Source organism: Chiloscyllium punctatum, chromosome 6 (assembly GCF_047496795.1).
Source record: "Chiloscyllium punctatum isolate Juve2018m chromosome 6, sChiPun1.3, whole genome shotgun sequence".
Lineage (NCBI taxonomy): Eukaryota > Metazoa > Chordata > Chondrichthyes > Orectolobiformes > Hemiscylliidae > Chiloscyllium > Chiloscyllium punctatum.
Window position 1 is genome coordinate 75,856,510 of NC_092744.1, and position 72,089 is coordinate 75,928,598.

At 41.8% G+C, this 72,089-nt stretch overlaps 1 protein-coding gene across 1 annotated transcript; it reads right to left on the reverse strand.

Annotated features, from left to right (window-relative positions):
- Positions 1-6,295: 6,295 nt before the first annotated feature.
- LOC140479098 (G-protein coupled receptor 55-like) lies at positions 6,296-35,172 on the reverse strand. The gene is made up of 3 exons (XM_072572966.1): positions 35,069-35,172; positions 34,445-34,548; positions 6,296-7,407 (listed from the first exon to the last, which is right to left on the reverse strand). Exon 3 carries the CDS (start codon positions 7,392-7,394, stop codon positions 6,435-6,437), a length of 960 nt encoding a protein of 319 aa, XP_072429067.1. The 5' UTR covers positions 7,395-7,407; positions 34,445-34,548; positions 35,069-35,172; the 3' UTR covers positions 6,296-6,434.
- Between the last annotated feature and the right edge of the window lie 36,917 nt (positions 35,173-72,089).

Sequence of the window (72,089 nt, forward strand, 5' to 3'; positions counted from 1 at the left end):
GTTTGACACTTCTACAAAATTTGTGCCCTGTTAGGCCTTGACTTGAACTTCAAATCTACATTCGCTCCACCAAAGGGACTGTCTGCTTTCAGCTCCATAACATTGCATAAAATTACATCACTGAATTGTTGTCTTCATCATTTCCAGACTTGACTATTTCAGTTCTCTTCTTGCTGTCCTCACAATTTACTACTTTGTTTTTTTTTTAACTTTCACTTCATCCAAAGTATTTGGAATTTATAACATCAGCTCATCTCATGGACCAACATCACTGTTGAACTTTATCAAATGTAGAGATACTGAATAGCTGGACTGAGAGGAGGTACATGAGTCTGATGGGAAGCTTGCATAGGAAATTGATGCCATTTTGGTGCAGCTTTTCTTGTTTATGCTGCCTAAGTTTGCGGTGATAGGAGCATACTTAGAGTCATAGAGATGTACAACATGGAAACAGACCTGTTGGTCCAACTCGTCCATGCTGATCAGATGCTCTAAATTAATCCCATTTGACAGAATTTGGCCCATATCCCTCTAAACTCTTCCTATTCATGTACCAAATTAAGGTGCCTTTTAAATGTTGTAATTGTACCCATTTCCTCTGGCAGCGCATTTCATACATGCACCACCTGCACTTGAAGCATTCCTGCACCTTGCATCAAGAGACTTGGTGTCCATTACTCACCAATGGAGTTGTGTAATTTAAATTCACTTGAATGAAAATGTGGAATGAAGTAGAGTTGTCATTAAGAATAGCAAACCATTCAGTTCCATCAAAAGACGTCATGGGTGTACTCACACTACATGGTCAAGGGCTGGTTCAAGTAGGTCAAGTACTCAGCACCACCTTATCAGGTTAACTAAGGTTAGACAATAAATGTTTGCCCAGCCAGCATTATCCAGAAGGAAAAGGACATTGGGTCCTGACAGGAAGAAATCTTTTTGTCAACATGACCAGTTTTAAAAATATTTCAGGGAAGTGAATGTTGATCTTGAGTAACACTTGGCAGCATGTATATCCACTCATCTCCACTGTGCTGAGAATTAGTTACAGCAACGTTGACAAAATCCCAGTAACTCAATCACATTTGCCATGGTCCATTGTCAGTATGATTTGATTTCTTTCCTAAAATATTCTCTGAAAGTTTCTCCATTTAAATTCTAGCTGGTACAGCAAGAAACATTGAATCATTATCAACAGCTATCTTTGAGTTTGGCAATCACAGAACTCTGTTTTTGCTTTGTACTCTTTTTGTTTAAGTTCAATTGGCTAGAGCATGCTTTCCTTTTTACATTACAGTTATGGCAATATACTCACTGTGTACCAGCAAGTGCAGGATACTCAAAGTACCACCACACGGGTACATCCAGGATTTGCATATGTGCAAGATTTAGACCACAACCTTCCTAAATATTTGCATTTTTAAGTCTTAGCTTGGACCTTTTCCTTTTTAACTGGCCCTGAATATTTCATCAGCTCCAGTGTAAATAAAACAAAGTTAATAATTAAAAGAAGGATCCATATACTAATCTCATTTGGCTGCTGTTCAATGTTAAAGAAAACTGATTCTTGTCTGCATTTCCCATTTTGTGGTCTTCTGCCTCTCTTCCGTCATTAGCACTTGAAACTCTATGAAACTGTGGAGGCAGTGTTTAAAATACTGCGATAATGCAATAACTGATTATCAATGTCACAAAGAAATAAAGGCTCCAGTGTAGCACTCCTCATCACAGAGTCAAGAAGTTTTTTGCTTATAATTCACAGATGGGACGCGGGCGTAGCTGGCTGGTCAGCATTTATTGCCCATCCTCTGAAGTAAGTGTCTTGCTAGGCCATTTCAAAGGGCAGTTGAGAGTCAACCACATTGTTGTTGGTCTGGAGTCATATGTAGGCCAGACCAGGTAAGGATGCCAGTTTCCTCCCCTAAAGGGCATTAATGAACCAGATGGGTTCCTTTTCCTGACAATTAACAATTGTCTTAGGGTCATCAGTAGATTCATAATTCCAGATTATTATCAAATTCCACCATGGCAGGATTTGAACCCAGGTCCTCAGAAGATTAGCTGTGTTTTTTGATTAATACTCCAGCAATATTACCATAGGCCATCACCTCCCTGTAAGTTTGTAAGTATAAGTAGCCCTCTAGGAACTTGACCAATGAAGTACTGTGGGAGTGCTGCACTGTCAAAAGTGCTGTCTTTCAAATGAAATGTTAAGCTGAGACTGTATCAAACCTCTATGGTGAACATAAAGGATCTAATGGAGATCCATATCCTATTCCAAAAAAAAGCAGAAGAATTCTCACCTGCCGTATACTGCTAATACTTATCCCTCAACCAACATTAATAAAGTAGATCATCTGGACATTATCATTTTGCTGATGGTTGGACTTGATTGTTTCTAATGAGCTGCTTCAACTCTTGTTTTGCACTGTGACTAGATGTTCTTCCCTGTGAAGTATTTTGGGATAGCCTAAGATGTTGAAAGACAAGGCAATGGAAGTTCTGTCTTTAATTCTTTTTAAATGCAGGAATGCAACTCCATTAAATTATTCCTTGCTAAAATTGTCAAGACAGATTGTAGGCAAAATATTAAACTTTTTAATACTAGGTGGTATGTTATTAATTATGGCTTTTTGTAAGTTATATCACTTCCTTAAGATTACAAAACAAAATGGTGGACAGAATTTTCTTTTAAACAAATGGACAAGCAACTAGTGCATCCTTCAAATGAACCTTCAACATTCTTTAAGACAAAGCATTGCAGAAGCTCAAAGTATGAAATGAAAACTGAAAATGCTGGAAGCACTCAAGTCAGGTGATAGCTGTAGAGGGAAAAACAGAGTTAACATTTCAAGACAATGGTTCTTAGGAAGAGTAAACAAACTGTGAAACTTTAAATCTGTTTTATTTCTTCATAGACCTGTTTCTTTTTTTTATTCACTCATGAGAGATGGGCATCATTGAGTTGGCCAGCAGTTGCTCCCCATCTCTAGCTGCCCCTCCTTGAAGGAAGGAGGTGCTTCCTTGAACCGAATTAGTCCATACATCAGAATAATGTGAGCATTTGCAGCATTTTCTGTGTGTTATCCTTTGGTTTAAAGAATTAACTGCAATCATCCTGCTACCAAGCACTTACTGATTAATTCAAATTAGCATTTCAAAATTGAATTGATAGAATATTGTTTGTTGACTCTACTAAGAGTTTTGGAACTAAAGCAGGCAAATAATTGAAGATAAAGAGTAGCCAGGACTCAACTGAAAGATAAACCAGGCACTAGAGGCTCTACGTCCTACTCCTGTTTCTGTATTCCTATGTTCTTTACATATATGTGTTCTTTACAAAGGACAGGGGTATTTGCTTTTTTCAGAATTAAAGCCAAGTTAGCCTGTTGGCCTCTTGTGTGCTGGATCTGAATGAGAACGAAACCTGCTGATATCTGCAGTAAATCAATGGGTATACAACAAATTCATAAGCTTTGGTTATCATTCAAATAATGGGAAGCTGCCGAGAATCACAGTTTACACCCTTCAGCCCACTTTCTTCACGTAGCTTTGAGGGTCTGTTTACAATTAATTAATCAATTCCTTAACATTAACACATTGGTGGGATAGATTCAAAGCAGCTTCTGAAATGTTTTACACTTAGGAAACTGTGCACATACAAGCTGTTGGCCATTTCTTTCTCCTCTTCCTTGAAGGAACTGAGGCAAATTTTAGCCTTGGGTCCTTCCACAGCTCAAAGGCTGACTGAGATGGCTCTGTCCCAAGAGCTCTGCCTAAGATGGTTACTGCAAGTCACAGCTCCAGAGCTAGCTGTATTTTGGCTGACAGACTGATCCCTTTAAAAACCACTGGTTAGATTGCTCAGTGGGTGAGGATGACACAACACTTACAAACTATATCTGGATTATATCAGAACCTACACATACTTGGTGCTTCGCTAAAATGTTCAAGTCCAAGTGGCTGAGCCCATATCAGCAAGTAATTTGACCATCGTATCGTCAACAATTCAACACCACCTTTATGCAGTACACACTGATTCACAAACTCTCCCAACAGGAACTAGGAATTAATGCTTATTTTGCATTTTGGGGGCAATAAATTAAAGGTCCACCAAATGATTCAGCAGATGGTTCCAGGAAATTTACAACATTTCATCAAAATGAGGAATGCTGGTACATCCTCTGAAATGCTTGAAAACATTCCCTTAGAATACTCGTCCAAGGTCAAGGACTACGTACTGAGGAATACACTAAAGCTTGGGGCAGCTGCTGCAAAGGTTGAGTGGGGCAAGACCGCATTTGAAGTGCCACCCTTAGAGTGTACCAAGGAGCTCAGGCCTCTGTAACATCCCTCTCTGACAAGAAACATTGTTCATTGAATCAATCTTTTCAGACATGTTATGACACAACTGTGGGGCAGGTCAGATTTGAACCCAGACCTTCTAGCCCAGAGATAGGGATACTACCACTGCTCCACAATACCTATAACATGTTTACTATAATTGTAAGTGACGTGAGACACCTCAGAGTTCTACACACTGCATTGCGCTTTATGTTACATGAATTTGAATTGTTACATAAAATACTTGGGGCAGCATAGTGGCTCAGTAGTTAGCACTGCTGCCTCACAGTGCCAGGGACCCAGGTTGAATTCCAGCCTTGGATTGCTGTCTGTGTGGAGTTTGCATATTCACCCCATGTCTATGTGGGTCCAATCCAAAGATGTGCAGGTTAGGTGGATTGCCCATAGTGTACAGGGATGTGTAGGTTAAGTGGATTAGCCATGGGAAATGCAGGCTATAGGGTAGGGGAGTGAGTCTGGGTGGGATGCCCTTCAAGGGGCTGAATGGCCTGTTTCCACGCTGTTGGGATTCTATGATACTTTTGGAAAACTTTGTGAGTAAAGTACTTTTTTTTGAGAAAATGAAACTGAAACTTGCCATTTTTGAGCCTCCTATTTGATGTTTCTGCCTATTTAAAACAAATCGGTTAAAAACTCACTTAGGAAGGAAGCAAATTAATTTCCTCCAAGCATTAAATGTTGCTCCAGGAATAATCAAATAATCCAATGCTAACATTATGAAATGGAACAAAATAAAAGGAGTTTGAGGAGACTGTAAAATTGAACATGTAGAGAGCTTGAAAGGAATCTTATCAAATCTGCAATATTCGTTTTTAACACAACTCTTGTGACTCTTTCTACAAAATGTCAATTGAGATTAACATACTTCCTGCTTTTCCTTGCCTGTTATTTTTACAGATTCAAAGCCTGAACCCACTTAACTGAAGTTAGTGCTCGCATTTTGAGTTCACAATCACTTTATTCTAAACTAATGCTCACAGACAATGGTAACTTTAATGCATCACAATACAATTTTGTTCCATCAATCTGTTGCAAACAGACATTCACAGCATTAAAGGTAAGGGAAGCTATCATCACATAGAAGACTGACCATTTCACAAAATTCATACTCCGCCTCCTCACTGCCCACTTTATCTGCAAGTAAGAACTGAGCAGAATAAAGGCCGAACATTCAAAGGAACAATTAAGAATGTGAGGGTTAGCCACCTAGATGGTTGCAAGCTGGGGCTGTGTGCTTGGGGTGTCATTCTGAGGTTAAGAGGTAGTAGTCTTGTTTCGTGTTTGAACATTCTGAGATTGGTGGCATAGTGAGAATTTCACTGAATTTGGTTGTCCAGAAGCCCAAACCAATGATCCGATCAGATGGGTACCCAATCCCTCCATGACAGAGAGTGGAATTAAAATTCAATTAATCAATAAATCGAATTGGTTCGATAAATACCTAAATTTGTTCACTAATTCCCTTCAGAGAGGAAACCTACTGGCCTACATTGTGACACACAACAGTGTGATTGCCTGTTGGGAACAATTACTGCTCTCAAGGGCAATAAGTGATCAGAAATAAATGGTGTCCTTGTCCCACTAAAGATCAAAAAGAAAAGAACAGTCTGGAGACTGGAACGTTAAATTCAGACTGACACTCCAGTATGGTACTGATGGAGTTCACTTCTGAAAGTGTCATCTTTCAGAACAGATGTCCCATTGGCACTTTCAGTATTTAAAATAACCCACGACACCATCACAAATACAAGGAGGAGTTCTCCCAGGGAACGGACTCCTAGGCAACACTATCCCTCAGTCACCATCACTGAAACAGGTTGTCTGCTTTCACAGCACTTGAATTCATTTCAAGACATAATTAGCTGTAAAGCACTTTGGGACTCCCTAAGATTGTGACAAATGCTACGTAAATGTCCATTCTTCCCTTAGAGAAAGTGCAGAATAGCTTGGGGTGTAGGATGAATAAACTATGTAACTGAGGAGAGTGTAGTCTAATAAAATACCAAGGGCAAAGTGTGTAAGAACACAATATGGCACAAACCTCATGATACGAGAAGTCTTGAATCTGGCTAAACACTCACATCATTAACCGAGAAAAGGGAAGCCAGTGATCTCTTGGTGCGTGAGCCTTGATCCCGAAATTCCTTTGCTACAAAATAGTAGCAAATGGCATCTAAGCAACAGTTGACATTGGCTAAACACATGGTACCTTGAACAAATAAACTGATACTTCTTCGTGTCAAACAATAGTCTCGGCCAATGATATCCTGCCGCACTAAAAACTGAAGAAAAATGCCAACGTGGACAGGCACAAATGAGCAAATGAAGACCGCCAGGTTGGCAATGATAATTGTGATGCAGGCCTGACAGTTTCCAGGAACATCGCTTTGCCTCTCTAGCAGTTTCTTAATGATTCGAACTGAACAAAAGACCATGGTAGCCATCGGGGTCACAAAGCCCAGCAGCTCTACAAAGGCGATCAGACCCGGGTTCCAAGATTTATCGGAGAATTTATGGAAGCAGGTGATAGTGGAGTTAGAAGAGTTTGAGCTGTCGTGGAATCCATAGACAGGGATGCTCCCCAACCACACGAAGGCCCAAATGACAAGGCAAATGATCACGGTGTTCCGCGGGCACCGAAAAGCCCTCGCCTTCAAAGGGTGGATGATGGCAAAGTAGCGATCGATGCTAATGGAGGTGATGATGAAGATGCTGGCGTACATGTTAACAAAGTAGAGTGACTCCACAAAGGAGCAGAAGGCCACATCAAAAGGCCAGCCCTTATCCTGATCAAGCATCTTAAAAGGAAGAGAGAACAGCAGCAGGATGTCAGCCAGGGCAAGGTTACTCATGTAAATGGTCGTTTCAGTCCACCTCTTGATCTTACAGCAAAATATCAGGAGTGCCAGGAGGTTGAAAGGCAGTCCCAGGATGAAGGTGGGGATATAGATCACCAGATGCATCACATTCTCCTGCTCACTCATGTTAATCTCACAGAGATTAAACTTTCTCTGGTGGTCCAGATCCATGGCTTGGTTAATCCTGTAAAGGGAAAATATGCTTAGAGGCCAGACAGTTTCTTTCAATCACATGAGGTTAGAAATCTTAGCAACTGATTTACTGTACAAAGAGGACAGAGAGACCTTGGGGTTTAGATACACAATTCTTTGTAGTTTGCTTCACATATAAACAGGGTGGTCAAGGAGGCATGTAGTATGCTTGCCTTTAATACAGGAACTGGAACTTCATGTTGAGGTTGTACAGGATGTTGGTGAGGCCTCTTCTGCATCCAGTTCTGGTCAGCCAGTTATAGGAAGATATTATTAAGCTGGAGAGGGTTCAGAAAAGATTTATCAGGATGTTGCTGGGAGTGGAAGGTTTGAGTTATACGGAGAGGCTGGGACTTTTACACTGGAACATAGGAAGTTGAGGGGTGACCTTACAGATGTTTATAAAATCATGAGAGATAAGGTGGATGGCAGGTGCCTTTTTCCTCAGGTAGGGAATTTCAAGACTAGCGGGCATTTTTTAAGGAGAGAGGAGAAAGATTTTAAAAAAAACATGAGGGGCAATTTTTTTATACAGAGAATAGTTCATGCTGGAATGTACTTCCAGAAGAAGTGGTGGATGCAGTCACAACATTTAAAAGACATTTGTTTAAGTACATGAATAAGAAACATTTGGAGGGATATGGGCCAAGTGCAGACAGGTGGGACTAGTTTAGTTTGGAGTTACGGTCAGCATGGACTGGTTGGACTGAGGAATCTGTTTTCATGCTTTATGACTCTATGACTCAATGCCAACAGGCTACTTAATCACTTATAAGTTTGGAAATGCAGGTAGCACGTTCTCTTGAAGCTATCTCATCACTGTACTCATATGAAATTGCTCCCTCTGCTTTTAGAACGGAGGTGTTCGTAAACTGGGGAGACATTTCATTAAAATAGCAGAGAGATGGACGTTGGGACGGGTTTATGAAGCATCCAAACAGCAGCAAAATTTTCTGTTTTACTTCACATCTCATGTTGCGTCATGGGGCGCACTGACTGAAAATGTGGTGGAAACACATTCAATAGCAACTTTAAAAATGGCTATGGAATTTGGAAAGACAGTTACAGTGAAAGAGTGAGGAACTACTGAATAGCTTTTTCAAACTGCTGCCACAGATACAGTGGTCTGAATGGTTCCTTCTGTGCCATCGGGAGTGTTCATCCTTCATAACAAGTAATCAATTTAGAATTTATTTCATCTACTACAGCAACAAGGACAGAATGCCTCCTGAGTGATCAGCTGAGCAAGACCAACCAGGCAAAGTGAAACCAACAGTCTGGAAGACTGTTAAAGATCATTCGGCAAAATAGTCTGGTATCAGTCAAACTACCAATTTGATATTCAATGGCCCGAACAACTGAGCTAATGCATGTGGGTGGAAGATTTGTCTTGTTTTTGAAGCTCACAAAAGGGCACTCGAGATGAGAAATCGCCCATCTCAGAGCTAAGAACGATGTACATTTTATGATCTAGAATCTATTGTTGCGTGGTTAATTTTTAACAATACACTTTTCGCATTTTTTCATGTTACAGATTGAGTAGCTTATATAGCTTTACCTTTCACTGCTGAGCTAATCAAGTTAAATATATCATTTCAGGATTAATTTTCTTTTCATTTCATTCCAACTGCTTCTTACTCCCAGTAATCTCTCCAGCCCCGATGTCTCTAACAGATCTCCTCCCCTCCTGGCATCCCCTGAAACTCAACTCTTTCAGAGTGGAATTAGTCACAGTTTTACAGCAATTGTGTTCCAGTTAAATCCATTTTTGTTCCGAAACTTTTGAAAAAGTCTCGATCTGCAAATTTAAAAAGCAGCGCTGCCAATTTTGCATATTTTGTGCATGCATTTTCTCCAGGCCTTTTGCTCCCAATACTCAAATAAACCTGACACTCAAAACCAGTGTGTCCAGCCAACTGCTAAAACACAGACAGGTGCTTAATTTGTAAAAATTGTTTCTAAATACATAGGTATACTTACAATATATTACTCAATGGAAGGCTTGCCAAACAGAGGATGAGTATACTCGTCCAGCCTTGTATAAATATGTCTTCTAACATGCTTGACAACACTAGAAATTCTAACCACATCCTTTTGTGCCTTGCCCCTCGCTTTGGTTCTTTTTGCTTCTTTGGAAAGTCAATAAAGTGTCACTTTCCAGAATCTCTGCAACCCTCTGGCTGCATTCATTTTCAAATCAATTCCGATTTATATTCCTTTTGAATAGATTTTTCTTGTCATCGTTACAGCCATCTTCCTTTCTGCATAGCACTGCGAATTGTGCCCATTTTGGAGTAAATCTGAGCTCACAATTAATCTTTGGCTAGCAGAAGCCCCAGCTCTTGTGCCCTTTACTTTTAATTCTTCCTCTTATCCAGCACAGGACGTAGTTGGGCTTGAAATATTCCTGGCGTGACTGAGAAAAGCTTAGTGGTTAAGAGATTGTCTTCATGTGGGTGTAAAAGAGTCATAACAGCTTTTGAAAACGAAAGAACATTTTGAGAATATTGCGCACAGTGAGACAGTGAAACCAGCAGCAATCTGCGCCTGACACTAAATAAAAGGAATACGGAGTACTGAATTAAGTAAATCTAGCTTACATCTGAATGCTTTCAGACTGAGCTCATAAAGGGAGCAGCGAACACCAGTAAAGCAGATTTACACCAGTGAAATGGAATATTTTAACAGCATCTGGAGAAACAGCCAACACAAGAGAACTACACAGATATGGAAACTCCTCAGAAATACGGTAGTGGGGATTGAAAGCAAAATTCATTGATTTTCTGGTTGTTGAAAGAAATATAGTGGAACTGTTAGCAATGTTTTCCATGTTTCAAGCAAAGTAAATGAGCTAATTACAACCTAGATTTTTTTCAGTGAGATGTAAAAGAATAGAATTTGGAAAATGAGGACCTCAATTTTCCAGACTGAGGGACAGAAATACAAAGTGGGAAGAAAGTAGAGGAATTCCTGAAAAGCGTACCAGAGAACTATTGCAGTCAGTCTGTTTCCAGCTCAACGAGGAAGGAAACAGTGCTGGATCTCAGACACACGGAATATGTTTCAGAGGAGAATTTTGGGAAATAGTGATCACAACTCCAAGGAAGAATGAACAGTGAAAATACTAAACTGGAAGAGCATTAATTGCAGTGAGTTAGAAAGTGACCCAACCCAGGTGAACTGGAATCAAAGACTGATAGATCAAATAGTAAATAAGCAGTGAAGGGAGGCCTTCAAAGATATAATAGTTTGTGAACAGACTGGACACATTCCCACAAGGGGAAAAACCTCCTCAGCCAGGGCTTCTAGGGTAGCTAACAAAATGTAAATGAAAATGTAACCGAGTGGGCTATATGTATGTATAGTATTACATAACAGTAGGGAATAAAGTAGGGCACAAAATAATCTGATCAAATGCTAAAGAAAATCCATATAGGAGAAAGTGAGGACTGCAGATGCTGAAATCAGAGCTGAAAAATGTGTTGCTGGAAAAGCGCAGCAGGTCAGGCAGCATCCAAGGAGCAGGAGAATCAACGTTTCGGGCATAAGCCTCCTGAAGAAGGGATCAAGCCCGAAACGTCGATTCTCCTGCTCCTTGGATGCTGCCTGACCTGCTGCGCTTTTCCAGCAACACATTTTTCAGAAAATCCGTATGGAAAGGTTAGACAGTAACACAAAGTTTAGAACGTACATAAAAATGAACACTGGAACCTTTTACAAATGCATAAATAGTAAAATTCTACACAAAGGAAGGATGAAACATATTAGCTGCAATTAAAAAAGACATCTTTTTTGTGGAAGTTGTTGAATGAGTGGTTTTCAACTGTCTTCACTGAGTAACAAAATGTTGCAAATGTCACAGTAAAGATTTGATCAGAAAAATTGGATACAGCTAGATTGTGGGTGGGTTCTTAACTGGGTATCAGTTCTCAAAGTAAAAACGTTGCATGGCCAGATTAGAATACCAGCTGGCTGAAGGAAATAGGAATGGGAACAATGGACGCTTCAATTCTAATCTTTCCATTTTCCTTAGCTATAGGAGTGGTGTCAAACAACTGAAGACTTACAGATGATACCTTCCTGTTCAAAAAAGTGATAAAGAAATTAAATCAATCTTCTTTCCATGTGAGGGAAACTTCTAGTGTCAATGATCTGAGACAGAATCAATTGTTACACCAAATATATAAAGTAAAGTTGGCATGGATTTGTTCAAGGTAAATAGTGTCTGACTAAATTGAGCCTTCAACAAAATAATGTAGAGGATTCATAGAGTCATGTATGAATTAAGGCGGTATAAATAATGTGCCGAAATGGACTTTCAAAAGCATTTAATAACATAATTAACTGAACAAAATTGAAGTTTGCACGATAAAAAGGGGCGAGACAATATGGTGATGGAATTAGCTAAGAGACAGAAAAGAGAATAGTAGTAAACAGGCTCTTTTAACATTGAAAAGTTGTACACAGTGGTGTTTCCCAAGGGTCAAATATTAGGACAAGTGTTCTTTTTGACAGAGTATACAGGGCTTGAGTAGAGAGGGTAATATTTTAAAGTTTGCAGATGGCCTAAGACTCAGAAATTCAGCAAACGTTGCAGAAGATAATCATGGATTTCAGAAAGACACAGACTAGTGAAATGCCCACACATAAAACAGATGAAATTTAATGCAGAGATGTGTGAGAGAGGCATTTTAAAGGAAAATGAGGAGCAACAAGCATAATTGAAATAGTTCAAATTGAAATAGTGTGGAAACAGGGAGACACAACAATGCAAATGTCCAATCCTTTGAAGCTGAATACCTTGATAAGACTGTTGAATACAATGCATAAAAATCCTTAGCTCTATAAACAAATTGCAATTATTGCTGGAGATAGGACATTACAGTTCCCACCTTTACAGGAGCACAGCTAGGTAATTATAGAAAAAGATATGAATAAGGATCTTTTTTTGTTTCTTCTTGGAATGTAGGTTTCAATGGAGAGACTATCATTTATTGTCTATTGCCAGTGTTTTATGAAGGACAACTTGTGTCTGACTCATATGCTGGAGTTTTTCAAAGATTTAAGAAACAAAGTGGATAATCGGGCTCCTGTAAATTTGTATATCTGGACTTCCAGAAGGCATTTAATGATGTGACACACAATAGGTTAATGCAAAAGATAAGCTCATATTTAGTAAGGGGTAATAATTTAGCTTGGATAGAGGATTGGTAACTGTCAGAAAGGATAAAGCAGTCTCTTTCAGGTTGTCAAGCTCTAGATAGTAGGTGCTGCAGGGTTCAATCTTCAGGGTCCAACTATTTGCAATCTATATTAATGACTTAGATGCAGAGATGGAATGTACTAAAGCCAAATTTGCAGAGTTAGGACATTTCCTAGAACATGGGAAGGCTACACTATGGGCAGCAGTGTTCTGATGAGGCTCAACATTAACTTGAGAAAAAATCTCCTTTTCTGCACAGACAACTTACAGCCTCTAGGACTCCACTTTGAGTTCAATAACTTCAGAGCAGCATTTGTATCCTCCGTTTTGATTACACACCATCACTCCCACCTCTCCGGCCATTACTTGTTTGTGTCTTAGAACATAGAACATAGAACAGTACAGCACAGTACAGGCCCTCTGGTCCTCGATAATGTGCCGACCTTTTATCCTACTCAAACTAACCTGCATTGCCTTCATTTTATTGTTGTTGGCCTTGCTGTCAGCAGAGCAAAACGGTTCTCTACTTTTCACATCTCTCATCCCAAATTTATATCCTTATCTTTCCTTTCCTTCCAATAGCACTAGCTTTGTCATTTGCTCTGGGTACCCCTCAACCTGTTCCACTCAATCTTCCTTCCCCCTCTATCAACAGCATTAAAAAATCCATTGTTCAAAATCAACCTTTCAGTTCTGAAAAACAATCATACCAAACTCAAAACACCAACTCTGTCCACAGATGCTGCTAGGCCTGCTGCGTTTTTCCAGCATTTTATCTTTTTTTTTAATTTCAGATTTCCAACATCCACAGTAATTTGCTTTTATTTGAGTGTTTTTATTTAACAATAGTTTATAGACTGGTATATTCAACACTGCTGTACATGGTAATGTAAAATAGTGCAGTTTGAAGTAGAAGCCTAAAGATGGTCTTAATTTTGCCTTCTCGCCTATTGAGCCCTGCACCTAAACCTATCATGTGGCATCAGAGAGCATACTAAAAGATTGGTGAGCTGCCTTTATGAACTGTTGCTGTCCATGTGGCATAGGTTAACCCACAATACTTTTAGGGAATGAGTTCTAGGATTTTGACTGAGTGAAAGTGAAGGAACAGTGATATATTTACAAGTCAGGATGTTGCGTGGCTTGGAAAGAAACTTGCAGAAAGGTTGTTGTCCCATATATTTGCTGTCCTTGTCTTTCCAGGTTGTAGCTGGAATACACTGCTGCCACTGTGCATTGGTGGTGCAGCAAGTGGATATTTAAATTGGTGGATGAGGTGCAGGATCCGATGTTATGGCTGGTGTTAACCCTATTGAGTGTTGGAGTTGCACTCATCCAGGCAAGTGAAGATGCAATCAAATTTCTTAACTGTGCCTCTGTGATTAATTTAGAAAGGCTTTGAGGACTCAGAATGTGAACCACTCACCACAAAACATCAAGTCTTTAACTTGCTGTTGTACCAGTCACAAATATGTGGCTGGTTCGGTTAAGTTTCTCGTCAATGGGAACCCCCAGTGTGCTGATTGTGGAAATTCAGAAATGGTTTACAGGGAATGGAAGGTGGTTAGATGCTCTTGTTCAAAAAGGCATTTGCCTGGCTGAAATACTATTTACCACTTATCAACACATTGTTATCCAGGTCAAAAATGGAAAGTGCTGGAAAAACACAGCAGCTCATCTGTAGAGAGAAACACAAGGTGAATAGTTTGAGTCCAGTGGTCCCTTCATCAAAACAGAATCACACTGGTCTGACTGCACACACACACACAATCTAGTCTAATATGAGAGGAATTGCAAAGGGAGCTGATAACTGTGGCTGTACAGGATATTGGTGAGGCCATTTTTGGAATACTGTGTTTAATTCTAGTCTCCCTGCTTTAGGAAAGATGTTGTGAAACTTGAAAGAGTTCAGAAAAGATTTGCAAAGATGTTGCCAGGGTTGGAGGTTTTGAGCTTTCAGGAGAAGTTAGATAGGCTGTGGATATATTTCTGGAGCATCGGAGGCTGAGGGGTGACCTTACAGAGGTTTATAAAATGATGAGGGGCATGGATAGGGTAAATAGACATAGTCTTTTTTGCAGGGTAGGAGAATCCAAACTAGAAGGCATAGGTTTAAGGTGAGAGGGGAAATATTTAAAAAGGAGCTAAGGGACAACTTTTTAACACAGAGGTGGTGCACGTATGGAATGACTTGCCAGAGGCAGTGGTGGAGGCTGGTACTATTACAGCACTTAAAGGCATCTGGATGGATACTTGAATGGGAAGGTTCAGAGGGAGATAGGCCAAATTCTGACAAGTGAGACTGGATTAATTTAGGATACCTGATTGGCATGACAAGTTGGACCAATGTGTCTGTTTCTGTGCTGTACATCTCCATGACTCTATGACTGTGCAGTAGTTAGCAAAAATCCCCACTTCTGACCAAATAATGAGAGAAAGGCCATTGATGCAGCAGCTGAAGATAGTTGGGCCAAGGACAATACACTGAGGAACTCCTGCACTGAAATTCTTGCGCTGGGACGGTTAATGTCCAAGAACTATAACCATCTTCCTTTGTTCTGATTGCAGTATGGTTTCAGTCACCAAACTATGTTTCCTCCTATTCCTATTGATTCCAATTTTACTTGGTTTCCTCATGACTTGATCAAACGTCATCTTGATGCCATGGTTTGTCATTCTCACCTTACTTTGATAATTTAGCTTTTCGGTTCCACTAGAACCAGGGCTGTAACAAGAATGGAACTTTGAAGAATTAAACTGCGTTTATTTCAATGCAAGGGCTCATACAAGGAAGGCTGATGAACTCAGGGCATAGATTGGAATATGGGACTGGGTGTCATAGCTATTACAGAAACTTGGCTGAGGGAAAGACAGGACTGACAGTCGATGCGTTGGATTTTAAATGCTTTAGGAATGATAGAAAGGTAGGCAAGAGAGGAGGGGAGTGGAATCTTTGAAGAAGGGAAACAATATTATTGTAATTGGAGAGGATATTTGTGAGAGATCATCCAGTGAAAATATATGGGTTGAAATTAGAAACAAGAAAGGGATGATCACGTTGATGGGATCGTACAGTGCCCACCCACTCACACCCCCACCCCCACCTCCCAATAGTCAGAGAGAAATTAAGGAGCAAGTATGTAGAGAAATCTCAGATCTATGAAAGAATAATAGGGTTGTAATAGTAGGGGATTTAAATTTTTCAAATATAGCTTGGGACTTCTCTAGTGTTAAAGGTTTTGATGGTGAGGAATTTGTTAAATGTGTACAGAATATTTTTAATTAATACGTAAATGTTCTGACTACAGAAGGAGCAAAACTTCTCTTGGGAAATAAAGCAGGGCAAGTGACTGAGGTATTAGTGACTATGAGTGAGCATTCACAGCACAAAGAATTCATAAGTATCTGAGTAAAGAAGTCTCTCCTCATTCCAGTCCTTGATAAATACTCCTTTATTCTCAGAGAATGGCCCCCAGTTTTGGGTTCTTGAGCCAAGTGGAATAGCCTCTCAGAATTCTGTCCATTTCGCTTTTCATTCCTCTAAACTCCAAACAGTACAGAGCCATTCCTCTCTCTCTCTCTCTCTCTCTTTCTTTCTCTCTCTCCTCATGAGGCAACCCTGTCATCCAGGGAATTAATCTATTTGGGATTACTGACTGAAGATGACAATAAACGTTTCCACTTAGCCTTTTGAACTTACCTGCTGGGCTTTCCCAAGTTGATGAGATTCAGGGATCCTCCCCCTCCCATTCCTGTTTAATCAATCACCCCTGAATGTAATAGCGGTGTGGACACTGTAGGGATTCTATGATTCTCTGATTCTATAATATAGATCTTTGACGTATCAGTTGCCCATGAGCAATTCAGATTTGTTTATAGCACGCTGCTTACACTGTGATAACATGCATGAAGTACTTGGTTGTAATTTCATCAAGTTAACAACTAAATATTCGATATACCTAATATGGCTTTTGGCATTCTGTCCTATACACCTCCCTGAACAGAGGTTGGTGTCTTACCTTGATAGTAATGGCAGACTGAGGATACAGATTGTGGTGGATTTAATTCCATTGATGATGGTCCTCAGCATTTCATAGATTCCCAGTCATGAGCTGCTACGTCAGTCCTAAATCCTCGTTTGAGGCCCATCTCAATGTCAGGAGTGTCTTACTTCAACTTTTGTGCTTTTCACCAGCAGTGAGGTGAGTTAGTTACTGGGAGGTGGTGATTTGCCAATGAACAGGGATTATTGATTGTTAATGCCTTGTCAATGGCCCAATTCGCCTCATTAATTTTCAGCTTTTGATCTTACCAAACAAGCAAAAAATCTCAATATGGAAGTCCAAACAAATATTTGGCGAATCCAGCTTGCTGCTGTCTCAGAACAGTGTTCATGTTAGACTTTGGGCTTCAATCCTCATCTTAGGGCACACTCCATGGGCACTGGTTATTCATATGCCATCTCCCCCAATATTAGCATCTGGTATTTGCCAGCACAGTTATAGGAAGGATATTATTAAGCTGGAGAGGAGTCAGAAGAGATTTATCAGGATGTTGCCAGATATGGAAGGTTATGAAGAAAGGCTGAAGAGGCAGGCACGTTTTTCACTGGAGCGTAAGAGGTTGAGAGGTGATGTTATGAAAAAAACGAGGTGTATAGAAATAGTTAATGGCATTTATCTTTTCCCTAGGATGGGGGATTTCAAGATTAGGGTGCATATTTTTAAGGAGAGAGGAGAGAGATTTAAAAAAGACATGAAGCCATATTTTTTACACAGAAATTGTTTCTCATGGATTATGAACTTCCTGAGAAAATGGTGAATGTGGGTACAATTCCAATTTTTAAAAGATATTTGGATAAGTACATGAATAAGAAAGAGATATTGAAGGGATCTGGGCCAGGAGCAGGCAAGTAGGACTAGCTTAATTTGGGATTACATTTGGCATGGACTGGTAAGGACAAAGGGTCTGTTTCCATATTGTATGACTCTATCACTACTTAGAATTCATATTTCCAAGATTCATTTACAGGATGCTGCTGCACTTAATGCAGCACTCATTGTAATGCTGCAACAAGGACTTGGTGCAATCAGGGACACGCACCTAGCACATGGACTGGACCTTTTTGTGCTCTGCTGTCCTCAGTCAGAGGTGCATGGTTCATATTACTGGTTAGCAGTGACACAAAGGCAGGAAGCCTATCCTGGTTGTCAGCAGGAGGATTGCCTTCACTCAGATGGTTCCAACACAGTAAGTCAAGAACAGCCTCCAATAGCAGTGCAGTGGCCTGGAAACAGTCAGTCATTATACAGATCTGGAGTTCTAGAAAAGTCGGAACAGGTCAAGATAGTAGATCTCCAGACCTAAATCAGGGCAGCAAACAGGATGTATTTTTCGGATGATCATTTAGTTACTCAAGCTAGCTGTTGTGGTTCTGTTTGTCAAACTTTGAACTCAAGCTAGCATTTTATGCCAGGTTTATTCAAGTAACTGAATTCAAAGTTGCTGTAAACTCATGATCCAAATCATTAGTCCGCACTTTAGAATTATTAATCCAGCAACATAATCGCTACTTACCTGTCCCTTCATGAATGAGAAATACTAAAGCAAACTCATAATGAAGAACAGATAAAGCCATCCATTAGGCTCATTTTCCATTCCCTTGACTTTCTCTGGGCTCAGCTCCTGAATTCTTATCTATCTTCCCTACCATTGCCTACTTTTCCAGCCCTTAAAGCATTGCACCTCCCATTTCAGAATTGCTTTAACTGATGCGCCATTTCACAGGAAGAATCATAGAATGGTCCCAGCACAGACACTGGCTGTTCAACCCATCGTGTCTGTATTGGCCCTCTGAGAGAACGACTCAGTCTCAATCTGCCAACTCTCTTTTTCTGCCACCCTGCGATCTATGTCCTCTTAAAATAATTATGCCATTCTTCATTGAAAGCCACAATTGAATCTGCCTTCATCACAGTTCCAAGCACTGTTTTCCAGATTCTGACCACATGCTGTGTAAAAATCTTTTTCTTAATTGTCACATTTGATTCTTTGATCAATCACTTTGGTGCCCTCTGCCTCTTGCCCTTCATCAGTGGGAGGTGTTCCTCCCAATCCACTCAGTCCGGATACTTGAAAATAAAGAGTTCTATTAAATCTACTCTCAACCTTCTCCTGTCTAAGAATAACCCCACCGTCTCCCTGTTTCAGTCAAGCTTGCCATGAAGTCCTGTTTATTGGGATCCTTGAAGACAGAGCTGTTTATGAAACAATTTCCTGAGGTGTGTGAGGGGATGTGTACTCTCTGAGTTAAAGTAATTCAGCATGTATTGGAAATATCTAAAACAACAACAGCATTGCACAGGACATCTGTCTGAGATAAGTTTGTGGTTTAGCAAATGTCTTGCAGGAGGACATTTGCGTGCTGTTTTTAACCACTTCCCTTTAGATCGAGTAACAAATCAGAATTGTTCTAAAATGTGCTGTATCTGCACGTCATTGAGTAATAATGAAAGCTTCAAAATCACTCAGCGGATTTTGATAATAAATTGGTTAAAGACTGAAATCATTAATTCACATTGATTTACTGTAAAAACTGCAGCATGCCATCAGAAACTCCCTTTCAAATTCAGATATAGAAATCCTTCCTTTTAAATACCCAGAGTCTGGCTTCCTGTTGTTTTCGCGGGTTGAAAGTTTGTGGATAAATTTGTCAGCATTGGGCTTGCCAGAGCATAAGAGTATCAGATAGATAAAGGGCAGAGCATGTTTGGGGGAGAGTGGGGCTGGGGATCTGCAGCCCCAGTAACAAACACATCATGTACAAACTTTGCTAGTAAAATGAATGTTCTGAATTTGTTTTGCTTCCATTTTCTCTAATATGACAAGGCCAAGACTAAGAGTGCTCTACGTATAGTATTGCAAGCATTAACTAATCAGACAGGCTCACCATGCTTTGATAGTTCCCTGTGTGCTATGTCTGACAGCTTTCCTGCTTCCCACAGCTTTGTCCTCTGCGTCCAGCCTTAGCTCAAAAGCCTCAAGTTATGCTGTAATGGATTCCAGCAGTTTCCAAGTGACAGAGCATCATCAGATGGTGAGTACACCAGCTATTCAAAACTGGTGACAGTTTTGCTGTTCTCACACACTGCAGAGGGGGGCTCTTAGAATCAGAAACAAAAGCTGTCAGCGTTGACTCAGTGCAAGAAATGTTACTTCTCAGTCAGAATCACTGTGTAGGATTAAGCAATGTTCTCTCTGAGTTACATGTATGAGGGTCGCCACACGCAATCTGGATGTACCATCCATTGAAATAAATAGGTGGCTCACATTGTGGAAGTGTGGAAATTCCAAAAGGTAAGCAGGCCCACTCACGAAACAAAACCACTTTGTAGGGCAGCGAGAGCACACTTAGATGGGACGTGCATAATGGATGTGGAGGGTACAGTCCTTCAGGTGGGACATTAAACCAGGGGTTTGGCAGCCCTTCAAGTGAATGATAATGATTCCTCAGTACTTTTCCACAAAGAACAGAGGGAGTTCCACTTAGTGACCTCATCAACAGCTATGTCTCAACAAACATTGCTGAAGCAGATTGTGTAGCATTGATCTCGAAACCCGGCTGGCACAGGAAAGACAGCTCAGCGAGCAACGTGATGGCTACACCTTTTTCTGGAAAGGCAAGGATGGTAAGTACAATTGTGGCAGCCACGCTGCCCTTCCTCTTCTCTCCCCTTTCTCCCACTCTCCTCACCTTGGACCTCACACTGCCTCAGAGAGAGGCACTCCCAAGTGCTGAACTGTTTGGTTGCACTTCACCACAGGCAATCTAAGGCCAAACAGCAGTGGCTGCTCTCTGCTTGCCTTTGATACACTCCCCAGCCCACACTTTGCCATTGGACCAAGGCTGCTAAGCCTGTGTGGTAGCCGCTGTGGAATAGTTTCCCCGTTAAAAGAACTCTCGTACAAGCACTCTCAGGATGAAGTTCGGGACCTGGAATATTAGGAACCCCTTATGGACGGTCCCACCAGTGACAAACTGGAATGCCACACTACCATCGTTGCTTGGGAACTCAGGCACTACGATTTTGAGATTGTCACCCTGTGTGAAACCCAATGAGCAGGGAAGGACAGCTGGAAAGGCAAGACTGAAGAAGAGCACCACATCCGTGGAGTCGGCTTTGCCATCAAAACCGAACTAGTGGACCAATTCAGAGAATCCCCTTGTGGAATAAGCAAACTCTTCATAACACTCTGACTCCCCTTTGCTAGGAACCATTATATCATGGTATTCCATGCATATGCACCAACACTTGATGCAGCAGCTGAGGGCAAAGCTTTGACCTACTCCAGCATTGACCAATCATCCTCATGCATCCCTGCAGTGGATAAACTAATCATCCTCAGCAACTTCAATTGCAGAACCAACACAGGTGCAGACCTCTAGGACAATGTAATTGTGAAAGAGGGAGTTGGGAAGCAAAATTCTGAAGGCATCCTTCTCTTGACTAAATGCTGAAAACATATCCTCCTCATCACCAACGCGCTGTTCTGTCAAAGGGTCAAATACAAGGCAATGTTGCAACATCCACACTCCAAACACTGGCATCCCTTTGACTACATCATCATTAGAGTGAGGAATTGGAAAGACATTAAAATTACATGTACCATGACAGGAGCCAACAACTGTTGGACAGACCATCACCTGATCCAAGCCAGGATTAAATACGTATACTATAAACCGACTGACTCCCACAGCTACCTACATTACACCTCTTCCCACCCTGCCCCCTGTAAAAACGCCATCCCATATTCCCAATTCTTTCGCCTTCGCCCCATCTGTTCCCAGGAGGACCAATTCCAAAACCGAACAACCCAGAAGGCCTCCTTCTTCAAAGACCACAATTTCCCCTCAGATGTGGTTGACGATGTTCTCCACCACATCTCCTCCATTTCCCGCTCCTCCGCCCTTGAACCCCACCCCTCCAATCACCACCAGGACAGAACCCCACTAGTTCTCTCCACAAACCTAGCAACCCTTGGCAACACTGAGTTGCAGGATTGCGACAGCCTCTGGTCCCCCCTCAAGACCGCCATCATCAATGCCTGCAAAAACTCAGTCAATCATTTAACCAAGAAACACCAGGACTGGTTTGACAAGAATGATCAGGAGATCAAAGAATGGGTAAGCTGGAAGCACATGGCATTTCTGAGTGGAAAGCTGCAACTGCATTTGAAGGAGAAAAGGCATGCCTACAGGTAACTAAAGGCTGAGGCCTAATAATGAACTTGTGTCATAAAGAACAAGTGGTGTGTGGAGAAGGGAGCACTTCAGCGATGTCCTTGTCCAGGGCTCTGTCATCGATCCAAGCGTCCTTAACTGTATCCCACAGCACACCACATGCCACAAGCTCAGCAATGCCCCAGCCCTGCACGAAGTAGAGAAAGCCTTCTGCTAGCTCGAGAACAACAAGGCTTCTGGAGCAGAATGTGTCCCTGCTGATGTATTGAGGTGCGGAGGCAAAGAGCTCCTGCTGCAGATACATACCCTTGACTGCCTTATCTGGAAGGAGGAGAGCATCCTGGGTGAGCTGTGCAATGCCAAATCGTGAGCATTTTTGAAAAAAGGGAACAAGTCAGACTGTTGTAATGACAAGGGAATCTCCCTGCAATTGACCATTGGAAATGTCTTTGCTAAGATCCTCCTCAACTGTTTCTTCCCTATGGCTGAGGAACTCTTCCCAGAATAGCAGTTATTTAATGGTTGACTTGTATCCTTACCTATAGTGCTATTTGTAGATGAATCTATAGATTGAGTTCTTGCTAAATAGTTGTTTGTCCAATTTGCTCTTTTGACTGGGTGCTGTGTTCTGAGGTGATGAGAGAAAGAGAGAGAAAAGGAAAGAGAGAGAACTCTAACACTCACTTACAAATACATTTTATCTTCTCTGGCCTATGCTGCTCAGAAGTAGCTGTTGAAATATGATTCCGTGTATATTCCTGAATTCAACTCCAGTGTCTTTTCAAGTTGGCTAGGTTTTTATCTCTTAATGTATGCAGTTGTGTAACAAGTGTAAATCAAAACACTTGAATTTCAAATGCTGATTCCGAGACCTGGTCTTGATGGATTTCGATAAAATGACAATTTCAGTGTCGATGGTTTTGATTATTCTACATGGGTTTCACAAAGCTGACATTGCACTCTGTGAAAGACCTCAGGTGTAGCAACAGTCTATATTTGTCACTATTGTAACAATTACCAGTAGGTGTAAAGTCAAGACATCTAAAACCAGATCTCCCTGAATGGCTAAGGCTTTTGGAGGCAATTTTCCACAGAGTGGGTGTGAGAGATCTTAGTCACTGACACCGTGCTAAGGAGCTCTCTGTTAGTCAGTAGGAGGATGGGAGGCTAGCTGATGCAGGAGGGTGAGGTGGGCTCCTTCTCTTCTCTGAATTTTGGAGGCAATGAAGAAACTCCTAGGTAAGGTTTATACCTAAAATACCAGTTTTGCCCTTGAAAAGTGCCCAAGATATCATCTTGGTAAAGCAATTGCAACCTGCATTGGGATTGTCTGCATGAAGGAATATTATGCTTTTGACTGACACTTATATTGCCTTAAATGAAGGAGATTACTGTTTCACCTTATGCTGTCTGCTAACAGGAGTCCTCTGAGTACAGTAAAACTATTTGTAGATGAGGATTTGAAGCACTGTTAAATAGAACAAAGAAAACAAAGAAAATTTACAGCCCAGGAACAGGCCCTTCAGCCCTCCAAGCCGGACAATTCCTAACCTTCTGTATCCCTCTACTCCCCACCTACTCATGCATTTATCCAGACACATCTTAAATGAATCTACCGTGCCTGCCTCTACCACCTGCGCTGGCAACGTGTTTCAGACACCCACCACCCTCTGTGTGAAGTGCTTGCCGCTTGTATCCCCCTTAATCTTTCCACCTGTCACCTTGAAAGTGTGACCTCTCGTTATTGAATCCTTCACCCTGGGAAAAAGCTTGTCTCTGTCCACCCTGTCTATACCCTTCATGATTTTGTAAAGCTCAATCAGGTCCCCCCATCAATCTCCTTTTTTCTCATGAAAATAAACTTAACCTACTCAATCTTTCTTCATAGCTAGCACCTTCCATACCAGGCAACATCCTTGTAAACCTTCTCTGCACCCTCTCTAGAGTGTCCACATCCTTTTGGTAATCTGGTGACCAGAACTGTACATAGTATTCTAAATGCGGCCAAACCAATGTCTTGTACAATGTTAACATGACTTGCCAGCTCTTATACACAATACCCTGTCCAATGAAGGCAAGCATACTATGTGCCTTCTTAACCACCCTATCTACCTGTGCAGCAACCTTCAGGGTACAATGGACCTACACTCCCAGATCCCTCTGCCCATCAACTTTTCTGTCACCTTTCACTGTTTGCTTGTTGTAGGAGGTTTAGAGAAGGCTTTTGTCTTCTAGGAGACCGTCAAGATTTCACCGATATTCTGAGCACTTCACAGAGTGGGTGTGAGAGATCTTAGTCACTGACACCGTGCTAAGGAGCTCTCTGTTAGTCAGTAGGAGGATGGGAGGCTAGCTGATGCAGGAGGGTGAGGTGGGCTCCTTCTCTTCTCTGAATACAAGACATCTCAGCCACCGCTCTGAACCTTTTTTATCAGGACCACCAATACTGCAAGAGAGAACCTTTCCCTTGGTTCCTGAACACTGCACCCCTCAACTGCCATGTGTTTCTGTATGCCACTTCACACCTTCAGTTGAAGTGACTGTGAAGAGCCCACATATATTGCCTCATGAGAATTGCCCTAATCAGTGCTTGGCAACTGAATCTGCAGATCTCTCTCATTCAGCACCTCCCAACAAGTTCAAGTATGGAGATCAGCAATTAGGGCCAAAGATGCAAACTTGACTTACAAACAGGCACAATCCAAATACTGTGAATGCTGGAAATCTGAAATATAAGCCAAAAATGCTAGAAATCCTCAGCAGTTCCAAGGCATGGTCACAAAACTTGGAACATTAAGTTTTTAACTCTCTCTCCACAGATGGTGAGCAATTTCCAACATGTTCTATTTTTATTTCCCGAAACTGGGCCAGAGGTTTATCCACCCCGATGTTTGGGCGCCAGAGATTCGGGGGGTGGGAGGTTGGAAACACACACATTTGAATCCTAATACAATAGCTGCTGCGATTTAATTTAATTTAAATCATAAACCTGCAATACAGAGCTGATCCCTGGAACACCAAAAGCACTATTGATGGCTTTGTTCCGTTTTTTGAAAAGAAGTCAAATACCCTTCATTGTGCCATCCTTACCCGGTCTCGTGTGACTCCAAAGCTACAACATTGTGGTGGACTGTTAACTGCCCTCTGAAAACTGCTACAGATATTAGATGGACCAAGCAGTTCACGAAGGTGGTTTGTCATTACTTTCACTGGGGCAATTATGGATAAACAATAGCCATCAATGCTTACATCTTGTGAAGTAGCATTTTTTTTTAAAAAAACAAGGGAATGTGGGGAGATTTAGTCTTGACCTTGCTGTTGGTCTGCTCTGCACACAGCACATGGAACATGTCAAATACTACAGACAGTGCCCTTTCGCCTTAAAGGCAGGCTGCCTCTTAAAGGTAATGTGGAGAAAAAGTTTGCCAAAATGGGATTTACCATAAAATGAAGACAGGGCACGTAGAAGAATCCAGATTGACAGATGAGTTGCAGGAGGCTTTACCTGTGATCTTAGGTAGGGTGGAGACATCAAGGCTTGTATCTGGGCTTTTCTGGAAGGGAGTGGGAGAACAAAGTGGCTGGAGAGGTCAATTCTCATGATTCTGTCCCCAAGGTGCTGCACCTCAAGAGGTGGCATGACCGGACATTGGTGGCACTTGCTCTGCATACCTCCAGCTACCCAGCTATGGCAAGCACATTTTTGTCAAAGCAGATATCTTCAAATTTATAATTAAAACTAATTATTTACACTGCTAGAATATTAAAGACCTAAACACAGTATTGGATCTATACTTACTGATAAAGTAAGAGGAGAAAGATTTAAAAGGAACCCGAGGAAGGTTCATGTGTGGAATGAACTGTCAGAGGAAGTGGTAGGTGCAGGTACAGTTACAACATTTAAAAGACATTTGGATAAGTACGTGAATTGGAAAGACTAGAAGGATATGAGCCAAATGCAGACAAGTGGGATTAGTTTAGTTTGGGAAACTTGGTTGTCATGGACAAGTTGAACCGAAGGGTCTGTTTCTGTGCTGTCTGACCCTATTACTCTATGATACTACATTACCTGACTATGACATTAGACAGAACAGACTGCAATAACTATGTCAGTTGAAGAGACATGGGAACATTTACACTGGAGCATCACATGTTGATATGTTATCTAACTTTCTTAAAGTTACACTGCCTTTCTGGAATCTACACAATAATGAAACTTCCCCCTCTTCCCTTTAAAAAAATAGGAACCCTTTTTGATAAGCATGTACAAGACTACAGACAAATAGCTAATCTCTATAAGTTAAAATAAACCTTTGGCAGATGACCAGATCTATCCTGATCCAGTCATCACAGCTTGGCTGTGTAGCTTCACTATGTAGTGTCCTGTCATTGTGGATGGATGTGAATCATTGTCATAGACGCGCAGTTGTCAACTGGTATGATACTTTCAGTATCCAAATCGTCATCTCTTGTGAAGGACGGTTAATCATATACAGCTCAGATACGTCACCATTTTTTGTAGGATTTAAACATTGTTTATCACAACATCATATGACTTTGGTGGATATAATGATGATGTAACTTTCCAGAAACGCAAGTATTCACACAAAATTCACGAACTCTTATGCTTTGCCCTAGTTAAAATTGAGATAGCTGCCTGAATGCCCTTGTAACCTCTTCTCCTGTCTTTAAAACCATGCAACATGTGCATGCAGTTTGACAGTGAGAGTATAGGAGGGAAAAATTGTGTGGATCTGTCTTCCAAATATGAGAGCTGCTAATAAAGGTGAATTTAAGGAGGATCACGTAGATCTAACTCATCTATCCGATAATTTTGGAACTTTACACTTTACTATCATGGATTTTGCCATATGTACAAGTAGTGCATTCTGTGAGGCTGTTAGGCTGAGGTAATGAGGCAAAGAGACAGTGTTTTGGAAATCCTATTCCCTGCACATGTCTGGGAAGGGTGCATTCGTACACTGTGCAATGTAACTTGCTGAGGAACTCCAACATACTGAATATGACATTTATTGTGTCAGCAACTGTTGACCTAGTGGGTATCTTTATTTTTTAGTGTAAAGGGTGAGATAGTCAGCTATCAGTATGTAATTGTGTCTTTGGACACAAAAAAAATCAGTTCTAATCTTGCGCTGCAGCTCTGAAGGAATCATGTATGGAAGAAGAGATCCTCTCCTGTTGAGGTTGGTGGTGGTGGAGTTGACCTGTTCCACACAGTTTAATGATGCTGGGGGAAAGGATAGATTCACATTGTCAATCTCTTGTTTTTCTGCAGCCACGTGACCTATGTATATTTAGTCAAGTGTATGTCAGTGTAAATCCTGTGGTTTTTTTGCATTTTAAAAGTTACAAGCTAGTAGAACCTACTAGCTTGCTGAACGTGTTCAGGCCACCGATTGATGATAATCTTCATGAGCTGTTCCATTTGGACATCATCCAAATTTGCTGAATCTGCTCTGGTTGGCTATAACCAAATGAATGAGACTGGCTCAGATTGAATGATATATACTTGGTAGTCTATAGGAATTTGGAATCCACTAAGAGTATTTGAAATACTCATCTATGAACCTGCACTTAATTTGTTTTAGAATAGTGTATTTGTCTATACTTCACCCTAGAATTTTTTTTAAAATTCACTTGTGAGACATGGGCGTCGCTGGTTAGGCCAGCATTTATTGCCCATCCTTAGTTGCCCTTGAGAAGGGAACTTTGCTAGATAAGAACTCTTCTGGGTGTTTTGCAATACTGTTGTTTATTGAATCGAATACAGATTGACCTTGATACAGAGAGCTCACAATCATTTCTCCTCCCTTGCGGTTACTGTGCTGCAGCAAGGATAGTGACATAATTAGTTTAGCTCTGAACTCAGGCAGGTGGTGAGTGATGGTTGGAAAAAGAGCTCTTGACAACTGCTACTGCTTCTGTCACTTTTTTAGTACCCACTAGGTACCACAAACTTTCAATCCTCTCTTACTGCCATCACGATGTGACATCTTGGGCCATACACCTTCGCCAGTGTGGTAAGGTCTGTATGTTTCCCTACCTGTTTACCTATTTAACATTTACCAGGAGGACTGGGTTCTTGTTGAAATAGGTATCTTGAACGTTATCAACAAAACAGACTATTCACACTTCTATAAGATTTCAAACTTACTCATGGTGTGGATTCTATCCTCACTGATGTTTCAGTAATGTTACTTGACTATAACATGGCACATAGCTGACTGCATGACTGCACTGTGCTTTATCTACTGAAGACATGGACCTTTATACCAGAATGTCTCATGTCACAATATAATCAAACTGTGGTCAAAAGGTACATTGCCCTAAGATATTTGCAATAATACAATATTTATATAATTTACATTGCCCGATTGTGAGTGTGAGGATATGATGAGGAAACTTGAGCTGAGTGCACTTTTTCTGTACCAGAAGTTCCAATGAATCTATGAGAGATTGATAGAGTGTAGTGCGTCAAAGTTTGTAGATGACACTAAGACAAGTGGTAGAGCAATGTGTACCGAGGACACTGAAAATCTGCAAAGGGATATAGACAGGATACGTGAGTGGGCAAGGGTCTGGCAGATGGGGCATACAATGTTGGACTATTATTTAAATGGTGAAAAAATGCAGCATGCTACTCTGCAGAGGAACCTGGGTGTCCTTGTGAATGAATCACAAAATGTTGGTTTGCAGATGCAGCAGTTAATTAAGAAGGCAAATGTAATATTGTCCTTTATTGCTAAAGGATGGAGTTAAAAACAGGGAGGTTATTCTGCAGTTGTATAGGATGCTAGTGAGGCCACACCTGGAGTACTGTGTACAGTTTTGGTCTCCTTATTTGAGAAAGGATGTACTGACACTGGAGAGGGTACACAGAAGATACACTAAATTGATTCCAGAGTAGAGAAGGTTGGCTTGTGATGTGAGATTGAGTAGACTGGGATTATACACATTTTCAAGGTGAAGATAGATTTTTGAACAGTAAAAGAATTAAGGGTTATGGTAAGCACATGGGTAAGTGGAGCCGAATGCACTTAAAGATCAGCCATGGTCTTGTTGAATGGTGGTGCAGCCTGGATGGACCAGATGGCCTATTCCTGTTCCTATTTATTATGTTCTTTTCAAGCACACTAACCTAAGGTGGCCTGAATTTACACACGTCTGCAGCATGACATCTAGATATCAAAACTCTAGAGCTTTAGGACGTTTATTAAGGAAATAGTAGAAGAATGTCTGAACATCAATAACTTTAACAGCAACCAGGTCAGCAAAGATTCAGCTCTCCAAAATGGCCACCTAACAACCTGGACCAACAACTTGCTGGACTAATATGTAGGGAAAAAGTAACATGGGATTGGGAACATGGAGAGTTGCATAATCTTTTTTTAATGACAGGGACCAGCTTTCAGTAGGTATTGGAAGGAACTGGGCACAGAAACAACAGAAGTCCCTGGGCCTAATGCAAATTCAGGCCTTTCCGCCAGATCATTTTGGACTTCGTACTGAGACAGCAACATTCAGAAAACAACTGATTTGTTTCTTTACACAAAGGAGGGATAAAGTACTGATTTCTGGTGAGAGTTTTAACAGTGATATCATAACCAATGTAGCTGCAGTTATTCAAACAATGGTCACAGATAGATTCTGTGGTGTAGTGATATCGTCACTTGATTAGTAATTGCAAGACCCAGACTAATGCTCTGGGGGATATGGGTCAAATCCCATCACAACTGATGAAAGCTAGTTCATTCATGATAACTATGACAGTCATCAGTTATTAAGGTGTGGGATCCAAATATTAATTCACTAATTATTGACTGAACCTATATATAGTAACATTTGCTGACGCCACCAAAGAAGGATTTTTATTATATATGCATGGTTAACACATTAATTTTTGCACATTCTAATGTGTGTGCATTCAAATTTTCAGCAGTGATGCCATACTGTGCATGTGCATTTGAAGTTTTGTTATCATACATTGTGATTTTACCAGAACTGCATGTGAATGCAACCAATGCTGATGTCATGACATTTGGGTGCCATGACATCATTAAGATGCATATGTTCAGACTTGTTGTTGGCCCTTCTATGAACACATGTGGAGAATCTGCTGTTTCCAATTTTGTTGGGCAACACGATGGTTCAGTGGCTAGCACTGCTGCCTCACAATGCCAAGGACCTGGGTTTGCTACCAGCCTCTGGTGACATTTTGTGCACAGTTTGCACATTCTCCCTGTGTCTGCGTGGATTTCCTCCAGGTGATCTGGTTTCCTTCCATAGTCCAAAGATGTGCAGGTTAAGTGGATTGGCCATTTTCAGTTGCCCATAGTATCCAGGGATGGGAAGGTTAGATGGATTAGCCATGGGAAATGCAGGCTTGTAGGGATAGGGGTGTGGGTTTGTGTGGGCTGCTCTTTGGAGGGTCAGTGTGGACTTGATGGGCCAAATGTCTGCTTCCACACTGTAAAGGTTCTAAGATTCTATATTCACTGCATCTACCTAGAACATAACAATTGAAAATTCACATAAAACCAGACCTTGCACGAGAATTAGAAAGTACAGTTTATAATAAAAGAAGGCAGTTGTACTTATCTAACGTAATCAAAAACACAAGCGAGTGAGAGTGGTGTTGAAATTGACAGTTTCTAGGCTCTTGTTATGTGTGAAAACTTACATTCATTTTAATTGAGATATTGATAATTTATTATTTTTCACTTCAGACACTGCTTTAAAGCATCTTGCTAAGTCATTTCTTTACATAAATTTTGAAATGATTTAACCTTCCTTATAGGTACAGAGAACAGGCGATAGGAAAGTATGAAGGGGGCATGAAGAAAGGCTGGCAGAGAAGGTAAGGAAAGGAATGCATCCAAAGTGGTCTTGAGCTGCAAATTGTAGTCTGAATTGTTAAAGAAACCTGGATGGAGATTTTCAAGTGAACTGAATCCATGCTACTCCATCTGTGTTACTTACTAATAATACAAGAAATAAGACATGGTAATTTGTCACAGAGATATACAGTACGGAAACAAACCTTTCGGTCCAACCTGTCCATGCTGGCCAGATATCCTAACCTAATCTAGTCACATTTGCCAGCATTTGGCCCATATCCCTCTAAAACCTTCCTTTTATATACCTATCCAGATGCCTTTTAAATGCTGTAATTGTATCAGCCTCCACCACTTCCTCTGTCAGCTCATTCCATACACACACAACATTCTGCATGAAAAAGTTGCCCCCAGGTCCCTTTTATATCTTTCCCCTCTCACCCTAAACCTATGCCCTCTAGTTCTGGACTTGCCCATCCCAGGGAAAAGACTTTGTCTATATCCATGCCCCTCATCATTTTATTAACCTCTATAAGGTCACCCCTCAGCCTCCGACGCTCCAGGGAAAACAGCGCCAGTCTATTCGGCTTCTCCCTATAGCTCAAAACCTCTAACCCTGGCAACATCCTTGTAAATCTTTTCTGAATCCTATCAAGTTTCACAATATCCTTCTGATATGAAGGAGACCAGAATTGCATGCAATATTCCAACAGTGGCCTAACCAATGTCCTGTACAGCCGCAACATGACCTCCCAACTCCCGTACTCAATGCTCTGATCAATAAAGGAAATCATAACAAATGCCTTCTTCACTATCCTATCTTCCTGCGACTCCATTTTCAAGGAGCTATGAACCTGCACTCCAAGGTCTCTTTGTTCAGCAACACTCCTTAGGACCTTAGCATTAAGTGTATAAGTACTGCTCTGATTTGCTTTTCCAAAATGCAGCTACAAAATTAAACTCCATTTGCCACTTCTCAGCCCATTGGTCCATCTGGTCCAGATTCTGTCGTAATCTGAGGTAACCCTTTTTGCTGTCCACTACACTTCCAATTTTGGTGTCATCTGCAAACATACTAACTATACCTCCTATGTTCACATCCATATAAATGATAAAAAGCAGTGGACCCAGCACTGATCCTTGTGGCACACTGCTGGTCAGAGTCCTCCAGTCTGAAAAGCCACCCTTCACTACTGCCCTCTGTCTTCTAGCTTTGAGCCAGTTCTGTATCCAAATGGCTAGTTCTCCCAGTATTCCATGAGATCTAACCTTGCTAACCGGTCTCCCATGAGGAACCTTGTCAAAAGCCTTACTGAAATACATATAGATCACGTCTACCACTCTGCTCACATCAATCTTCTTTGTTAGTTCTTCAACAAACACAAGCAAGTTCATGAGACATGGCCTCCCATGATGACTGTCCCTAATCAGTCCTTGCCTTTCCAAATACATGTTAATCCTGACCTTCAGGATTCCCTCCAACAACTTGCCCACCACTGATGTCAGGCTCACCGGTCTGTAGTTCCCTGACTTTCCTTACCACTTTTCTTAAACAGTGGCGCCACGTTAGACAACCTCCAGTCTTCCGGCACTTCACTTGTGCTTATCAATGATACAAATATCTCAGCAAAGGGACCAGCAATCATTTCCCTAGCTGGAGATTTTCCTTAAGAATCAAAGACAGTGTATCAAGCTTTAAAACCATGGGAGACAGACTCAGACAAGACTTAAAATAGTTCAGAAGTTGAATATACCTTAGGAACCAGAAAAATTCTCCATGTACATCTCTATGACTATATTACTTCAAAAGCAGTGAGTACTTGATTTTTACGCTGCCCAAATCCATGTGGGTAGCAACTTGTTTCCAAATTGGATTGTAGAAGCTGCAGGATCAAAGAAACAACCACAAGTACCATTCTTGCATGTGACAAAATATGCTTGAAATGCACCTGGAAGGAACACCTGGCAGAATTAAGCATAAACTATCACAACAACTACATTGCTGAATCTCCATACAGTGGTAACTCTTTCATAACAAGAAAACTATAAATCACCTATATATCAATAGCCCTTTCAAAATGAAAAGGGAACAGCACAATGATAACAAGCAAATTCTTCAGCATGAATTGGACAGACACAGATATCCTATCACCATTTGGGCTCTTTAAGCAAAGTATGGAGATTAGTCTATTGTCTATTGTCCCTTTCCTCATTAGATTTAGTCATTGTAGAACCAGATAAGCTAACTGCGAAAACAAAGGTAGCCATTGGAAATGAGGGGTTGAACAGATTTGTTACCTTCGGCTTGACTCAAAGAGGACTGAAGAAGTTCTGCTAAGTTATGGGAATTAGTGCAAAGTCAGCTTTGCATTGCAGTGAACTCAGAATCTACCATGGAGAGCTGAAGATCACAAATACAATTGAATTGTCCCAACATAGAGTGTGAAACATGTGTATGAGCATTTGGGATATCACAAGATTCCAAAAGTACTTATTTGCGAAGCAATTCACTGTGTAACTGATTACAAGCCATTGGAAATGATTTGATGTAATCAACTAACAAGCATATTACCAGAAATCAATGTGGTCTGGGTGAAGTATGGTGACATTGATGTCTGTCACAAACCAGATACCAAATACTCACCTCAAACATGTGAGAAAAGAAAACAAAAATAAAAATAGTGTATGATGAATGTAAACCAATAGACATGTTTGACGTTTGGTCATACATTGTACACAGGGAACATGTTTAGTTGCAAAAGTGTCCAAAATGTGCAGGGAGCTTAGATCCTAAAAAGTCACATCATTGAATTGAGCTCCATTATGGAGGAACAAAAGCCAGTTTAGGGAATGGTACAATATTTTGATTGTGCACAAACTGTACGAAAAATAAGCTTGCGTAATGAAGGAGTGGAAGTTATCAGGCCAGCAATTACATGGTAACAATACACAAAAGATTCCAAAACACCTGTAGATCTACAACATCAAAAAGTGATCCAAGTCTCTGGAAGATTGCACCATCAAAAAATCCAGAAGGATTGTCACACCATCTGTTATATGGACTCCTACACTCAAACTTTTAAAATGTTTCAATTGTTAAAGAGTAAATAACTTTGCAACTACCTTATTTATACATTATTTTGACTCTTACTGTCTGCAATTTGATCTTGGAAAAAAAGGATGCTATATTATCATTTTTAGAGCTGTTTTGCTTTATGAGTTGGATATGCTAATTAGTTAAGGAGCAGGAAAAAAACATGTGATCCACTTTCATGCTCAGTTCAATAAAAGGAAGCTAGAGTGAGGATGTACATGTAGTTATCTGTAACTGCAAGTTGTATTCTGAGTTTTAAATAAATAGATTTGTGAGATTTTTAAGGGAATGAACGCCACTTATCAATATCGGGAGGTGATGACATAGTGGAATTATCACTAGACCTATTAATCCAGAAAACGTTGCTAACATCCTGGGGACCTGAGTTCAAATCCCATCAGGGTAGATGGTAAAATTTGAATTCAATACAAAAGAATATCTAGAATTAAAAATCTAATGCTGACCATGAAACTGTTATTGGAAAAACCCATCTGGCTCTTTAATGTCCTTCAGAGAAGGAAATCTGCCATCCTCACCTGGTCTGGCCAACATGTGACTCCAGACCCACAGCAATCCAGTTGACTCTCATTTGCCCTCAACAGTAAGTCTATTATTTGAGATTTAAAAAGCCTTCACCTGTTTCAGACAAGAGCCCTAGATTCCCATTTTATTGTCTACATCAGTATAGGTGATAGCCTTTCTTGTCTGCTGCACTGGAGGTCAAGGAGGCCATTTAGTACCTGAAAAACATAGAAAACAGGCAATCATATTTCTAGAACACTTCTTTCTAGATGTCATTTGTAATCTTACTCCATCAGCAATCTTGGTTGCTGGTCATGCGCCTGGTCAACAGCTTTGAAGATACTGAAGATATATCAAAGAAGTTTGGTTTCATCCTTCATGTGTCCTTTCTTCTCTAATTCCCAACATTCTACCCAAGCTGAAATGTGTCCAAGATGTGAATCTTGCTCCCATTATAGAGAGGCTCATCCAGAAACTTACACTGCTAGACAGGATACAAAAATGTTGGACAGTTGCTCTTCTCTGCATCATTACTGAAGCTAATTCATTCCACCATGCCATCATTGGCTCTCAATTTTAATTATACTGCAAGTCAAAGCGCACATGAAAATACCTTACCTTCCATCTAATGTCCATTACTTACAGTTTTCTTTCTCCTTATAACTACATTGAAATAAGGACTCATCAAATCTGCTCCTACTTCATGTGATTCTGGCTCAGTAAATGAGAAGTCCTTACCTCATTCCACTTTCTCTTCCTCCTGAGGTTTCCCAATCCCTGCTCCTAACTTTTCCACATCTTCGAAATTTAACATGGATTTTTCAGTTGAAAAAAACCCACTAAGTGCTATGTTGAAACAGTGCTGTTGAAAGCAGCTACCATGTTTGAAACAGAAGGAATTTGCTGAAAAAGAAAGGAGTCATGAGGGAGAAAGGAAATCATTGGCACCAGCAATAAAACCACTCTTCCTGCAGTCAGCTTCAGTGACTAGGGAGCATGTGGCAGCCAGAGGCAAATGTGAAGAGCAGTTAAGGGTGGAGCACCAAAGTTGAGATGTTGGTTAGATTAGTAATGAGATTAGTTTTAAGGAAACTCTGTTTAAAGAAGTGAAAGCAACACAGTTGTCATTATCTGATTAAAGAGCAATGGGTATTTATGCAGCCACGCTACAGAGAAGTGATGTAAAAATTATTCATGTTAAATCGACTTTTTAACGTTCTTTACATGGTCTTGTGGCTGCAAAATAGTATTAATGGAGCAACACATTGCTGCTATCCGTGAAGGTATGAGAGATGCCATCCCTAGAGAGTTGTGGAAGCAGAGTCATTGGATATTTTTATGTCAGAGATAGAAAGATTCTTGACTAACAAAGGAATCCAAGTTTACTGAGAGTAGGTGAGAATACGGAATTTATCAATGCTCTTAATGAAAGCAGTTCAGCTCGAGGGGCTAAATGGCCTTTTCCTGCTACTAATTCAAATGTTTGTATGCTCATTTGCCTTTATTAATCTACAGATTTAGAATAAGTACACTTCTAGCCATCAAACAAAACTATCTGTAATCTATAGGCGCTGGTGAAAGAGGCGTGTTCCATTTTAACATCTGCTGACTACATTAAGCAAAAAACAACTTCAAACAACAGGAATCATTATGAGCAGTGTATGATTTCAGATTTAAAGGTTTTTTTTCTTCTTTCACTGCATGCATTTGTCAATAGACATTGTTCTTTTGTGAAAGATGTTGACAATGTCCTGCATTTGCACCTTTCAATTGACTGGCTTGTTATAGGACAGTTGGGTAGTTAAGAGTTAAACACATTACCATCATACCAGGCATGAAAATTAGTGAGTTTTCTACAGCTGATCATAGTTTCATCATTACTGAGACTCTCTGTCAATTTCACATTGACTTTAAATTCCATGGTGGGATTTGAACCCACTCTCTTCAGAGCATTGTCATAGAATCCTAGAATTCATACAGTGTAAGCAGCCCACTTAGTCTCCATCGACCCTCTGAACAGCATCCAACCCAGACCCTGTAACCCTGCATTTGCTATGGACAATATGGGCAATTTAGCATGGCAAATCCACCTATCCTGCACATCTTTGGACTCTGGGAGAAAACTGAAGCATCCACAGGAAGCCTACGCAGACATGAAGAAAATGTGAAAATCCCACACATACAGTTGTCCGAGGGTGGAATTAAACCTGGACCCCTCACGCTGTAAGGCAGCATTAATCTAATCCTACTTGATGACTACCCTAATGGCCTTATGTAAATGTCCCCATCTCCTCCAGATTGCAGTAGAAGGTAAGAGTCAAGATTAGTGTGGTGCTGGAAAAGCACAGCAAGTCATGCAGCATCTGAGGAGCAGGAAAATTGATGTTTCCATCAGAAGCCCTTCATCAAGAATGAAGCTGGGAGTCTTGGGGGTGGAGAGATAATTGGGAGGGGTTGGGCTGGGGGGAAGGTAGCTGAGAGTGCAATAGATGGATAGAGCAAGGGGTAAAGTTGAAATGAGGGTGGAGCAGACAGATGGGAAGGAAGCTTGACAGATGGGACAGGTCATGAGGATGGTGCTGAGCTTTCTCACAGTGTTTCAGGGAACATCTCTGGGACACCTGCATCAAACAACCGCACTGCCCCTTGGACGAACATTTCAACTCCCCCTCCCATTCTGCTGAGGACATGCAAATCTTGGGCCTCACCACCCGACGTCTGGAGGAAGAACGTCTCATCTTCCGCCTCAGAACCCTTCAACACCAGGGCATCAATGTGAACTTCACCAGTTTCCTCATTTCCTTTCCCCCACCTTACCCCAGTTCCAAACTTTCAGCTCAGTACCATCCTCATGAGCTGTCCCACCTGTCAATCTTCCTTCCCACCTATCCGCTACACCCTCCTCCCTGACCTATCACCTTTATCCCTTTCTCTATCCATCTATTGCAATCTCAACTACCTTCCACCCAGCTCCACCCCCCTCCCACTTATCTCTCCACCCCCCAGGCTTCCAGCCTCATTTCTGATAAAGGGCTCCTGCCTAAAACATCGATTTTCCTGCTCCTCGGATGCTGCCTGACCTGCTGTGCTTTTCCAGCACCACTCTAAACTTGACTCTAATCTCCAGCATCTGCAGTCCTCACTTTCACCCTGCAGCAGAAGGTAAGTTGAGTAAAGCTGCAGGTCCATCAGTTGTGAAACTATTTGTGTGATATGATCATGTCCCTTGTTTCTGATGTCCTTTCTTCCAGTATTGTAATGACAGAGACAATAGAAAGATGCTCTTCCATGAAAATTCCTTTCTCTTTTTCCTTTCCCTACCTCTCAATGGAACTACATGCAAAATCTCAAAATCTCGTGAGAAATGGAACTACATGCAAAATCTCAAAATCTCGTGAGAAATGCTTATATATTTGGTCCTTTCTCCAGGAAAGTCTCAGAAGCATGGGTGTTTTGGGTGAAAAGTAGGCTGCATTGCTTTTATTATCACTCATAAACCATAATTTATGCTGCTTCAGAACTTCCTATGCAGCATCACAAACCGCTATCCAGTAATGTAAAATACACTTCCACTTCCTGGTCACTTCCCTGTTGGTTGAAAGTGCTGACTGTTTTGAAACACCCATGAACAATTTGTTGCTGGGGAGCTTTGATGAAATTCTGAATGCTAGCTTATACTGGTTTTACTTATTTTGCCTGGTGATGCAGGAGTTGCTGGCTCAGGCGGCATATATTGCCCATCCCTAATTGCCCTAGAGAAGTGGAGTGATTGGAATGAGATCAGCCAGCTCTACATTATAGAATATGAGTTCCCTGATTGAGGCTGTTAATCTGGTCCAATCCGGGAGCCCCAGCTGACAGATTTTAAAAAAGGGTATATCAGAGATACTAACACTGATAGTTGACTCTGAAGAGGCAGTACTAGAGTCAAGGATTATTCCTGTGTAAGTAAAGGGTGACATGGTGGTGTGAGACCAGCCTCTGTGGAGCTATTTCAAAGAAGGTGACGAAAAACCATGTCCTTGAACTGCAGCACTCCATGCTTGATATGGACAGAGTGCCAGGATTTTGAGTGACAGTGAACAAAAGCCAATGTTGCTCAAAACCTGGAAGATGTGTGATTTGGAGGGGACCATTCAAGTGATGATGTTCCCATGCATCTGTTATCCTTTGTTCTTCAAACTAGTACAGGTCATGAGTTTGGAATGAGCTGTAAAATATCCTTGATGAATTGTTGCTGCACACCTTTAGATTGTACACCCTGCTTCCATTGTGCATTAGGGTTGGGCAGAGTCAAAACTGAAGGTAGAGAATGTAGTTCCAACTATCAATAGGACAGCTAATGATATCACAGGAAGTGATATCAGGTCATGTGAGAGTTACATCTGTGTAAGGAAGTTATTTCAGAAGATTCTTAAGGACAGAACTTTAAAGAAGAATGGACTTATTAGGGAGAGTCAGCATGGCTTTATGCAGGCAAGGTCTTGCCTCACAAACTTGATTGAGTTTTTTTGAAGAAGGGATGAAGTTGATTCATAAGCGTTTGACAAATGTCCTTGTGATAGGGTGATCCAGAAGAATAAGTCACCTGGCATCCATGGTGAGTTGGCAAGTTGAATACAAAACTGGCTTAGTCATAAAAGATAGAGAATAGTTGTGGAGAAGTGTTTTCCTGACTGGAGACCTGTGACTAGTGGTGCTCTGTAAGGATCAGAGCTGAGACCTCTTTTGTTTGCAATATATATAAATGGCTTGAATGAAAATGCAGATGGTCTGATTAGTAACGTTGCAGACAATATAAAAATTGGTGGAAGTGTGGATAGTAAGGAAGGTTATCACGAATACAACAGGATATAGATCAGTAGAAAAGTTGGGTGGAGAAATGACAACCGACAATTTAATCCAGCCAAGTGTGAGGTGATACATTTTGGGAGATCAAATGCAAAAGGAAAATATATCGTAAATGTCAGGGCCCTTCGGAATATTGACATACGGAGGGATTTTGGATGCAAGCCTATAGCTCTCCTAAAGTGGCGACATAAATGGATAAGGTGTTAAGAAGGTGTGCAACATGCTTGCCTCCATCAGTTGAAGTATTGGCTATAAAAAGTGATAAGTCATGTTGCAATTGTATAACTTCAGTTCGGCCACATTTGGAGTATTGCGTGCAGTTCTGGTTGTTACATTATAGGAAGACATTGGAGGCTTTGGAGAGGATACAAAAGAGGTTTACCAGGTTGTTGCCTGGATTGGAGTGTATTAGGTATAAGACAAGATTGGACAAACTTGAATTGTTTTCATGAGAGCATCAGAGACTGAGGGGCGACTTAATAGAAGTATTTAAATTGAGGTGCATGGATAGGTTGGATAGTCAGAATATTTTTGCTAGGGTGGAAATGTCAAACACTAGGGGACATAGGTTTAATGTGAGAGAGGGAAAATTTAAATGAGATGTGCAAGGAAAGTTTTTTTACATAGAGGATAGTGTTTGCCTGGATCATATTGCCAGGGGAGATGTTGGAAGCAGATACATTTAAAAAGTTGAAGAGTCATTTGGATAGACCCATGAACAGACGGGGAATAGAGGAATACGACCATGAACAGCAGATGGGAGTAGTTTACAGTTGCATCATGATTGGCACAGACATAGTGGGCCAAAGGGCCTGTTCCTGTGGAACTTTTCCCAGTACTGTCATGTAGGGTCTTCCCTGCTCAGTACATATTATACAGAGTTAAGTAAACAATTCTGGTTACCACGACCTGCTCAACAGCCATTTCTACACAGACTTACAACATGGTGACAGTGATAAAACTGAAAATAACTGTCCTTGAAGCAAAAGAAATGACACTTGGAGCATTTCCCAATAACATGGAAATGTGTTGAAGGTTTTTGATGAGCATTTTGATCATGGGTGGAACATCATGATTGACTATGCTAAGTTTGACAGGCATGTCCAGGGCCCAGACGAGAGCATAGGCTCCATTGTAAATGACTTACACTGATTCTCAGACAATCACAACAAAAGCTCATTGAGAGAAGAGCTGTTCTGACACTGAATCATTGTGGGGAACATGTGCTGAATGTCTCAAAGACTTCCTAATGCAAAGGGAACAAGAATCTGACCATTTTATGGCATCGGTCCACTAAAGCCACTCTGTTAATGACTAATACACAGGCACAGCCTGTTGGAGGATTCACAGCCACCAATACTACTTGTTCTGGATGTGGTGCTTAATTGAGCCCGCTTGCTTAACTAAGTTCTGACTTTAGATCAGAGCAGTGCTGGAAAAGCACAGCAGGTCAGGCAGCAGCCCCTCGGATGCTGCCTGACCTGCTGTGCTTTTCCAGCACCACTCTGATCTAAACTCTGTTTTCCAGCATCTGCAGTTCTCACTTTTGCCTCCCAATTCTGACTGTCATGCCTACAAGAGAAGAGGTCATGCCAGGGCAGTGTGACCAAGCTTTCATCTTCAAGATACAGGTCCTGTCAGGACCATAGAGATTGGTTAATGTACCAGAGCTTGAATACTCCCCAATATTTGAAGAGCCCCTTCTCAGACAAGTAGCCTTAATGGTAAGGGAGGGTCTGGTGCACAGAGCTGTTCTTCAATGAACACAAGACAAGCTTAAACCTTGATATCAGAGCAGCGATCTCTATTCTCTCAGATAATATTTAGTGGTTGAGACCAAAGCTCTTCCAGCCCTGAGGGAATTCCAGTGAGGGTCTTCAACTGCATAACTTCCAAAACTCCGACCCCTACCCACGGCACAGTGAAGAGAAATGTCACAGACCCTTTTTTGTTCTTTCAAATAGACATTAAACGCTCTTGAGCAGGGAAGCATATGTGGTCTTCCAGCTTTTTTACACACTGTTAGAGAAGGAAAATCCAGCCTATTTCAGACCATGCTCAGACAGCCTCTACTGAGGATGTTCCACAGAGAGATGACCAACAAACCATATCCTGCCCAACTGGGGCATCACTAGCCACAGCAACCAGCTGGAGCAGTAGGCTCTGGACCTCAATCTGCTCATCCAGGACACAGTGGAGAGGTGGTGGTGGGGGGGGGGGGGGGGGGGTGACTGTGATGTTCTCACAGATGGGTGACAGCCCAATGCAATGTGATATCCTGCTGAGAGCACAATGTGCCATCAGAAAAATGGAAAAGGTCCCTGAAAGAGAAGGCAATTCCGGTAGCAACACAGAAAGTGCCAGAAACAAAACTAACAAGAGTATTTTGACAGAATCATTGCAGCCACAAAAAGGCCACAAGGGAACTCAATCCTGACAATGCACTTTGGGGGACAATATCGAGCCTCAGACTAGCACAGACTACTTATTCCCTAGTGAGGTAGAGGCATAAACATTCCTGTTAAGAGCAGGAGAATGCCCCAATCCACCAGGCCAGACATGGGGAAACCATCTCTCAAAGACAGTAACAAGTCCATCGCTGGTGATATTGGAGAATCCCGCAGCTGAGGGTATGCTAATGAGCAACTCTGGAGAGAAATTGTCACACCCAGCCCCAGTCTATCTGGAGACAAGAGCAGCCAAGAAGATGGTCAACATTAAAGGCTGACTGTGAGATATGGTGGAGAAGGGAGTGGGCTACAGGATGAATATCAGGATGAGTTACAGTAAAGTAGCAGTCAATAGGAGAGCTGATGTCAACACAAGAAGTGACATTAAGTCATAAGCCACTCATTATGTAAAAGGACTTTATACTCCCATATAATATGTGCAGTTAAATACGCAGCTCTGATTACCAACACTTGCTCCATACCCATTTCTAAGTATTCTCATAGCATTGGATAGGAAGTTTGGTCAATTCCTTTCCTATCAGCTCATGAAGCCTGCTCCACCACTTCATTAGATTATTGTAACTGATCATATACCCCAATGTGACTTTCCCACACCTTCTCCAAATCCCTTATTTCACTACTCTCCAGAAATCTATCAATTTCAATCTTGAACATTGTCAATGATTCTCCTGATCTCAGTAAATGACCTACCCTTACCCTGAGGTTATGTCACCTGATTCTGGAATAACCAGCCAGGGAAAACATCCTGTCTACATTCACTCTGTCACACCCTCTAAGAATTTTATAAGTTTAAATGAGGTCACCCTTTATTCTTAGAAACTCTCTGGAATGGAGTACCAACCCAGTTTCCTCATAAAACAATTGCAGTGTTCCAGAGGTTATTCTGATGAATCTCTGTGGCATTCCCTTTATGGCAGTGATACCTTTCCTTAGATAAGAGGACCGAAACTGTTCACAACACTCCAGATGTGATCTCATCAAGCCTTCTGACAACTCTAACCTTTACTCTTGTACTCAAATCTCATAGCAATTAAGGTCAACAGGATATTTGCTTTCCTAATTGCTTACTGCCTGTGCATGCTAACTTTTAGTGACCCATGAGAAGGAAATTGATGTCCGTACAGACACCTGCATTTCCAAATCTTTCAGAATTTAAGAAATGTTCTCCCTTTTTGGGTATATTTCTGCTAAAGTGAACAAGCTCACATTATTCAAATTGTATTTGTCTGTCATGTCCTCGCACATTCCCTAAGCTTATCTAAATCCTCCTTGAATCTTCCTCATTCCCACTATTTTGACATCATCAGCAAATTTGGAAACATTACTACTGATCCCAACATCCAAATCATTTAGATAGTATGGACTGAGCACTGATCCTTGTGCTGGTCCATTAATAACAGCATGCCATCCTGAGAATGTTCCATGTTTCCTCATTCTCTGTGTAATCTTTCTATGTGTATTACAACTAATAATTACATCACTTTTTGTCATTTTCAACAATAGCTGGGCAATAAATGAGCCTTTATCTCATTTATGACTGAAACTTTGCTGCTAGTTACTTTAATATTGAGCCTCTTGAAACTAAAAGGGGACTAAGCAACTATTCATGTTCACAGTTCATGGACCACTTTGCAGACACGCCAGGTTGGACCTTGACAACTGAAGCTAAAGCTGGAAGAGGAAAGTGGCATCACAGTGGAGGATAAGAGGGAAACAAAGTGGCAGACTGTATTAGAGATATGGATTGGACAGGCTGGTCGGACAGTTTGACTGAGTAAGAGAGAATTCTCGATTGACAGGATTGAGTAATGCAAGAGGGAAGTGTGTAGCAGTGACATTCTGCAAAAGACAGATAGTTGACTATCAACTTTCTGCACATTTTTGTGGACATGGTGAGATTTTACCACAGAGTGGGTTTAATAAAACACAGAATGGTTTGGCGAAGATTGATGATTGAGACACAACCTCTGAAGTCATTCGAAAGGGAATTGCACAGGTACATGAAAAAAAATGCTATAAAACTTTTACTCAGAAAGGCAAAGGCAAGAGTATTGGTGTGCATAACTCAAGGTCAAGAGCTGGGAAAAGTGAGCTGACTATTTCTTTTTGAGTTCATAAATTTATCGATGATTGAGTTAATGACTGAGAGGAGCATGCAGCCTGGATTATTGGTAAATAGATTGACTAATTGATCAGTGCAACTACAAGACAAACCAAAATACCAAAACTTGCCTTTGGCAGCAAAACGCAGAATGAAGGATTCATGAAATGACCAATAGTGCAAAATAAAAAAAGTCTGCCAGTTTAGGAATGGATCACTTTGTCACCGAAAATGAAGATTGAATTTGATCAGTTCAACTTTTCCAAAATTTTTTGGCTGAGGTGACAAGCACTTGTGATTGGTTGTGGCAGGAGTTTCGAGCTCTTTGCGGAAGATGTCAGTTTATGATGCCCAGATTTCCTAAGTGAGGTTGGAAACACTATTTCTGACCTTGGTTAAACAAAGATTAAACACATTTATGGCATAATTCTCCCATCCCTGGAGCTGGGAAGATAAGGAGGTGAGAAAGGTAAACTATTGGTTGCATTCGCCTAAAAGAGAGACTCACATTTTCCTCGACTCCTCAGAAATGAAGTACTGGGCTTGGACAGCCAAGGATCTCTATTTTAAGCTGCTGGCAATTAAGGCTCTCAATGCTCAATTAATGGCCACGTGAGGGCCTCAACTCACCATCTTTCTGATAACTGCTTCCCTGGATGACCAGAACAGTGGCTAGATTCCCAACCAGGAAACCAGGAACACCTTCCTGCCAGATGGTGATGGGCTCCTCCAGTCATACCAGGCCAAGGGCAATCAGCGGCATGAATGGTCAATAAGATATTGGCCCTCTCCCCTGACTGTGATCCCTACCAACCCATCTCCCAGCTCTGAACCTCTGTCCACAGGATGACCACCCCTCGAGAAGGAGGAAATCAGATTTACCTTCTTGCTGCTGATTGGCTGACAGTTCTGTGATTTACATGCCATACAGCCACCATCATAGCACTAAGAAAAGTAAGCTAAATGTGGGGATTAGGCTAATAGGGGGACTGGGAGAGAAAGGTGGGATAGGTGGTTAAGGGGGATGTGGAATGCCAGATGGGTTAGAGAGGTAGAGTGCCAATTGGGTGAGTGGTCAGGGTGCCAGGTGGGTGAGAAGGTTAGATTGTTGGGTTAATGAGCAAAGGTAATATATCAGGTCGGTGAATGACAACTTAGCATCAATCAAAGGGTAGGGGTTGGATGTGGGTATGATGCCTGAGTTGTGGAAGGTGTGTTAGGACCCTCCCACCCCACTGGGCTTGGAAGAGGTCGGCTCAGGTCTTAGCTGAGTCACTCTGAGGATGAGATATTGGCTTGGGTCATGGGGTGTGACATCAAGAACAAAGTGGTTTTGGGTCTCTTGATGAGCATTAAGGTGGATAATTAAAGAATAGTCCAGGAAACTATGGACTGGTGAGTCTCACATCAGTGGTTGGGAAGCTATTGCAGAGAATTCTTACGGATAGGATTAAGTGCGTTTGGAAAAGCATGGTCTAATTAGGGATACGCAATTAAGTTGGGGGAGGTGTTTGGGATTACCAAGGCCGCAGGGGTGTCAGGTCGGAGGGGGGGAATGTGTCAAGTCCAGCAGGGTCAGGTTGGATCGGGATGGGCAAAGTGTTGGGGGAAGAGGTGGGGAGTGGCATATTTGATCTGGTGGAGCCATGGATAGAATCAAGTTTGGGGTCTGTCGGGGTCAGGCAAAGGTATTGTTTGGGGGATCATTGGTGAGCCAAGAGTTCAATTTCATAGTTAGAGTTAGTCTAGATTTTCGTCTTCTAACTGTTCCTGGATAACCAATAAGCTTAAAGACTCAGAGCTGTCTGAACTCTCTGACTCCTAATTCAATTTCCTGGGCGGTTCCTAAGGAATCAGCTGCTTTAGGAATTCCACATGGCTCTGACCTGTCAATGCAATCGACCCTGAAAAAGCAAAGATCCAACAATTGGAATTTCAGAGCCACTGGGGAGAGTAACCACATGGAATTGTAATTAGTCGTGCAATAAAATCACAAAAACTTGCAATATTGCTTTTAACAAGGAGAGGGACAAAGTACCAAACTAATTCATGTTTTGAGCAATCTTATGACAGGCACACGTCAATTTACACAAAACACCCTGGTATTTGTTTTGTGAACCTGGTTACATTTTATTAGTTTGAGCATGCTTATGACATTCTCAACTCCAGCCTGTAGTCACATGCATTTCCTCTTGAAACAATTTTTTTCCACTCTCTACATCTTCTAGTTTAGTGAAGCAACTCTCATTAAGTAGATCACCAGCACGTTAAAAATCATTCACAGGGTGCAATGGGGAGAGGATCTATGATTCAATCTCCACTTCATTCTCCCACTAACTTCTCACAGATCATAGATCTGTGCACACTGTGTAAATTACTCAGTAAATTATAAGAATATTAGGAAAGGCTCATTCAGTCCATCAAGCCTGCCCCATCTTTCAACAAGATTATGGCTGATCTGCCCCAGGTCTCAACTCATCTTTCACAACAACTCCTCACAGCCCTTAACTCCTCAATATTTCAAAAATCTAGCTACCTCCTCTTTAAACACTTACAGTTATCTATCCTTCAAAACTCTCTAGGTTAGAGAATTCCATGACTGAGACAATAAATACCTTTAAATCTCAATTTTAAATGAGTGCCTCCTTAATCTGTAACTGCTTTCCCAGTTTATGATTCCCCACTGGAAGATAGATGTCTCCTCAACATTTATCCTGCCATGGCTCCTCAGAATCTTATATGTTTCCATAAAATTACCCTTCATTTTACTAAATTCAAATTAATAAAGGCCTAGGTCAAGTGTCTGGTGCTGGAAAAGCACAGCAGCTCAGGCAGCATCCAAGGAGCAGGAGAATCAATATTTCGGGCATAAGCCCTTCATCAGGAATGAGGCTTGTGGGCCGGAGGGCTGAGAGATAAATTGGACAGGGTGGGGCTGGGGGCAGATAGCTGAGAATGCGATAGATAGATGAAGTTGGGGGAGAAGGTGATAGGTCGGAGAGGGGTGTGGAGCTGATAGATGGGAAAGATGATGGACAGGTCAAGAGGGCGGTGCCGAGTTGGAGGCTTGGGACTGGGATAAGGTGGAGGGAGGGAATTGAGGAAACTGGTGAAATCCACATTAATCACATGGGGTTGCAGGGTCCCAAGGCAGAAGATAAGGCTTTCTTCCTCCATGTGTCAGGTGGTTAGGGTTTGGCGATGGAGGAGGCCCAGGACCTGCATGTCCTTGACGGGGTGGGAGGGGGCATTGAAGTGTTCAGCCACGCGGTGGTGTGGTTAGTTGGTGCGGATATCCGAGAGATGTTCTCTGAAATGATCCGCAAGTTGGCGTCCTGTCTCCCCAATGTAGAGGAGATCACATCTGGTGCAACGGATACAGTAGATGACATTTGTGGAGGCACAGGTAAACTTCTGTTGGATGTGGAAGGATCCTTTGGGGCCTTGAATGGAAGTGAGGGGGAGGTGTGGGTGCAGATTTTGCACTTGCTGCGTTGGTAGGGAAAGGTGCCGGGAGTGGGGTGATGTCTGGTGGGGACATAGATCTGACAAAGGAGTTGCGGAGGGAATGGTCTCTCTGGAACACTGGTGGGGTGGGGTCTGTTTGTAGGTGGCAGAAGTGGCGAGGATGATGTGATGTATACGGAGGTTGATGGGATGGAATGTGAGGACTAGGGTGTTTTGTCCTTCTTGAATTTGGAGGGGTGGGGTTCAAGGGCGGAGGTGCGGAAAGTGGAGGAGATACACTGGAGGGCATCATCGACAACATGAGAGGGCATCATCGACAACTTTGAAAAAGGAAGCCATCTGGAATTTTCTATGGTGGAATTGGTCATCCTGGGAACAGATGCAGTTGAGTTGGAGGAATTGGGAATAAGGGATGACATTTTTACAAGAGGCAAGGTGGGAGGAGATGTAGTCCAGGTAGCTGTGGGAGTCCGTGGGTTTGTAAAAATTCAGCACCTGCAGTCCTCAACCTCTCCTGAATAAAGGCCTAGCCAGTCTAGCAGTTTTTGATAAACCAACCCCTTTATTCCAGGAGCCAGCTGTGTGAATCTCCTTTGAACAGACTTAAATGCCACCAAGTGTCTGTTGCATGAATAAATAGTGTTACATCACGTGAGCCATATTACAGATTATTATTAGCACGTTGTCCAGTACAGATTCAATGAAAAGCATAGAATAATGAAAATGAATCATGATATTCTTCTTTCTCGTGTTGTATAAATATCACTAAAAGTACAGAATTATTGTTCATACTACTGCACAATATTCATTTTTGCATGTTAACTGAGAGGAGGGAGGCACAAGGCTGAAGGTTTGCCTGGGATTCCAATACTCTTGAACCAGTCTTGTGGGGGATTGGATTGAGCAGTGCATGGACTGTGTGCTGGGTGCCTGTGAGAGATTTACGCTGACTGAGCAAATGAGTAAATAAATTCAATGTGAGAGGGTGATGCAGGCTGACCTTTTAATCCGTATGCTATTAAAAGTATTTGAGGTTGGGTGTGGTATTTGTTTAAGATTTCCTGTGCTAGTGATAGAGGCAATGTGGTAACACATAAGTCAGGGTGTTACTGCTGATCTGGGTGCCCAAGTAAAGCATTAGGCGTGTCCAAGTATTTGTTGTTCTGAACTAAGAGTAATGCTAGAAGATCAGAGCTTGATTACCATTGGAGATACTTGTGCCTAGGAAGTGGTAAAAACAAATACGCATTTAGAGCAAAATTAGGCCCCAACCTTCAAAATGGGCCTGACATCTGATATTAAACATCATCAACATTAACTTTAGTGTCACTCAATCCATGAAATTGCTCAAATGTCAAGATCTTGCTGGATATGTCGAAAGCTGAGAATTATGCCATTATGAATTCTGTCTCAGGCAGAAGTCTAAAGCACATGTGTTAAAGAGTTGAGATTAAAACAGAACAGCAAATGCTGACAATGACCAGCAGATGGATCAGAGCCTGAGTGAGGATGACAGACTAAGATTTCAAGTTTTTTTGTTCCATCAGACTACTAGAAGAATGATAGTGTAGAAAAACAGAATGGTCCAGGAAACCAGACCCCAACCTGAGACACTTGAAGAGCCAATGCAAAGCAGTAAGCACAACACTGAGGACAGAAGAAAGAGGTGCTGCTCATACAATTCCCTTTCCAAAAGAGCTCTGGCTCTTAAAATTAAACTTAATTTTGGAGGTCACTTTAGAGAAGCACTTTTTACTTTATTCAGTGAAACATGTCTTCAAACACTTTAATAGCTTGCATCAGTTCTCTTGCATTCTGGATGTTCATTTTCTACAAGTGTCATAGGAACTTCTGCTTTCCAGATATTACATTGGATGTTTTAGGCGGCTGGATTTAAGTACCACATCATCTGCTCCCCTACATGATTTGAATCAGGGCTTCGTTTTTGTCATGGGCCATTATCTACAGGCCCACCAACTGCAAGGTTTGTAGCTCAGGTTGAGGTTTAGGGTGTAGGTTTGCTTACTGAGCTGTAGGTTTGATATCCAGACGTTTCCTTCCCTGGCTGGGTAACATCTTCAGTGGTGACCTCCAAGTGAAGCAAAGCATCTAGACCTATGTGCTTGTTTATGGCGTTGTGGTTGGAGTGCCAGGCCTCTAGGAATTCTCTGGCATGTCTTTGCTCAGTCTGTCCCAGGATAGATGTGTTATCCCAGTCGAAATGGTGTTTTCTTTCATCCGTGTGTAGGGCTATGAGAGAGAGGGGGTTGTGTCTTTTTGTGGCTAGCCTCAAGATGCAGTGGAACAGATAATGGTATCATTTTGAGGCCATGGGCAAGGTTTTCCCTCAGATGAACCCTGTCATCAGCCTAAAACATGGGTTAGAAGTCCCCACAGTATGTAGATCAGACTCTCAATGGGATTTGCCAATTAATAGCCAGACAGTGGGCCAATTAGACAGTGGGCAGTAGGTGGATGTTTGAAGCTGAAGAGTCATTCAAAGCATTAAGGTTCAACCAAAGGCCCACCTGGTCCCACAGTCAAAGCTTTCCCTTTTATATTTCCTATGAATTAGTCATACTCCATAGCTGGTCTCAAGTGGAGCCAGTTTGGCTAGTCAATTTAACCAGGTTAACTGGCCACAACCAGAACAAACTCAGCTACTTAACAGTGAACTAACTCAACTGGGAGCATCTTGACTGGGACCAGTTCAACTGGACCAGTTTCAATTCACATTAAAACTTGTCCTGTTGAGAGTGGTTTAGACTGCAGCTGAGAGGGGACTTCAAAGTGGAGACAGTACCTCTACAACTCTTTTTGTCCAGACTATTTTGCATTAACTTCAGATGCAATCTTGAGACTGCAAACCCTCCAGTGCAAGCAGCAATCTCGAAAGAGACTTTTGTTGATTTTTCATAATCTTTGCGAGAGTCTTTTCAAGATGTGACGGTATACTCTGTGGTCTTCCCGTGATTCACTCCTGATTTCATCCTAAACTTGAGCATATGGCACAAAAACTTGAAGATGTTACTGTACTGCCACTGCAGGTGACCCTTCTGAGCTGGACTTGGATAGTACAACTTCATCATTTAGTGGTCTTTTGTTGTCAGATCTTTGCTTCCAGAGAAGTGATCATTAAAGGAGGCAAATCTAATTAATGTCCAGTCACATAGAAGTGATACTCTCTTAATAAGCACTCAGCTGCCTTTATCCTGATACATCAGGTCACTGGCAACAGTCCTTTCAGACTTTGGTATATTGTTACAGATCCTATTCTTTTCATTTTAGCTGTTGAATGTACAATTCCAGAACTGCCTTCTGGCCATCATGGTCCTATGTTGTTTCAAATGTCCTGATCAGGAAGGATCATGAGATCGCACAATATGTGAATCTTAATAACCGATCTTGGACAGAGATGGTCAGGTTGAAAGTACATTACACCTACAGCTAGGAATAATTCTACTTAAATATCTTGGTTTATAATATGAAGAACATACTTTAAATTAATAATATTGGAAACTCAAAGGAGATGTATGGATAGGGTTCGAGGAACGTCTAAAGTAAGCTGTGATCTCAGTACTCATGTGCTAGCTACTCAGTTTGGAAATTGGAACAGCTACGGCACAAAGCATGTTTCCCTGTCACCTTACCATCAGGCAGAGTCAACCATTAAGCAGTGTTTAACAGTAACATCGCAAAGTAACCTGACCTGAACTTATATGAGAAACTTTGATTAGAATGTGTTACAAAATAGCTGCAGTGTCAGTGTAATAGAACAGGTTGGGTTCAGGAGCTGCTAGCTCCAAACCTGCTAACCTGGAGGATTGTCATAGGCCCATTGCGTTCATGTGCTTTTAATATCAAATGAACTAAATTGGCTGGACATTGGTATTGACAACAAGGGCTGGAGATGACCAACCATTCAGCACTCTTGCATAAATACATTAACAAACACCTTAGCTTTATGAACCACTGGGGTCTAAGAACAAGAACATTCATGGAACTTCCTCCTCCATCAGATGGTCCGTCAGCCTTCCCAACGGATGTGCAGGAGATACGAAAACTTCCTCTGTCTGTTGGTTCTGGAAGCTTAGCACTTTCTATTGCCTTGTGCATGTATGTTTAGGATGTAGGTAACCTAACTAAATATATAGGCCAGTGCCAGACTTTAAGTTGTGCTCATTGTTTAGCAAAAAATATGCCTATTATGGGCTTCTACAGTCTGCATTGAGCTTTGGCTGTTGTTGGTCAGAGGTTGAAGAACATGCCTATCAGAAGACTGCACATTATGGTGTTATGTAATTACACTGCCAGTGATGTTCAGCCGGACAGAGAGATGTGTCCTTTCTCTGTCCCACGCTCGGCTCAGTGGTAAGAACTACATGCTGCCACTAACACAAAGAAAAATATCTCATAGCCAATGACAAGGCCAGTGGAAGTGTATGCTGTGGTGCTGCTTTAATGCAACTCTCAACAAAACAAAATTCAGGCCATAATGGTGCAGCTGACACAAGTGTTGCTTTTGCTGTTTGACTGCTAATTATTTCTTGTCACATTGAGGGCGGCACGGTGGCACAGTGGTTAGCACTGCTGCCTCACAGCGCCAGAGACCCGGGTTCAATTCCTGCCTCGGGCAACTGACTGTGTGGAGTTTGCACATTCTCCCCGTGTTTGCGTGGGTTTCCTCCGGGTGCTCCGGTTTCCTCCCACAGTCCACAGATGTGCAGGTTAGGTGAATTGGCCATGCTAAATTGCCCGTAGTGTTAGGTAAGGGGTAGATGTAGGGATATGGGTGGGTTGCGCTTCGGCGGGGCGGTGTGGACTTGTTGGGCCGAAGGGCCTGTTTCCACACTGTAAGTAATCTAATCTAAAGTAATCTAATCTAATTTGATTCGTGGGCTTTTTAAAAAGCAAGCAGCTTGAATGTTTGCACAATAGAAGTTGCTCATGTGCATGGGCCATAAAGCAAGTTTGGGCAGACTCGACCCAATTCCTACTGGTTAACATCCAAGATGCAAAGTGTAATCACAGGCTGTTCTTAGTATTGGTTGAACCATAGAGACAGCTAAGGGTGAATTGTTGTATGAAGCAATGGTTTTGAAGGAATTAATGTTAGATACATTGGCTCCACCCATTCTATTGGTGTCTCACCCAATCTGTGATTGGAGGAAAGGACATCTACTCTAGCTTTGGAGGGAGGAAATGTATCTGCACCAGCTCCCTAAGGTCCCAGCAATTGTGTCTGAACAAATGTAGTTATGATCATTGTTATCATGCAATATTTCCCCTTGTTATCTAAGAAAGATGTTTCCTCTGTAGATACTCTATGTTACTGTATCTTCTACCACTAATCACGAGCTAGGACTATGACAAGGCAAAGCAAAGACAAAGGAGGTTTGGTAGCAGTGAACTACCCTAACCAACCCTTGCCCCACAATTATTCACATTATACATTAAAGACTTTGATGAAAGAACTGAGGACATTGTTACTATGTTTGAAGATGACACAATGATGGGTGGAGAGACAGGTAGTTTTCAGGAAGCAGGGAGGCTGTAGGAAGATTTGGACAGACTGGGAGAGTGTGCAAAGACGTTGAGATGGAATATAATGTAAGTGTGAGATAAGGCACTTTGGTAGAAAGAATAAATGCATATACTATTTTCTAAACATGGAAAGGCTTGGGAAATCTGAAGCATAACAGAACTTGGGAATCCTAGTTCAGGATTATCTTATTGTTAACATGTAGGCTCAGTTTGCATTTAGGAAGGCAAATGCAATATTACCATTCATTTTCAGAGGGCTAGAATGCAAGAGCAGAGATATACTTGTGAGGCTGTTTCAGGCTTTGATCAAACTACATTTGGAATATAGTGAGTAGTTCTAGGTCCTGTATCTAAAGAAGGATGTGCTGGTGTTGGAAGGGGTCCAGAGGATGTATTCAAGAATGGTCTTGGGGCTAAAGGTCTTGCCAAATGAGGAACAGTTGAAGTCTATGGGTCTGTACTTGATTGGGTTTAAGAAGAATGATGAGGTATCTCATTAAAACCTACAGAATAGTGAGAGGCCTGGATAGAGTAGATGTAGGGAAGATGTTTCCACTAGTAGGAGAGACTGAGACCCAAGGGCACAACCTCACAGTGCAGGGACCACCCTGTAGAACTAAGATAAAGAGGAATTACTTCAGTCAGAGGTTGGTTAATGTGTGGTACCCATTGCCGCTGAGGGTTGTGGAGGCCAAGTCATTGGGTATATTTAAGACAGATAGATAGATTCTTCATTGGTAAGGGGATCAAAGGTTATGAGGAGAAAACAGTGAATGGGGTTGAGAAACATATTAGCCATGATCAAATGGCAGACCAGATTCGATGGGCCGAATGGCCTAATTCTGTTCCATAGCTTATGGTCTTATATTAGAAGTGGCAAGTACCACAAGGCACCAGGAATGATCATCTGGAAAGATGTCACATGGATCTTAGGAGTAGTACAGTAGTAAAGTCACTGGACTAGTCCTCTAGGGGCCAAGGCTAATGGCCTGAGTGCAAGAGATCTCACCCTACCATGGTAGAATTTAATTTCAATTTCGTAAGTCTAGAATTGAAAATGAGCCTCAGTAATAGTGACTGTGGAGTTATCATCTGTGCTTGTAAAACTCCATTCACTGATGTCCTCAGAAAAGGAAATCTGCCATTCTAACCTGGTCTGGCCTACATGTGACTCCAGATCATAAACAATATGGCTCGCTCTTAACTATCTACTATAATGGCCAGATAAGGCACTCAATTCAGGATCAAATAGGAAAGGGCAACAAATACTGGGCTGGCCAGCAGTAATTGAGCCCCATCAAAGAGTAATAACAAATAAAGGGACTGAAGGCTCAATCACTGAATGTTTAGTGGATGGAAGGTGGTAAAGAGATTGGATCATAGGGAGTAGACATGTTTGCCAGCATGTAAGGATGAAAAGTTCATAGAGTTTCACAATGCTGTACCACTTTCTGCAAAGAACGCCTTAAGAACTTGTACAAATGGAAACATATCAATGAGGTACACAATCAAAGAGCATTGGGCCAATTTTGAAGGATGACGAAGTTTTCCTCTTCTTCATCTCACACACCATATCTGCAGTATAAGATGATCAGAAGCTTCTACATTCATTAACGTCATCTTTCTTGAGAAGGATGACTGATGCTAAAGGCTAGGCAGAGGTGGGTACTGCAGATGCTAGAGATTAGAGTCAAGATTAGAGTGGTGCTGGCAAAGCACAGCAGGTCAGGTAGCATCCAAGGAGCAGGAAAATCGACGTTTTGGCAAAAGCCTTTCATCAGGTATATTGCACAATGAGAAAGGTTATCTCAGAGTGCAACAGGATACTGATCAAATGGACTAATGCATCAAGGATTGGCAGATGGAGTTTAATTTAGATAAATATTGCATTTTGATAAGGAAAAATTTCAGGCAAAGGCCCTAACCTTCCTGATGAAAGGCTTTTGCCAAAACGTCGATTTTCCTGCCCCTTGGATGCTGCCTGATCTGCTGTGTTTTTCCAGCACCACTCTAATCTTGATGCTAAAAGCTGAAAACACAAAAGCTGGTGCCAACGTACTAACACTGTGCGTCCTCAAAGTAATATAGCTCACTCCATAGCACAGCTTACTGTATAATGGATCACCAATTCTGGGCACTGACACAAAACACACCTCAGTGCCGTTAAAGTAAGTTCACCTTAGCTTCCCAAAATCTTCTACCAGTTAGATATCAGTGATCCAGCAGAAGCAAGATTACCAATGTACATAGATCTCTCTACAGATGCAATTCATGAGGTTCAAACCACAACCCCTGAACAGACCTGGTGTGGCACAATCAAATCTGTCAGTGGTCACAATCTGCTGTGACCAGATTGCTTCGAGCCAACCGGCAATTTTAAAGATGATGCAATCCCATTTACTGATCCTGTAACAAAAAAACAGCCTGTTCAATCAGATAAGCTTCAAATGGAACTGAACATGATTGAGAGAAATAGTATAATTTTAAGGTTAACCACCATACAGATTGGTGCAGCCCCATCACATGCATCTTAGTGTCATAAAGCTGTATAGCATGGGAACAGACCCTTCGATCCAACTCATGCATGCCAACCAGATATCCTAAATTAATCTAGTCCCATTTGCCAACATTTGCTCCATGTCCCTCCAAACCCTTATTATTAATGTACCCATCCAGGTGTCCTTTAAATGTTGTAATTGTATCAGCCTCCACCACTTCCTCTGGCAACTCACTCCATCCATGCATCAACTTCTGTATGAAAAAGTTGCCCCTTCAGTACCTTTTAAATCTTTCCCCTCTCACCTTAAACCTATGCCCTTTTGTTCTGGACTCCCCTACCATAGGGAAAAGATGTTGGCTATTCACCCTATCCATGCCTCTCATGATTTTATAAACCTCTAAAAGGTCACACCTCAGCCTCTGCGGCTCCAGTGAAAACAGCCTCAGCCTATTCAGCTTCTCTCTTTAGCTCAAACTCTCCAACTCTGGCAACATCCTTGTAAATCTTTTCTAAGCCCTTTCAAGTTTAATATCTTTCCTAAAGCAGGGAGACCAGAATTGAACACAGTATTCCAAAAGTGGCTTAACCAATGTCCTGTACAGGCGCAACATGACGTCCTAACTCCTATACGCAATGGAATGACCAATAAGGGCAAGCATACTAAATGCCTTCTTCACTATCCTGTCTACCTGCAACTATGAAGCGACATCCCAAGGTCTCTTTCTTCAGCTACACTCCCCAGAGCTCTACCATTAATTACATAAGTCCTGCTCTGATTTTCCTTACCAAAATGCAATATTTATCTAAATTAAACTCCATCTGCCAATCCTTGATGCATTAGTCCATTTGATCAGAATCATGTTGCACTCTGAGAAAACCTTTCTTACTGTGCAATATACCACCAATTCTGTTGTCATCTGCAAACTTAGTAACCAATCATTCCTCCTACATTCACATCAAATCATTTCTATAAATGACGAAAAGCAGTGGACCCAGCACTAATCCTTGCGACACACCATTGGTCATAGGCCTCCAGTCCAAAAAATAACCCTTCTATCTACTATCTTCAAGCCATTTTTGTATACAGTGCCTTCCCTGCAGATCCTATGTGATCTAACCTTGCTAACCAGTCTACCATGCAGACCTTGTTGAATGCCTTACTGAAGTCCATATAGACAGCAACCACTGCTTTGACTTCATCGATCTTCTTTGTCACTTGTTCAAAAATTTCACTCAAGTTAGTGAGACTCAAGAATGATGGCACCATAAGAGTGTCCCTAGATTCAAGGCACCTCAACCTTTCTATTAAAATGTGTCTGTATAAAATATGGATGCTGGAAGAAATAAATCCCAAATTTTCTGCTGCAAGATTCTTCTCAAAACTGGATGTAAAGCATGACTACTAGTCTGTCCATTTAGTTAAAGAATCCTAAGAATTCACAACATTTAAGAAACCCTTTGGATGGCACTGTTTCCAACGGTTACAATTTGGGATATCAGTCCACTAAAATGGTTTCCAGCATCACACAGATAGGATCATTGGGAAGGTACCTGGCTGTGTTTGCATAGCTGACGATATCACAGTCATGGTTTGGAAAAGACAGAACAGGACAACACCCTTTAGATACTTTTATCAGTTCAACACAAATATGAACCTTTAACATCACAAAGTTCCGGATCGACATCAACCATTTAAACCATTCAGATCTATAAAAAAAGATCTATTTATTCTGCCTATGGAGTTGGTTCCTATGAGGATGTTAAACAAATGGTGACCCCAACAAGATAGAAAGATCTGTGATATTGCTTCAGTTTTTTTCAATTTCCTCTTGCTCTATGTTTCTAACTTTGTGGAACTGTTATCTCTGCCTGAGAGATATGCTCAAGAAAGACATTCCCTCTATGAGGCAAGATACATCTTTGATTCTTTCATACAGGTTCTGTCAGGAGTGGTGGATATGGGTACAGTTACAATGTTTAGAAGAAATTTGGATAAGAACATGAATAGGAAAGGTTTGGCGGGATGTGGACAGGAGCAGGCAGTTGAGACTAGCTTAGTTTGGGATTATTTTCATCATTGGCAACTGGTTGGACTGAAGAGTCTGTTTCCATGCTGTAAAACTCAATGACTATGTGACTCTATTGCCATACTACAGCCCAGAAATACACTCTGATTCAATGCACACTTGCCTTGCAAGATGGCCTCAGTACTTATGGAGTAGATACATGAAACTTCCATCTCCTCTGCCTAGGGTGGATTCCAACTCAGGTTCTCATGGTGGAAGGTCAATGTAACTCACTATACTAGCCAGCTGACTGTTGTGTTTAATGTTGCTTCCCTGTTAAATTGGTTTCAGTAGAACTGCGATGTGGTTTCATTTCTTTTATTACAGCCCCACTGTGGTTCTAAAGGGTTGAGCTGTGGTTCCAATCTTTTCTCTCAGCTCTTCCTGTTGAGAGACTCCTAAGCTAATATATCTGTCCTTATTCTGCTGTTAGCACAGAAAAGAGGTGCCCATCCAATGAAAACAATTGGAGTCCTGCCTTTGTCAAAAGTTTGGGTAACTTCCAAAACATTTCACAATACTGGAAGTCGAGATGAGCTGAGTGTACACAATGTGGGGTAGCCAGGAGAAGGAAGGTCCTCAATACAGCAAAGGTGAAGCACAGTGCCATCTGATGGCAGAGACCAGACTATCCCAGTGGCATCCTCTACCCCCATGTTACCCAGAGAGAATCATGCTCTTGTGGGAGAGAAGGACGATGACCATGCAGCAGTTTGGAAATGTTTCTTGCATTCAGAAACAAAATACCAAAGTAAATTACACTATTTAAATAGGTGGAAAGAATGCCTACTTTAACATGGGCAATATCAAAGCCACTAAGTGATGTCACAAACAAAAACAGAAATTGCTGGAAAAGGTCAGCAGGTCTGACAATATCTGTGGAGAAAACTCAGAGATGATGTTTCGAATCCAGTGACCCTTCTTCAGAACTGTTCGTAGCATGGAAAAAGGTTTTTTTTAATGCATAAGGTAGGGTGGGAAGAGGGGTTAAGGAGTAAATGATAGGTGGAGATAGAGCCCAAAGACAGAGAAGAACAGTTGGACAGACAAAGGAGTGGATAGTGGCCAGCACAGGAGAATGGATAGCTGCTACTGGGGACTGCTAGAGGCTAAGAATGGGTTGTGTGTAATACCAGACCATGTGATATCAAGATCTGGCATATGAGGGTGGGAGAAGCATGGGGAAGGTTCTCAAATGCTAAAATTGTTGAACTCAATACTGAGTCCAGAAGGCTGTAGAATTCCCAATGGGAAAATGAGGTGCTGTTCTTCCAGCTTGCACTGACCAAAGTGAGTGTCCACTGAGTGATGTGTTTTGATCTTGGCAGTATCGTGTCACGTTCAGGGCTGAATTGCCCTTTAGCTGAAGTCCAGCAGCTGCAGCTCAGCACACACAGACCATGGACACAATGGTGATTACACCAAGAGGCCAGACTGGGAGGAGGAAACTACTGCTGTTCCTCTGGCATTGGTATTGTGCTCCATTACACCATCTCCCATGTTAAGGAGACAGACGCATGGTTACTTCCATGCAGATGAGGTAAAACACAACAAGCAGTTAATCAGCCCCACAACTCCAAAGAGCAAGTGACTGGCTGTCCACTAGCAGTTCCCATGGCTACTGGTGACATCAAGATCCTTTAGTCTCGACCATGGCTTTAACTGCAAGATGAAAGAGGATGGACACCAGTTCCAAACTCCTGATGTAAATGCTAAAAGACACCAAACCACATGACATCTCAACAATCTTGCAGATGGAGCAGTACATATTCACACAGGAGCAGACCAGTCTGTTTATATCTCAAGCGCTCATGGTCAGTCTGGTGTTCTTCTCTGACCACTGCCTCACACTGACTGAAACTAACCCACAGGAAGTCCAGGAGATCAGACATGGAGGACTTGGAAGCTGAACCTGAGACTCGGGCTTCAAAGTGATTACAAACACTGGGGAACCCAGCGACTCCAAGCTCTTGGAGGCCCTAGTGTCTGGTGGGAAGCAATCAACATGGACAGCAAGAGGATTATCATCTTCAAAAGGTGTTCAGAAGGCAGGAGGAGGACAGCGGATGCAGCCTGTTAGAATCCAGAAGGAAAAGTATTTGTCTGTATCCACAAATGTGATCTGACCTGCTGAGTATTTCCAGCATCCTAACAGCATCTTATGTATGTTTAACATGAAATATATATTATAAATAAAATAAAACAATTATTTACAATTGTGGAGAGGCACCTCAGAGTGCAGCATACTGCACTGAAAGAAATTCAGCTGCACTTTCTGTAATGTCAAATTCAATCTGCTTAATGCATGTTGACAAATTATATGAATAAAGACTTTGTAGCATAAATAGCCTGTAAATAATTCAACTACAGGTAGTCTGGATTTTAGATTTGTGCTTTTGTTAGCTATTCAGTTTTATTGAAGCTAAGTAGAGAAGCACCAAAACTGATCAACAGATCCAGTGGTTCTGAAATTTGGGCCCTGGCATTTTGTCTTGAGGACCTGACCTGCATCTATCTCCATCTGCTGGCCAATGTTGTCTGTACGCAGGGTCAGCCACCAGTGAGCAGGTTAAACCACAGCAATACCAAAGGCATTGAGAATGGAAAAAAAACAGGCCATTTGGCCCATCCTGACTGACGTTTAAACATTCCAGACGAATCCCACCACCCTTCTTCTCCCCCAATTCTACCGTTTTGAATATTTACATCTCTGCTCATTCTTATGTGGGCAAATATAAATGTTGATGCCCCTCAAAATTAACTCCCTATGTATTCTTTCCCAAGTCATCTTCCTAGTAAATTGACACTGTACATTCTCTAGAATATTATTGTGCCCTTTTTAATAGGAACTCAAAACCACCCACTGTCCTCTACCTGTGCTTAAACATTGCCTTTCCATATTTTTTATTTCTTTGCTCCTGTAGTCAATGTTTATATCACTAAACCTGCCATTGTCTGTTCTTTAAGGTCTGAAAAATGTGTTGCTGGAAAAGCGCAGCAGGTCAGGCAAATGCCCGAAACATCAATTCTCCTGCTCCTTGGATGCTGCCCGACCTGCTGCGCTTTTCCAGCAACACATTTTTCAGCTCTGATCTCCAGCAGCTGCAGTCCTCACTTTCTCCCTGTTCTTTAAGGTCGTCCATCTGCCCCTACCTCTTCAGTTACTCATCTGTTTTAATTCTACTTTTTTTCTTTCCACCCATTCAGCATTTCCGATTTCTTGTTCATCCTTCCAAACTACACTGCTTCACACCATAGCCAGAACATCCTTCCTCAGATAAGGAGACTAAAGTTGCATTGAACATTCAGTTGTGGTCTCACTCTTGCAGCAAAACACCCCTGCTCCTGTGCCTGTGACCTCTCACTATGAAGACCACTATACCATTGCTTTCCTCACTGCCTGCTGCACCTGCTTGCTTGCTTTTCGTGACTGGTGTACATTGACACCAATAGCACATAGCACATCCCCTTTCTCGATAACCATTCAGATAATAATCTTCTTTCCAGTTTTTGCTATCGACTGGATAACCTCACATTTATCCACATTATACTTCATCTGCCACACATCGTCCCACTCAGTCAACTTCTCCAAATCACACTGAAGCATCTCTACATTCTCCTCCCAGTTCACCCTCCCACCCAGCTCTGTGTCATTGTTTGTGCTGCTCCATACTTTAGTATCATTAACAAATGTTAATAGTATACTCCCTGCACCAAAAACAAAATAATCCTTGCAAATTAACTGCCAAAATTGACGACTTGCATTTCTTCTCCAGTCTCAGCAATGATAAACAGTGAAATTGCAATGGGTCAAAATCAAACATCTCAAAACTCTGATTGTGGCAAAGCCATCACCCATTCCCACCAGTACAATAGGAAATCTGAACGTATGAGTGAGTGTGGGTGAGGTAAGCAGGTTGGAGGTGGGGAGAATGTGGTAGGTCATTAACGGTGTAATTTACAGAGTAGAGTAGCAGCTAGATGGTTTGGTAGAGTGGTATTGGGTGTAAAGGTGATAGTTGGCTAGGTAGGGCTGTGGTAGGAGTATTTAGTAGTTTGAGGGAAAGTTAGGGGTCAGGGTGTTAGTGGTGGGGGAGTTGGCTAGTGGGTTCTAGTCAGGCTGAGGGAGAGGTCAGCGGTAGAACTATGGTCTCAGGGGAGTATTTGGAGGGGTGAATTACATGGTTTCCCAGAAATAGCTTTAATCTGTCTGCCATTTTCCATGTGATTCTTAAGTGAAATAAGTCCAAATTGTCTAAAGTCAACAACTCTAACTAAGAATTGGAGAGTTTTTGGTGGGGCACAGGAAACAGAGGAATTGCACATCTGAAGTTCAAAAATGCTGGCAATTCCAACAAAGTTAGTGGATTAGGACTTCCATGGACCCCCACTGGTTATACATCCAGTGTCCGACTATCTGGAGACAAGAAGATCAGGGTGTTTCTGTTCTTACGTTCCTTCCAAGACCAATATATTGATTCTAAGAGACAGTACTCAGAGCTGTGCACAGTACATCTGATATTGTTTAATTAACTATATACAGTACACCAGCTACTGTTTAATGAGGGCTTCGTATAGTTGCATTAGTTGCTTCAAAAACTCTATATGTTCTAGGTCTCAAGGTAGAAAGGCTGATACTCCATCAGTCTTCTTGATTATTTCTGTATCTGAGTACCACAGTTTAGTGATCTGTGTACATGGACGTGGAAAACCTTTATATTCATTCACAGAATATGGTAGTCACTGACTTGTGTTTCTTGGCCATGCCTAGTTATCCTTGAGAAAGTGGTGGTGAGTTGCACTCTTGAACTGTTGCACTCTTGGACTGTAGCTATACCCACAGCGTTGTTACGAAGAGAGTTCCAGGATTTTGAACCAATGACAGTGAACTAGCTGGTGATATAGTTTCAAGTTGATTTAGAAGAATTGGATGAATGGCTGACAGTTGAAAGACTGGGTGGAAGATGGGCTAACTAACAGGAAAATGAGTAATTTTCTGGTGGGCAAGTTATAATGCTGATGCACCACAGGGACTAGTGTACATATTTCAACAGTTTACTTGGATGAAGGGACCAAAGTTGTAGTTGCTAACTGATGACAGTATGCAATAAATTTAATGATGAAGAGAACATAGGGAGGCTACAAAGAGTTATAGGTAGGCTAAGTGAATGGGATAAACCTGGCACATGGAGCATAATATGGGCAAATAAGAAATTGTCCATTTTGATAGGAGGAAGAGAAAAGAAGCACATTGTGATGTGACATTGTGAGAGATGGAGAGAGGTGTGAATGTTTTAGCGCATGAATTAGAAAAGCGTATTATGCAGGCACAGCAAGTAATTAGGAAAGCTGAGAAAATATTGGAGAAACTCAGCAGGTTTGGCAGCATCTGTAGAGAGAGAACTAGAGTTAACGTTTTGAGTCTAGTATTATTCTCTTTTGAAGGTTCCTAAGAAGAATCATATTGGACTCGAAATGTTGATTCTGTTTCTCTCACCACAGATGCTGCCAGAATTGCTAAGATTTTTCCAGTGTTCTCTGTTTGTTTCAGATTTCCAGCATCTGCAGTATTTTTGCTTCTATTTTCTTGGAGAATTTTATTTTTTTTACAGTCAGGGGAATTGAATGTGTAAGTATGGAGGTTATGTTTCAGTTATGTGGCTATTGGTGAGACCACACTGGAATGTTGTGCATGATATTGGTCTCTTAATTTATGGAAGGATGGAAATGTGTTGGAAGCAATTCAGAGAAGATTTACTGGACTAATTACTGGTCTCCTTACTTGAGAAAGAATGTACGGGCACTGGAGGGGGTGCAGAGGAGATTCACTAGGTTGATTCTGGAATTGAGAAGGTTGCCTTATGAGGAAAGATTGAGATGAGTAGACTGAGTCGGTGGTCATTAGAATTTAGAAGAATGAGGGGGGATGGTATAGAAATATGTAGAATTATGGAGGGACTAGACATGATAGAAGCAGAGAGGTTGTTTCCACTGGTGGGTGAAACTACAACTAGGGAGCATAGCCTCAAAATAAGGGGGAGCAAAGGAAACAAACCCAGGAGACAGACTAGCTCAGTAAAGTATGTTGATTATGAAAAGCTACAGTTGTACCTTTAAGATGTAGTGACTGGAATGAAGCCAGCCAGGTGGATCTCTTAGAATATGAGTTCCCTGATTGGGGCTGTTAACCTGGTCCAATCAAGGAGCCCTGGCTAACAGATATAAACAGGAGTGTTAGGGGTTCTGTTCACTCTAGGAACTGGCTCTGAGTTAGTCATGTAGTATGCACGTACAAATAAAGGGTCACTTGGTGACAGGATACCAGCCTTTATGGAATTATTTCAGTGGTAATGAGAGAAAACCTCGCAAGAGATTCACTGGCAACAGTCATCTTTAAGATCGGGTAAGATTTCTGGCATCATGCTATCACTTGGGAAGCTTGACTCATTTGATCCTGGCATCAAAGACTGGGCCCAGTATGTGGAAAGAGTGTGTAATTTCTTTCTGGACAAATGACATTGGGGCAGACGAAAAGCAATGAGTAATTCTCCTGACAGCTTGTGGACCCCCAGCATTTTCAGTTATTAAGAGCCTAACTTCCTCTGAGGCACCACTTAGTAAAACCTTTCAAACAGTGATGGACTTAGTTAAGGAATATTATGAGCCCAAGCCTCCTCTAGTTCTGAAACGCTATTGGTTTTATTCAGCAGTTTGAGAAGCGGGGGATTCTGTATCAGGATTTTTGACTAGGTTAACACAACTGGTAGAGGCATGTGAGACACCATTCAGTATTTGGGATTAATGGTATGACCATGCAAAAGTGCCTAATAGCTGAAGCCCAACTGGTAGTACGACTGGTTTTGCCATTAGGAAATGTGGCAAGCATAGCTTATGAGTTACAGAATGTGCTAATGTAAGTGGACATGTTCGGCAGGCCGACTGAGCTTGGGGAACACCACTTGAGTGAAGGCAATTGCATACCCTCACTCAGGACGTATCCTGAACAGAGGGACCCTACATCAGCCCCCAGCAAAACCTGTCAAACGGTTAAAAATTTCCAGAGGGTCCAGGCAGGCAAGCCATTGTAATTGCTGTGGTATGCAGACTCAAGGTCCCACTAGGCCTGAAGTGACTAGGAGAACTCATAGGCCAGTATTCAGGAAAGTGCACTTCCTGGAAAGTCCACCCTCATCTGGTTTGGAGCAAAGTCCAAATCAGAACCAAACAAAATAAACATCTGGTTAAGTGGCCAACCAGTTCTGATAGAAATTGATACCAGTGCAGTTGTTTCAGTGATTATGGAATCAGTCTTTACCAAAATTTGCTCTGGACTCCAACTGTTAAGTTTACATGAGACTTCAATTAGACTGAGAACCTAAACCGGGAACCACTACAGACTAACTGTGTAACTTCAATTCCAATCTCTTATGAGCAGCTGTTGGTTCAGTTACCACTATTTGTAGTAAATGGCTCAGGCCTAAGTCTACTGGGGCAAAATTGGTTGAGAAAAATGGAACTTGATTGGCTTAACCTTTTTCGATTAGAAAATGGCTGCATGAGCGAAATCCTAATTCAATACCTGGAAGTTTTTCAGGAAGTTCTAGGGACAATCAAAAGAGCCAAAGCCACCTTGCATGTTGACCAGGAAGTAATTCCGTGATTCTCCAAGGTCCATCCAGTGCCACTTGCCTTATGGGCAAAAGTAGAGACAGAAATCAGAAGGCTGGAACCTGAAGGAATCATTAAACCAGTCCTGTTTGTGGAATGGGTAGCACTGGTTGTACTGATTGTGAAGCCCAATAAGTCAGTTTGCTTTTGTGGGGATTTCAAATAAAGGGTATACCACTTCTTGCAGTTGGAAAAATACCCAAACTCTCATAAAGAGGACCTATATGCAAAACCGGCAGAGTGGGCAGGCCTGGACATGAGCCATGCGTACCTGCAATTACAATTTGATCAGGATTCCCTGAAGTATGCTACAATCAATACCCATCAAGGTTTGTATCAATATACAAGACTGCCTTTTGGGGTATCATCAGCCTGTGCCATTTTCCAGCGATTGATGGAGGACATTTTACAAGGTCTAGCACCAGGTTGCCATTTATCTAGGTAACATGTTCATAACTGGAAAGGCTAATAAAGAACACTCAGAGAACATGGACATTGTGTTTAAATGTTTCTCCAAAGTAGGAGTACGCTTTAGGAGGGAAAATGTGTGCTTCGGGCACCACAAGTGACCGACTTGGGCTACAGAGTCAACAAGACTGGATTATATCTGTTGGAAGATGAAGTGAAGGAGATCAAAGGTGTCCCATTCTGTATCGGAGCTTAGGTCTTTCTTTTGATGGGTGAATTAATATGGAAAATTTATACATAACCTGGCCTCAATCTGGCACCCTTGCATCTGCTGTTGAAAAAGAGTCAGCCTTGGAAATGGTCTCATAGCCAAGAAGTAGCCTTTAGGGAAGTGAAGAAGCAGCTATCATTGTGTAGGGTATTGGCACATTATGATCCCAAGTGAGTTGTAATTCTAACATAGGATATCTCCCCATATGGTATAGGGGTAGTGTTAGCTCACTGGTGGCCTAGCAGTGAGGAACACCTGATAATATATGCTTCCCAGACTTTGGCAAATACCGAATAAAAATATGCCCAGATAGAGAAGGAAGGTTTGGCTGTCAGCTCTGGTGTGAGAAAGTTCTGCCAGTACCTTCACAAATGTAAGTTTGTCAGAGTAACAGACCACAAACCCCAGTTAAGGCCACTCAGAGGACAGGACCATGCTGCCCAAAGCATCAGGTCAAATTCAGTGGTGGCCTCTTATTCTGAGTGTGTACCATTACAAGATGGTACACCATATGGGAGACCAAGTGACAAATGTCAAGCTGCCTCCCACCACCGCTGGTGCCTTCCCTCAGAGTCCGTTCTGGTTTTAAACTTTCTGGATACCCTTCTGGTCACTGCTGACCATATCAGACTGCAGATTCAAAAAGATCCTGTCTTGGCAAAACTAAACAGCTGCTGGTGATGGGGGAACCAAAAGGGCCATCACAACTAGATTAAAAATCTTTCTGGTCTTGGTGAGACCAGGTCTCAGTAGAGGACAACATATTATTACAAGGAGAAAGATGGATTGTCCTGAGCAAAGGACACTGCCAGATACTCACTGACCCTTGGGGGGGGTGGGACTGGGGGGTGAAACAGCATCAGGAAACCAACGTTAGACACAAGACATTCTCTAAGCAAAAGAGAAAGTTTACTTCGGGGGTGAAATTTGATGCTGATATGGCTCGGTGTAAGAGGCATGGTCAACATGAGGTCAGGAGAGACAGTCCTGAACAAGTACATGCACCACATGAAAGTTGCATCCTCACAAATGGGGCAGTAACAAACCACACCTAGCCGCTCAGAACATCCAACAAAGCTGTCAGAACCCATGGGTTCTCCCCCTTCGCCTAGCATCAAAGAAACCTCTGATGACAAGATGAACACCGCAAATGTTGCTGCCTTGATGCTGTTACCACCTGAAGAAGATTAATTTGTTTCAAGATGCTTTGGGCACAAGAGGCAGGCTACAGTCCAGTATACACCATCAGTATCCAAGACAGATTCAGAAGAACTGGGCCATAAGACACAGCGGCAGAAACTAGGCAATTCAGCCACTCGATTCTGTCCCATTTAGTCATGGCTGATGAGTTTCTCAACCCCATTCTCCCACTTTCTCCCCGTAACCCTTGATTCCCTCGATACTCAAGAACCTATCAATCTCAGTCTTAAATATAATCAATGAGCTGGCCTCCACAGTCTTCTGTGGCAGTGAATTCCATAGATTCACCACTCTCTGGCTGAAGAAGTTTCTCTTTTTCTCTGTTCTAAAAGGTCTTCCCTTTACTCTAAGGATGTGCCCTCGGGTCCTAGTCTCTCCCACCAATAGAAACATCTTCCCAACACCCACTCTGTCTAGGCTATTCAGTATTCTGTAAGTTTTAATTTGATCACCTCTCATCCTTCTAAACTCCATTGAGTATAGCCCCATGGTCCTCAAACGTTTCTCATATGTTAAGCTGAATATTCCTGGGACCACTCTCATGAATCTCCTCTGAACACACTCCAGGACGATTACATCCTTCCTGAGATACAGGGCCCAAAACTGCACACAATACTCCATCATGTGGTCTGACCAGAGCCTTACAAGCTCTCAGGAGTATATTCCTGCTTTTATATTCATGTCCTCTCATAATAAATGCTATTATTGCATTTGCCTTCCTAACTACTGATTCAACCTGCAAGTATACCTTGAGAGAATCCTGGACGAGGACTCCAAAGTCTCTTTGCACTTCAGAGTTCTGAATTTTCTCCCCATTTAGAAAATAGTCCATTGTCTCTATTCTTCCTACCAAGGTGCATGACCTCACACTTTCTCACATTGTACTCCGTCTGCCACTTCTTTGCCTACTCTCCTAACCTGTCCAAATCCTTTTGCAGCCGCCCTGCCTCCTCAATACTATCTGTCCCTCTACCTATCTTTGTATCATCTGCAAACTTAGCCAGAATGCCCTCAGTTCCTTCATTTAGATTGTTAATGTATAAAGTGAAACATTGTGGTCCGAACACTGAGCCTTGCAGAACACCTCTTGTCACCGGCTGCCATCCTGAGAAGGACCCTTTTATCCCCACTCTCTGCTTTCTGCCAGATAGCCAAGCTTCAATCCATGCTAGCACCTTGCCTCTAACACCATGGGCCCTTACCTTACTCAATAGCCTCCTGTATGACACCTTGTCAAAAGCCTTCTTGAAGTCCAGGTAGATAACATCTATTGGTTCTCTTTGGTCTAACCTGCTTGTTACTTCCTCAAAGAAGTCTATCAGATTTGTCAGTCATGACCTCCCCTTGATGAAACCATGCTGACTTTGCCCTATTTTACCATACGCTTCCAAGTATTCAGAAATCTCATCCTTCACGATGGATTCCAGGATCTTACCCACGACCAAGGTTAGGTTAATCGGTCTGTAATTTTCCATCTTTTGCCTGTCTCCCTTTTTAAACAGGGGTGTGATGTTAACAATTTTCCAGTCCTCTGGGACCCTCCCTGATTGTCGTGATTCCTGAAAGATCACCACTAACCCCTCCACTATCTCTTCAGCTATCTCCCTTAGAACTCTGGGGTGTAGTCCATCTGGTCCAGGTGATTTATCTACCTTCAGGCCAGTTAGTTTTTCTAGCACCTTCTCCTTGGTGGTGGCCACCATACTCAGCTCTGCCCCCTCACCCTCCTGAATTTTTGGGAAATTACTGATGTCTTCCACTGTGAAGACTGACACAAAGTAATTATTCAGTTCCTCAGCCATTTTTTTGTTTCCCACTACTGTCTCTCCTGCATCATTTTCCAGAGGCCCAATATCCACTTTTGCCTCTCTTTTGTACTTTATATATCTAAAGAAACTATTACAGTCTTCCTTTATATTACTGTCTATCTTACTCTCATATTTAATCTACTCCCTCCTTATTTCTTTTTTTGCTGCCCTCTGTTGGTCTTTGTAAGCTTCCCAATCCATTGTTCTTTGCTACTTCCTATGATTTCACTTTTGGTTTTGTGCTATCCCTGACTTCCCTAGTCAGCTATGGTTGCCTCATCCTCCCTGTACCATGCCTTTTTTTCCTGTGTCTCCTGAATTACTCCCAGAAACTCCTGCTATTCCTGTTCCACTGTGTTTCCTGCTAGACTCCTCTCCCAATCAATTCCACATGCCTCTGTAGTTGCCTTTATTCAGCTGAAATACCGTTACTCTGATTCTGTCTTCCCTCTCTCAAATTGCAGAGTAATTCAATCATATTATGATCAGTGCTTCCTAAAGTATCCTTCATGTTAAGCTCCCTTATCAAGTCGGCCTCATTGCACAACACTAAATCCAGTATTGCCTGTTCCCTAGTAGGCTCCATTATAGGCTGCTCCAAAAAGCCATGTTGCAGACATTCCACAAATTCCTTTTTTTGTGAACTATTACCAACTTGATTTTCCCAGTCTACCTGCATATTGAAAGCACACGTGATCACTGTAACATTGCCTTTCCTACAAATCTTTCCTATCTCCTGGTGTATCTTGCATCCCAGCTCCTGACTACTTTTTGGAGGCTTATACACGAGTCTAACTATGGTTTTTTTTAACTTTTGTGGTTCCTCAGTTCTACCCACACAGATTCTACACTATCTGACCCTACTTTGTTTCTTACTATTGATTTAATTTAATTTCTTACGAATAAGGCAACCCCACCCCCTCTTCCCACCTGCCTATCTTTTCAATAGGATGTATATCCTTGAATATTCAGCTTCCAGTCCTGATCCCCTTGCAGCCACGTCTCTGTGATGCCCATGACATCATACCTGACAATTTCAATCTGTGCCACAAGCTCATTTACCTTATTGCTAATACTGCATTCATTCAGATAGAACAGCTTGTAGGCCGTATTAACCACCCCTCTTCTCATTGCCATTCATTTGTCCTTTGTACTTGAAGTTTGATTGCTAACCTTGTCCTATTTGTGTCTGTGCTGAAGATTTTAATGACCTGTCCTGAGTTCTGCACTCTTATCACCTCTTAAAAGAGGTTTTTTTTGGGTTTTCTAAGTTCTCCTATAATTGACCCCCCTCCCCCTACCATTTAGTTTAAAGCCCTGTCTACAGCCCTAGTTATGTGATTCTCTAGGACCCTGGTCCCAGCGCGGTTCAGGTGAAGACCGTCCTATCGGAACAGCTCCCTTCTTCCCCAGTACTGGTGTACATGTCCCATGAATTTGAACCCATTTCTCCCACACTAATCCTTGAACCATGCATTTACCAACTTCATCTTATTGACCCTGTGCCAATTAGCTCGTGGCTCAGGTAGTAAACCGGAGATTATTATCTTTTTTGGTTCTTTTTTTAGCTCCTAGCTGATCATACTCCCTTAGCAGAAGTTCTGCCCTAGTTTTATTTGTGTCATTGGTACCTATGTGGACCACAAACATTGGATCTTTCCTCTCCCACTCAAAGTTCCTGTGGAGCCTAGATGAGATATCCCGAACCCGAGCACCAGGCAGGCAACGCAACCTTGGGGACTCTTGATCCTGGTCAAACAGCACAGTGCCTATGCCCTAAAACTATATTATCCCCAATTACAACATTGGAAAAAGAACAGTCCTACGCCTGTGGATTTAGAGGGGAAGGATGTAGTGATTGGAACATGGGCAGCCAGGTGGACCTCATAAAATATGAATTCCCAAATTGGGGCTGTTAAACCTGGGCTATTTGGAGAGCCCTGGCTGTCAGATATACACAGGAGTGTCAGAGGTTCTGTTCAGTCTAAGAGCTGGCTCTGAGCTAGCTGGGTCAGAATCCATGTACTATGCACGTGTTAATAAAGGGCAACTTGGTGACAGGATACCAGCCCCTGTGGAGTTATTTCAAAGCAAGTGCTGGAGTGAAATGTCTCAAGTTCAGGAGAGTATATTCGCAGAATAGAAAGATGAACCACCAGAATCTGAGCAGTCATTGAGACAGCTCCAAACAGAGCAGCTCTTGAGGGCATTTCAAGGCAAGTTGTCAAAATATATCAATTGAAGTCCCCTGTGAACCTATTAATGAGATATGGTGACCCATAGTGTTTATGGGAGTTGGACAGAGCAGAGGGTAGGGTTGGGGATGAGGGTCAGTGAGAATCCATTGGATTTGCCTTGATTGTTTTTTCTGTTGGGTGTATCCAATGGGGTGTTTCACCCTGGCGTTTGTCTGTTACACATTTTTGTCTCTTGTTAAGTTGTACCTATTTTTGCACAGTTTAAACCTTATTTTTTGTTTACAATCTTTTCATGTTTAAGTTTAATTTTAATAAACACAATATTCTTTGATTAAAGAAACAGGACTGATTTGCTTCTAATACTAAACCAAATGCATTCTGCGGCACACTTATTTGGCCACATCATCAACCTGGTTAAATTCAAAACGTCGATTCTCCTGCTCCTCGGATGCTGCCTTATCTGATGTGCTTTTCCAGCAGCACACACTCTCGAATCTGATCTCCAGCATCCGCAAACCTCACTTTCTCCTCCTTCAAAATGTATATAACTAGTGGAGGGTTTGCAGCTCCCTCCAATCTGATAAGGCATTAATAAATTCGCAGAAAGGATGTGTAATTTCAAAATAGTGTGAGATGCTGTGAGGAATGATGAGCCCTATAGTCTCTATGCGATAAAAATTGAAAGAGTTCGGGGCGTTATGTCTTCAATAATGTTTGATCAACAACACAAAAATAGCTGATCCGGTCATTCTCAGATTACTGTTTACGGAATGGTACTGTGCATCAGGGACTCTCACTTCCAGAAGTATTTCAGTGGCTAGGAAGTGATGGGGCCGGGAGAAGAGGGAAAGGTCCTGATCTCCAGGACGGCGCTATATAAATACAAGTCATTTTATTTGAGCGGGAATGTGTGTTTGTGCGAGAGTTAATTATTTCTTCCACATCAACTATTGTGTATGCGAATCTAAAATGGATAATAATGTTGCCTAGAAGAAGATTTCCTCGACAGTGCGACATGGAAAACAAAACGAAAGAACCGCGGACGTTGGAAATCAAAAACAAAAACAGAAATTGTTGGAGAAGCAAAGCAGGTCTGGCAGCTTTCGTGAAAAGAAGTCAAAGGTCAGTGACCCTTCCTTAGAACAGTGCTGCATGGTCAGTTTGTGTCTGGTGTTTCAATCCGAGACTGTGTGCTCAGCAGAGGG

Coding starts and splice junctions, on each gene's coding strand:
- LOC140479098 (XM_072572966.1), bottom strand. CDS start 7,394: ATGGATCTGGACCACCAGAGAAAGTTTAATCTCTGTGAGATTAACATG.